General features: G+C 39.8%; 1 protein-coding gene, 1 long non-coding RNA gene and 1 pseudogene across 5 annotated transcripts; 1 reads left to right on the forward strand and 2 right to left on the reverse strand.

The window, feature by feature from the left end:
* Positions 1-24,270: 24,270 nt before the first annotated feature.
* LOC138903869 (uncharacterized) lies at positions 24,271-28,538 on the reverse strand. 3 transcript variants are annotated; one of them, XM_070192444.1, is made up of 2 exons: positions 27,972-28,538; positions 24,271-27,444 (listed from the first exon to the last, which is right to left on the reverse strand). In XM_070192444.1, exon 2 carries the CDS (start codon positions 26,449-26,451, stop codon positions 24,889-24,891), a length of 1,563 nt encoding a protein of 520 aa, XP_070048545.1. In that variant the 5' UTR covers positions 26,452-27,444; positions 27,972-28,538; the 3' UTR covers positions 24,271-24,888. The 3 variants fall into 3 exon arrangements, with proteins under 3 accessions (XP_070048545.1, XP_070048543.1, XP_070048544.1); XM_070192442.1 differs by having other exon boundaries at positions 24,271-27,847; XM_070192443.1 differs by having other exon boundaries at positions 24,271-27,855.
* Positions 28,539-29,805: 1,267 nt separating this feature from the next.
* Positions 29,806-33,985, reverse strand: LOC104088252 (7-deoxyloganetin glucosyltransferase-like; annotated as a pseudogene).
* A 17,818-nt stretch (positions 33,986-51,803) lies between these two features.
* Positions 51,804-54,910, forward strand: LOC138903868 (uncharacterized). Of its 2 annotated transcripts, XR_011413187.1 has the most exons (5): positions 51,804-52,138; positions 52,230-52,332; positions 52,768-52,934; positions 53,445-54,611; positions 54,703-54,910. It is a non-coding gene; the product is annotated as an uncharacterized lncRNA (long non-coding RNA). The 2 variants fall into 2 exon arrangements; XR_011413186.1 differs by lacking the exon at positions 52,768-52,934 and having other exon boundaries at positions 51,806-52,138.
* The last annotated feature ends 17,179 nt before the right edge of the window (positions 54,911-72,089 follow it).

The following is a 72,089-nucleotide window of genomic DNA, read 5'->3' on the forward strand; positions in this document are numbered from 1 at the left end:
AGCTCGTGCACTTGTGATACCAATTTTGGGATGGTATTTAGACAATGTTGTTCTTATGGATTATTCACTATATTTCATACCTTACTTTCGCATTTGTTCCTTTGTTATTAATAAATTTAAAAATTATTTTTAAATAGATAATATTATTCTAACATTGGCTTACCTAGCAAATGAAATGTTACGCGCCATCACGGTCCGAATGTGGGAATTTCGGATCATGACAGTTGGTATCAGAGCACTAGGTTACATAGGTCTCACGAGTCACGAGCAAGCTTAGTAGAGTCTGAAGGATCGGTACGGAGACATCTGTATTTATCTCTGAGAGGATAATATCACTTCTTTCTTATTCTGTTGTGCGAATTTATTCTATCATCGATGATCGAACCATTCTACTCTTATTCTTTCACAGAAGGTGAGAACACGTAATACCTCTACCGATGGACATGGACCAGAGCCCCTGGTGGCAACTATGGCCAGGGGTAGAGGTCGAGGCCGAGGTCGTGCTAGAGGCAGAGGCAGAGGCAGAGGTAGAGCTCGAGCAGCTGCACCTGTTATAGAACCTCAGGTGGATCTTCAGGAGGAAGTTCCAATTCAGAATGTACCAGTTGGACTAGTTTAGGTCCCGAAAGGATTCATAGCCACTCCAGTGCTTCATGACGCTCTAGTCCGGTTGGTGAGTCTTATGGAGGGTGTGGCCCATAATGGTACATTTCCAGTGATGCCAGTCGTCTCACAGGCTGGGGGAGGATCACAAACTCCCACTACTCCCGCTCCGGAGAAAATGGCTCCCCAGAATCAAGCTCCAGCAGCCCCGCCAGTTGGGGTAGTTCAGCTAGTTATTATGGCACATACCAGTGATAGGCCCGCCATGTCTTTCGAGGCCTTATTGAGACTGGATAAGTTTACTAAGATCTTTCCAGTTCACTTTAGTGGTACACCTTTTGAGGACCCACAGGATTATCTTGAACGCTGTCACGAGGTGCTACGGAACATGAGTATAGTTAAGACCAATGGGGTTGATTTTGCTGTATTTCAGATGACGGGTTCCACCAAGAATTGGTGGAGAGATTATACATTGACTCGACCAGTCGGATCGCCTGCACTTACCTGGGAGTAGTTCTCTCAGCTATTTCTGGAGAAGTTCCTCACTATCACACCGAGAGAGGAATTCTGCAAGCAATTTGACCGTCTACAGCACGACAGTATGACTGTTACTCAGTATAAGTCCCGTTTTATGGATTTGGCCCGTCATGTTCTCCTTTTACTACCTACAGAGGGAGAGAGAGTGAGGAGGTTTATTGAGGGACTCACTCACCCTATCAGGCTTCAGATGGCCAAGGAGACCGGAAGTGAAATTTCTTTTCAGGCGTCTGCTAATGTCACGAGGAGGATCGAGATGGTTCTTGCACAAGAGAGAGGACAGAGGTCTAGTTAGAGGCTTCGTCAGTTCGGTGGTGCCTCGTCTGGAGGCTGGGGTAATATTGGTAGGGGTCATCCTTCCAGACCGTTTCATTCAGCACTTCATGCATCTCTCGGTGCTTCGGGGAGTCACTGTCCTATTATGCCTTACTATGTGCAACCAGCATTTAGTGTACATTCAGCTCTTATCAGTGCACCACCACTCCAGAGTTACTACAGTGGTTATCCGGCCCATCTGGGTCAGCTTCAGCTTCAGCAGCCACGGCATCAGGATGGGTGTTATGAGTGCGGGAACATTGGTCACATCAGGAGGTATTGCCCTAGATTGGCGAGTAACAGATCTCGGCAGGATTCTCGTGCCATCATACCAAAACTGGTTGCTTCACCGCCTGCTCAGCTAACTAGAGGTCGAGGTCAAGCAGCTAGAGGTGGAGGTCAGGCCATTAGAGGTGGAGGTTAGACCGTTAGAGGTGGAGGTCAGCCAGTTAGAGGCCGTCCTAGGGACGTAGTTTAGAGTGGTGGGGCTCAGCCCCGATTTTATGCTTTTCCAGCTATGCCTGAGGCCGAGTCATCTGATGCTGTGATCACATGTATTATTCTAGTTTTCCATAGAGATGCTTCAGTTCTATTTGATCCAGGATCTACTTATTCTTAAGTGTCCTCCTATTTTGCTTCATATTTGGTTGTGCCTTGTGATTCTCTGAGTGCTTCTGTGTGTGTATCTACACCGGTGGGAGACTCTGTTATAGTAGATCATGTCTATCGTTCGTGTGTGGTTACTATTGGTAGTCTTGAGACTAGTGTGGATCTTCTACTTCTTGATATGGTAGATTTTGATGTCATCTTGGGTATGGATTGGTTGTCACCTTATCATGCTATATTGGATTGTCATGCCAAGACAGTGACTCTAGCCGTGCCAGGGTTACCTCAGTTAGAGTGGAAAGGAACTCCTGGTCATTCTGCCAGCAGGGTTATTTCTTATATGAAAGCTCGGCGTATGGTAGAGAAAGGATGTGTAGCCTATTTGGCTTATATTCGCGATCCCAATGCGGATGTTCCTTCTATGGACTCAGTACCAGTTGTTTGTGAATTTCCAGAAGTATTTCCTGCAGATTTGCCGGGGATGCCACCCGACAGAGATATTGACTTCTGTATTGATTTGGCTCCGGGCACTCAGCCCATTCCTATTCCACCATACTGTATGGCCCCGCCGGAGTTGAAAGAATTGAAAGAGAAATTACAAGACTTGCTTGATCAGGGATTTATTAGACCCACTATCTCGCCCTGGGGTGCACCAGTATTATTTGTAAAGAAGAAAGATGGCTCGATGCGGATGTGTATAGATTATCAACAGTTGAACAAGGCCACTATCAAAAACAAATATCCGCTGCCAAAAATTGATGACCTATTTGATCAACTTCAGGGTGCCAAGGTATTTTTGGAGATTGATTTGAGGCCTAGTTACCATCAGTTGAAGATTAGGGCATATGATCTCCCTAAGACAGCTTTTCTGACTCGGTATGGGCATTACAAATTCTTAGTGATGTCATTTGGGTTGACAAATGCCACAACAACATTTATGGATTTGATGAATCGGGTGTTCAAGCCCTATTTGGATTCTTTTGTGGTTGTATTCATTGATGATATCTTGATTTACTCCAGCTGTCGAGAGGAACATGAACATCATCTTCGGAGTGTGCTTCAGACTTTGAAGAATAATCAGTTATATGCCAAATTTTCAAAATGTGAGTTTTGGTTAGACTCAGTTTCCTTTTGGGGGCATGTTGTATCGGCAGAAGGCATAAAGGTGGATCCTAAGAAGATTGAGGTTGTTCAGAATTGGCCTAGACTTACTTCAGTTATAGAGATTCAGAGTTTCCTGGGTTTAGCAGGTTATTATCGTCGGTTCGTGGAAGGGTTTTCATCTATAACAAGCACATTGACCAGACTAAACCAGAAGGGTGTCCCGTTCAGATGGTCAGACGAGTGTGAGTTGAGCTTTCATAAGCTCAAGACTGCTTTGACCACGACGCCAGTGTTGGTATTACCCACAGGTTCAGGATCGTATACAGTATATTGTGATGCATCTCACATTGGGCTTGGTGTAGTATTAATACAAGATGGCAGGGTGATTGCATATGCGTCGCGACAGTTGAAGGTTCACGAGAAGAATTATCATGTTCATGACTTAGAACTGGCAGCCATTGTTCATGCACTGAAGATTTTGAGGCATTACCTCTACGGTGTCTCGTGTGAGGTATTTACTGATCATCATAGCCTTCAGTACCTGTTCAAACAAAAAGATCTTAATTCGAGCCAGAGAAGATGGTTGGAGTTGTTGAAAGACTATGATATCACCATTTTGTATCATCCTGGGAAGGCCAATATGGTGGCCGATGCTTTGAGTAGAAAGGCTGTGAGTATGGGCAGTCTTGCGTATATTCAGGTTGGTGAGAGGCCATTAGCTGCAGATGTTCAGACTTTGGCTAATCAGTTCGTGAAGTTAGATGTTTCAGAACCCAGTCGGGTTCTAGCTTGCACAGTCGCTCGGTCTTCTTTATATGAGCGCATCAGAGAGAGGCAGTATGATGATCCTCATTTACTTTTCCTTAAGGACACAGTGCGGCACGATGATGCCAAACAGGTTGTTGTGGGGGAAGATGGAGTTCTGCGAATGTAGGGTCATATTTGTGTGCCTAATGTGGATGGGCTTCGTGAATTAATTCTTGAAGAGTCACACAGTTCTAGGTATTCTATTCATCCAGGTACCGCCAAAATGTATCAAGATTTGCGGCAACATTATTGGTGGAGGAGAATGAAAAAGGATATAGTTGCATATGTAGCTTGGTGTCTGAATTGTCAGCAAGTTAAGTACGAGCATCAGAGACCTGGTGGTTTGCTTCAGAAGTTAGAAATTCCTGAATGAAAATGGGAGCGTATCACTTTGGATTTTGTTGTTGGACTCCCACAGATTCAGAGAAAATTTGACACAGTTTGGGTCATTGTGGACAGGTTAACCAAATCAGCACATTTCATTCCAGTGGCAGTTACCTATTCTTCAGAAAGGTTAGCTGAAATTTACATTCGTGAGATTGTCTGCCTTCACGGTGTGCCCGTGTCTTTTATTTCAGATCGAGGTACGTAGTTTACCTCACATTTCTAGAGGGTTGTACAACGTGAGTTAGGCACGCAGGTGGAGTTAAGCACAACATTTCATCCACAGACAGACGGACAGTCAGAGCGCACTATTCAGATATTGGAAGATATGCTTCGCGCTTGTGTTATAGAATTTGGAGGTTCTTGGGATCATTTCTTGCCACTTGCGGAGTTTGCTTATAATTATAACTACCAGTCGAGCATTCAGATGGCTCCATATGAGGCATTATACGGAAGGCGATGCCGATCGCCAGTTAGTTGGTTTGAACCAGGAGAGGCTTGATTGTTGGGTACCGATTTGGTACAGGATGCCTTGGATAAGGTCAAGATTATTCAGGATCGACTTTGCACAACTCATTCTAGGCAAAAGAGTTATGCCGACCATAAAGTTCATGATATTGCATTCATGGTTGGAGAAAGAATATTACTCTGGGTTTCACCTATGAAAGGTGTAATGAGGTTCAGAAAGAAGGGCAAGTTGAGCCCTAAGTATATCGGACCCTTTGAAATTCTTGAAAGGGTGGGTGAAGTAGCGTACATGATTGCATTACCACCTAGTTTATCAATGGTTCATCCGATGTTTCATGTGTCTATGCTCCGGAAATATCATGATGATCCGTCCCATGTGTTAGATTTCAGCTCAGTCCAATTGGACAAAGATTTGACTTACGAGGAGGAGCCGGTGGTTATTCTAGCCCGGCAGGTCCGACAGTTGAGATGTAAGAGTTATCCTTCAGTTCGAGTGCAATGGAGAGATCAGCCAGTAGAGGCATCTACCTGGGAGTCTGAGTCGAACATGCGGAGTAAATATCCACACTTATTCACCAACTCAGGTACTTTTTCTAACTACGTTCGATGACGAACGTTTGTTTTTGAGGTGGAGAATGTGATGACCCAAAATATCATCTTTAAATTTCATAAGTAATTATGTATTCTAAGACCTCGAAAAGCACTAATTTATCAATCCTCGACTTTCGTGCGCAGTCCGTAAAATTTTCCGGAAAGTTTTTATGTGAAAAATAGATTAAAATGTGAAATAGAGCCTTAAAACTAAACTGAGTTGACTTTGGTCAATATTTTGAGCACAAACGGACCTGGATCAATGTTTTGACAGTTCCGATAGCTTCGTGTCGTGATTTGGGACTTGGGCGTATTCCCATAATTTAATTTGGAGGTCCCTAGCTCAAGTTATGACCATTTAACGAAAACTAGTAATTTAAAGGATAAAGATTTTCAAGTTTGACCACGGGGTTGACTTTTTGATATCGGAGCCGGAATCTGATTCTGGAAATTTGAATAGCTCCATTATGTCATTTAGGACTTGTGTGCCAAATTTCAAGTCATTCCGGATTCATTTAATATGTTTTGGCATGAGATTTGCAAATGAAAAGGTTTAAAACTCAAAGTTCGAATCGGGGTGTGAATTATAATTTCAGCGTTGTTTGGCGTGATTTTTGACCTCGAGTAAGTCCGTATTTTGTTACGGGACTTATTGGTATATTTGGACGGGGTCCCAAGTACCCAGAGTGTGACTCGAATCTAAATCGGAACAAGAATTGGACTTAAGCAAAATCTAAAATTTTGCCTTCTGTTGTAATCGCACCTGCGGATTTTTGACCGCAGGTGCGAGCTCGCAAAAGCGAGCCTTCTATCGTAGAAGAAGCCTGGGCAGGCTGGGAAAAGGTCCGCAGGTGCAGAAACTTGCACGCACCCGCGCGTTCACAGAAGCGGACTTGACAATCGCAGAAGCGGAAGGCAGTGCAGGTGCGCATTTGTCCTCCACAGATGCGATGCCTCGCCTGGCAGCCCCATTTCGCAGATGCGAGATTTTTCTCGCATGTGCGAGCCCAGGCACCGCAGGTGCGGAAATGCCTGGGCAGAGTATATATCGAAGAGTCCGACATTTTTACTCATTTTAGTCATTTTGAGTTCGGTTAAGGCGTAGTTTTGAGAGGTTTTTCACGACTTTGAATTGGGTAAGTGTTCTATAAGCAAAAGTGATTATATTTCATGAATCCATGTCTATATTCATCATTTATCTCGGATTTAGATGGATGAAATTGGATTTTTTATAAAATCTTCCAAAAACGTAAAATTTAGATCTGAAGGTCCATTTGACATCGGAATTGGATAATTTTTATATGGTCGGACTCGTCTCGGAATGGGTGTTCGAATTTCGTAAGTTTTTCCGAGATTTGAGACGTGTGCCCCACTGTCGATTTTTAAAATGAATTTCGGATTTTAATCAGAAAATTAGTAAATTCATATGGAATTAATTCCTACAATTTGTATTGAATATATTGAATTGTTTATGACTAGATTTGAGGATTTTAGACACTAATTCGCGAGCCAAGGGTATATTGGAAACTTGAAATTTGATTTCGAAGCGAGGTAAGTGTCATGGTTAACCTTGACTTGAAGGAATAGAACCCTTAAACTATTTGTTATGTGAAATACATGTGAATGACGTATAGGCGAGGTGACGAGTGTCTATACGTCGTCAAATTAATTGTTTGCATAATTACTTGAAAAATCATAAATCGTTTTAAATCATGAATTAATTATTATAATGTTTCTCTCCTATTCTTCGTCAAATATTAATTCTTGAATTCCTGTATTAATTGTTACATGTTATTTGAAATATGTGTCTTAACTGTTATTTGACATTTAGCATATTAAATATTAAACTGTCTATTTTTTTCCTGATTTTCATAAAAATTTGCTATTTGTCATTGTTTGTTTCATAATTTAATCATAATTATTGTATTCTTGTTGTCTTATAATTTTATATTAATTGTTGCACTTATTGGGAAAATTTCTTCTATAAGAATTTGGTAAATGGATATATTGGAGGATCGGGTTGCACGCCGCAACAGAATTGATTGAAATTGATATATTGGAGGATCGGGTTGCACGCCGCAGCAGACTTATTAAAGGTCAATATTTGGGGGATCGGATTGCACGCCGTAATAGACTGATTAAAAGTCAATATTTGGGGGATCGGATTGCATGCCGCAACAGACTGATTAAAAGTCAATAATTGGAGGATTGGATTGCATGCCGCAATAGACTTATTATAAAAGTAACATATATATATATATATATATATATATATATATATATATATACACATATATATATATATCACACACTTGATTAAAAATATTTATATGAGAGGATTGAAAATGAATATATTGTGAGAGCGGGTTGCACGCTGCAACAGAATTGAATGTGAATATATTGTGAGAGCGGGTTGCACGCTGCAACGGAAATTGATGAAAATGATAATTGGTTATGACTGCTGAGTTGGCTTCATTTATTATAAATGAGTTACCTGATTTATTTCTATTATTTGTTGTTATTACTAATATTGTGTACATGTTAATGTAAGTGGACCGCCTTAGCCTCGTCACTATTTCGTCGAGGTTAAGCTCAACACTTACCAGTACATGTGATCGGTTGTACTGATACTACACTCTGCACTTCTTGCGGAGATTTCGGAGTTGGTCCTAGCGGCGTACCATAGACTTGTTCAGATTTCAGCTACTCAGAGGAGACTTGAGGTATAACTGCACGACGTCCGCAGTTCTGAAGTCCCCGTCTACTTTACTTTAGTTGTGTGTTTATTTCCAGACAACTTTATTTTATTCAGGCCCTTATTTGTATTATTCTAGAAGCCCGTGCACTTGTGACACCAATTCTGGGATGGTATTTAGACACCGTTGTTCTTATGGATTATTCACTATATTTCAGACCTTACTTCCGCATTTGTTCCTTTGTTATTAATAAATTAAAAAATTGTTTTAAAATGGATAATATTATTCTAACATTGGCTTGCCTAGCAAGTGAAATGTTAGGCGCCATCACGGTCCGAATGTGAGAATTTCGGGTCGTGTCAGTTGTGGTAAGAATCTGAGCTAACTCCCCCAATCTACGAAATATTTGGTGCAACAGAGATCAATCCCGCCTGAGTTAATGTACGAAATATTTGGTGCAACAGAGATCAATCCTGCCTGAGTTAATGTATCAAACATACTCAGGAACTGTGCTAAGGTCTCCTAAAGTTCAGAGGTAACAACAAGTGTTTCTGGTACCTGTCCCCCAACTGAAACTACTGGTAGCACGCAAAATGCATCAGGATGGTCTTTTAAATTGGGTACACCTGTCCTAGACGGACTCAACCCTTGTGTTGAGTCTCCAAAGTCAAATGCACGTGATGCAAACAAACGTACCTACTAGGAATCCGGCATGAGGCTATGTCATTTTAACTTTAAAACCTAGGTGTATTGTTCTAGACTTGTCTTACCCGAGCGGACAACTCGAGCTGAGGGGGACAACGTACCGGTAACCAAAAAGCCATCCGGCTTTGTAACTGATCTGATCCTCGTTCTAAATTAGGGTATGACACTAACAAAAAAGAAGTCATGCCAGCGTGCACTTCCCAGAAGATTTAGAAGACTTAGAGAGAAGGGTTTCACAACAATTTTATATACAGTTCAAACAATATCAAAGCGGTAAAAAGCGGCATTTAGCACATTAGGCTCAAACACGAAAAAATCAGATAAAAACAAAAGCCAAGTATAACAGTTATTCTAAGCTAGAATTCTGAACTCCGAACCAGAGATTCTGGGTTCTTTCCCCAGCGGAGTCGCCATAGCTGTCATACCTCCTTTTTCTCGAGGGATATGGGGTAGGAAGTTTTTCCAATTAAAGTGATGTTAATCGAAATGGGATTATTTAATTAATCAAAGTCGCTACTTGGGATAATTTATGGTGTCCCAAGTTACCGGTTTATTTTAGAATCCCAATTCGAGGAAATTGACTCTATTTTATGGTCCGCGAACACAGAAGACCGGGTAAGAAATTTTGTTAACCCGAGAGAAGGTGTTAGGCATTCCCATGTTCCGAGGTTTTAGCACGGTCGCTCAACTATTAATAATTGGCTTAATTATCTAATTTATTATATGTCTAAAACCTATTGTGCATTGTTACTTTTTTAACCGCTTTTAATATTTATGAAATTTATTTAAATAAGTCGTGATGTCGCGCACCTATTGTTTTTGTACACATTGCGAATTACGCCACGTGAAACGCACCCGCAATTTACAATGTGTTAACTTTTATTATTGTTTGAAGTTAGAGTCTAGTCACGTGAGACGCACACTCGAATTGGGGGTTACGTGTCACGACTATGCCACGGGAACCGTATCCATAGTCACGATGACTTATTTAATCGCGTCTAAAGCAAACTACGAATGTTCACATATTTATCTACTTTCTAAGTTTGCGGTTTGAGATTTTCGCAAGGCTCATTGCTATGGTTATTAGATGGATTGGCAAGAAGGATATTCAGTACATTGTTCGAAAATAGAGCAATCAAGCTAAAATGCATTCTGTTTTTGATAGATTCAGGTAAATTGGTCTCCTTTTCCTTGGCCAAGGAAAAGGTACTACTCGATTTCACTCCACAGAACCCTCACGATAATCACAAACGGCCCATGACCATTGTGGCTTTCAGCTCAAGAATGAACAAAGCCTAAAGTGGGAGGGGACCAGATAGACGCTAATATTTCAAAGCCAAGGGTAGGCCTTTCGTGAAGAGGCAGTCAATTAAGCCAACAGTTTTAATTGAGAATATTTACTAAAGAGATTGTACAAGCTATGGCAGCATTCAGTGACATAAGAAAATGGATCCCTACTTGGATAAGATCATAAGAAAACTATATTCTGCAGTTAGTGTCACTGACATGTAGCAGTGAAGCCCAAACGTTTGGGTATGTCCTCCTATTTAGACTAATGATGAATTGTAAACTGTGAATCAACTTTGACAGTTGCAAACTGTAGAGTAAGACTTTACAAATTATCACAGTTTTGGGACCAAATATGAAGTTGTTCATTATATTTCGAAATTCCTAGTTATAGTCCATTTAAACGAGAGAGTTTGCAGTAAACCGACGAAATTATTCATATAGATGGAGCATGGATGGTGACTGATTACCTACAGATTCCATATTACAACAATTGAAATTAACGAGTAATAAGACTAAAAACTAACATAAAATGACTATGGTATTTTTGTGATTGTTGTTTAATATTTTAATTAACTCATTTAATTAAATCCTAAATGCAATTAAGATCTAAAATGCTATGCAATGAAACATTGAACATTTTTTGGTGTTTTTCATATGATTTTAAGATGTTAAATGCGTAACTAAATGTAAACAATTAATTAACAGGAAATTCCTAAAAATTCTATAAAAACTAAAAAATAATTATAAAAATCTATTTTTCTGGATTTTGTAGGAGTAATTTCGTCGGGCAAAAATCACGTGCTCACACACCTGAGTGTTGTAAAATGATTGAAGAACAAAATCAATGTTGAAGAACTTAGATTGCCAATATTGGTAGCAATACCTTCTTGTAATCCTGTTATTTCATTTGTATTCCATTTATGTTTCTTCTGTGATTGAGTGAGTGTGAACCATGCAGAGATTAAAGTTTGATGATATCGAGTTTGAAAATGCCATTGGTCTGTTCTCTAAAATTATTAACTCTCTGAAAGATGAAAGAATTTAAAGAGTTGATGAGCTCCAAAATAAACTTCTATCATAGGAATATCCAAATATTATTTGTCTTATTAATATATACTAGTAGTTGTACCCGCGCGATGGGCAATCAATATTAAAAAATATTAATTAAATTAAATTGTGATCGAACTTGTTTGAACATATTAGATCGTATTGCTTTAATAAATTTCAATTGTCGTTTTATTTTTCAATATGATATACTCAATAATAAAATCTTTATTAGATTAAAGGGACTTATATAGTCATTGAATAATTTTTCTACCGCGCTTCAATATTAAAAAATATTAATTAAATTAAATTGTGACCGGGTTTGTTTGAACATATTAGATCGTATTACTTTAATAAATTTTAATTGTCATCTTGTTTGTCAATATGATATACCAATAATAAAATCTCTATTAAATTAAAGAGACTTATATAGTCATTGAATAACTTTTTTATTCTATATTTTTCTTTATTCTATTATCCAATGTTTAGTATTTTTACATTGTTAATAGAACTTTTTATTAACATATTATTTTATTTAATATTTTTGTTTGATCGCTTTCTTTTTTTAATATAAGAGAAGATATATATGTTTTATTAATCTTGAATATTTTTTATTTTAATTTATTCTATTGTTGCCAATAATATTATCTGAATTTTAATGAATAAAATCTCTATTAAATTAAAGGGACTTATATAGTCATCGAATAACTTTTTTGTTATGTATTTTTCCTTATTATATTATCCTATTGTTCTCAATAATATTATCTGAATTTTAATGAATAAAATTTCTATTAAACTAAATAGAGTTGTATAGTCATTGAATAATTTTTTTGTTCTGTATTTTTCTTTATTATATTATCCAATATTTAATATTATTGCATTGTTAATAGAAATTTTTATTAGCATATTACTTTATTTAATAGTTTTGTCTACTACTTTCTTTTTATAATATAATAGAAGATATATATTTTATTACTCTTGAAATATTTTTTATTTTAAATTTATCCTATTGTTCTCAATAATATTATCTGAATTTTAATGAATAAAATCTCTATTAAATTAATGAAACTTATATAGGCATCGAATAATAGGCTTGTTCGGTATTTTTTTAAATTATATTATCCAATATTTAATATTATTGCATTGTTAATAGAAACTTTTATTAGCATATTACTTTATTTAAATTTTTGTATGCTACTTTCTTTTTATAATATAATTAAAGATATATTTTTTTATTTTTTATTTTATTCTATTATTCTCAATAATATTTTCTGAATAAATAAACCTTTTATTTGTAAAAATAAAAAAAAATTATTTTTAAAAAAACAAAGAAATTTTGAATTGGCAGTTTTTTATTTTTTGTAATTTTAGTTTTTTATTTTAAAATAATTTTAAAACTCCAACTTAAAATTACTCTCCAATTTGAATTGACATTTTTTTTGAATTTTCGTTTTTTATTCTAAAATATTTTATTTTATTTATTTTATAGATATTTCAAAAATAATAACCAATAACTATTTATTACCAAAATAACTAATTATTAACTACTTATGTCATGTGACCCTTTTCTAGGCCGCTACTTGACTTAAGGAGATGACTCTTTCCTCTCTTTTTAATAATATATAAATATAGATTTTTATTTCCGGCGAATACTAATCTTCCTCAACGGCAATTCGACTTCATTTGTTAATTACACGATAACTTTTGTAGTGGCGCTGAGACATTTCATATAGTTTGTTTTATTAGATGTGTCACAAAATCTATTGATAGAACAAGGATGTAATAATTCCCGAACAAAAATCTGGTTGTACTAACATGATCTAGGGGAATAGTTTTGCCCACTTCTAAACCGGATCCAACATTTATAAATAAAAAAATCAAGACGAATATCCACAAGGACTTGTTCTTGTGGACACCAACTTGCTAGCACACTCTGTCTTTAGTTTCTTCCAATTCAGGTGGAAGAATTGGTTGTTCTCCTAATACATTATCTTAAAGGGTGATCCACAAAAATTCCAGCCGGCTATTGGCAAGTACCCAAGCACAAGGGCGAAAGCACATGTCTTAAAAGAGTGTTCAATTGATCACCCTTCGTTGAAAACTTACATTACGTATATAGGAATAATATTAGGTTATAGAGGTATATAACATATACTGAACACTCTTTGTCGGAAAAAAATTTTCGACAATTTTAAGTTTGAACATCCTTAGAGAAATTTCTGACTTCGTCACTGGCCAAGCAAATTTGATAAGTTGGTTCGAAATCATTACAGCGATGCTTCCGAAATTGACATAGACAATAGAATTCAGTTTCTTGGAATCTAACTGATAGAATTTAAGGGTCTACCAAACTATATAGAGAATCAGGTTCTCTATAAGTTCCCACAGAAACCACGCACACTACAGTAAGTAAATGACAGGAGGAATTTTACGTGGAAAATTCTCAGCTCAACGGGATTAAAAACCACGACCTACCCTTGTAAGATTTCAACTTTACTATTGAGCAACTTTCAGATTACAACCTATGTAACCTAGGAATAAACCTCTTAATCCCTCGCTAACTTGTAACACTCTATTACAAGCCACTTTGTAATAACTCTATTACAAAGACTTTACAGCTCGGCTAACTCTAGCCAAGACACAAACACCAGAGTTTATGATTTACAAAGGGTTTCCTACGCAATGCTTCTAAACAAGCTAAGTAGGAATTACAATTGAGAACTTTAACAAAGTTACAACTCAACTAAGGACATACAATCACTTGATATGGGAACTGGTCCATAGCAGTGTTGTTCTTTGTTCTTGATGCACTTGAGAATTTTTGACTGGAGGCTTAATCATTGTTGGAGTGCCGTCAGTCACTTTCCAGCTGTTGGAGAGTTGACTTGATACAATCACCAGGGGAACTGAAGACCATCTGTTCCCCTTGTTGATTCTTTAACTTCTGAGGTACTAACGAACATCTCCAGCTTAAGTCTGGTTGTTTTCATACGCTTGGGAATGTGGATCAGGTTCCTCATCCGGTTCATGACATTAAGTTTGTTAGATCATTAAAACTTAAAATAAAGGTACTTATAACCTATCAATTTCCCCTTTTTTGATGAGGACAAACTTATAATGAAAATCCTACGAAGTGCTACAAAAACCAGAAACAGGACGGCCATTTAGTTCCCCCTGAATCTGTATTCCCCCTTAATCAGTGCACACATTTAGTGTCCCCTGAATCTGTATTTCCCCTTAATCAGTGCACACATCATTATTCAATTATGCAAATATCTTCCCCTTTTTGGCATCATAAAAAGAAGAGTACTAAGTAAGTAGCAAAAAGAAGTCTAGCGTGGTTAACTCATGCCACTTGTGTGCACACAAACATGATAGAAAACAGAGACAAATAAACAATATCATACACGGCAAAGGGGGAAAAGCTTCCATTAAACAATATGGACTTTACAAACATGAGCAGATTCAATGTTACCATCCACAATTCCAAAACAAAAACAAAAACAAGTACCAACAACAAAAAATGCATCATCAGAGATATTCATAAGAGACGGACACTGGAAACTGGACACTGAAGGTGACACTGCTTAGGGGGCACTGGAGGAAGAGGGCTTAGAGGAAGGGACAAAGGACTTTTTAAGGACAAGATCCATGCGAGCATTCGCGGACATGTGCTCATTGAGCAGTCTTTCTTTCAGGTCCTCCACTTGTTTCCTGAGCTAAACATTCTCCTTAGTCAAGCGGGCAACCTCTAAGCTTTGAGAACTACCGGAACCAGGTGCCTCTTGTAGCTGACTCTCAAGAATTGTGTTCCTTGCCTTTAACTTCTGGATCTCCTCTGTAGCACTATTCTAAGCATGTATCAGTTGAGAGATAGTAGAGGTGCTTCCAACTCCTCCGACCTTGTCAATACACTCACACTCCTCAAGAGTGGTCTTGGAGAAAGTTTGCTTTTTAGTGCCCACTTTGACATGTCCTAGAGGTACCTTGAAGAACTCGAAGCCCTTTGTGAGAAGAAACCCATAAGGTAGCCCATGGTTTCCAATACTTAAAATCTGTCACTGTTTGCATATGCTCAATCATTATCCCAAGCAGATTGATGGTGGTGAAGCCATCCAAGGCTTCCATAAGGACTAGGTCAGCTTTGGACGTAATAGATCTCCTCTCAGCACGGGGAAGCAATACTTTGCTAACCATCTCAAAGAGCAACTGATATACTGGAAGGAGTGCCTTCTTATGCACCCGTTCCCCTTGCTGGATTGCCTTGTCCTTAACTATGGCATTTTTGAAATTGGAAGAGTAGGTGCCTTGAACAGATGACAACCCTTCAGCAGGAATACCCATAATTGACCCCAACAAGGCAGAATTCATCACTATGTCAACCCCATTCACCAACACACAGATATGATCATCTTCAACTTTGAAGAAGTCGGCATAGAAGCTCCGCACTTCCTCCTCATATACTTTTGGAATATCATTTGTAAACAAATGAGTCCATTGTTGAAAATCACAAATTTCCACTAACTGCCGCATCCCGACAAGCTCCACAATGTTAGGGGAAAAAGTGCGGCCCCACAGTACCTTCTGATTTCTCAACTTTCCTTTCCCAGAACTTCTTGATTCTTCAATATTTGCTTTCTTGGAGGAACTAGGTTCCTCATCAACATCCATTTTTCTTTTCACTGACTTGAGAGTAGACTTTCCCTTCTCTATTGATTTTTCAGGCACATGTTCACCAGAATCTTCCACTACTTCATCATCAGATTTTCCACCACTCTCTTTCACTGTCTTTTCACCAGTTTTTCCATAAACTTTTCATTGGAAACAACATCAACACTCTTGGTTGGACTCCCAACACTTACAGAAATGTTCTTTTTGGATTTGGAGAGAGAGTGCTTCTGCTTCGAGGGCTTGTGAGTCAAGGAACTAGGTTCCTCTTCTACTTCCTCATCCACATTGACAACAGGAAAAACCTTTTCAAGTACTGCTTTGCCATCCTTCACCAACTTTCTCCTTCTTTGACTCCATTAACTTTTCTTAAGAGCAGACTCAAGAGCCTCCTTCTTTTGAAACCTTGTAGTGGATCGCTTAGGAGTTGGCTCAGGAGTTGCAACTAGCTTACTCCTAGCCCTGATAAAGCTAGCAATCACCAAATCGTCTAAATCTTCTTCACTATCACACTGCATCTCAGGTACCACCATAAACAGGGGTTCATCATAGAAATGGGGAGAAAAAGCAGGATCAATACTGACCTGGGGAGATGACCCCTGGCATGGATCCTCCGTGGAGGGATCAGGTCCATCATTAGGGACCACACTAGTATCATCTTGTGCCGAAGTTTCAAATGGCACAAGCTCTCTCCCATCTGTTATGGCCCGAGGCTCTTCCCTATGAGGCTCAGACCCCTCTACACCTTCCTCAACATAAACCCCTTCACCAGCTATGGAGAGCATATTTTCTATTGCCTTCTTTTCTTGTGGTTCCATGGAAATCTCAACATAAGGATGAGTGTTACCTGTAGACTCACGACCTGTCATGGTTGAGTCAGCATTGTCAGGACTAGCCTCTTGGTTTGCACTTGAGTTCTCTTCCATAACGAGATTTGATGTTTCCTGATTTCCCTCTTGGACTAGGTTACCATGTTCACCCTGTTCACTCTGTCATACCAGCGAGAATGGAGGAGAGCTGGTAGCCACAAACGTTTTTGGAGTCGAGGTTTTACGACTTCGATGAGAACCAGAACCTGAGTGGGTAGGTGAGGAGACTAAGTGTGGGAGAGACTCCGCTCTAGGGTTTGGACTGGTGGTGGTGTTTGTTGAGGAGTATACTATTGGAGTTTCAGCTGGTGTGCACTCGATGAGGGTATTGTTGAGAGCATCAAAGTTTTCTTGATTCTCAGTCATGATGAAGTTTACTGGAGAGATTAGTGGTTTGAGAAGAGAGAAGGGGAAGTGAAGAGTTTGAAGTTTGATGTGAGGAGTTGTGACCTTGATATATGCATTTATGAGAGATAAAGGACCGGTTAAGAAAATGCAGCAGTTTTATTTTGGGAGTTGGGTCGTTCAGTAACAGGTGAGATGTTTTGGTTCAAAAGACGCAAACTAAAGAGACTGATATAGTGATGATGTGGCATTGTTTTCATCCGTTCTAAATTGTGTATGAGAAAACAAAGAAGCTACTAACCTGTTTTAGGAGAACCAGGTTCCCTGACAGGTCTTGCAAATGTAAGCTTAACCCCTTTTACCAGCATGCATTGTATCAGCTGCTCTATAATCATCACGCGTGTCTACCTGTAACGATATAGAAAGGAGTTAGACTTTGTCAGTAAACACTTTTAGCTAAGAGCTTTAGTGAAGATGTCTGCAATCTAATCTTCAGTGCTGCAAAACTTCATACAGATAAGCCCTTTTTCAACATTGTCTCTGAGGAAGTGATGATGTACATCAATGTGCTTGGTCCTCTTATGTTGGACTGGATTTTTGTCCATGTTGAGTGCACTTGCATTGTCACACAAGAGGGTCACAAAATCAGAGAATATTCCAAAGCCTTCCAACTGCTGTTTGATCCACAGCAATTGAGAACAACAGGAGGCAGATGCTACATATTCCACTTCTGCAGTTGAAAGTGCCACCGAGTTTTTCTTCCTTGTACCCCATGAGATTAGGCAAGAACCCAAGAAATGTGCCATTCCAAACGTGCTTTTCCTGTCCACCAGATATCCTGCATAATCAGCGTCAGCATACCCAATAAGATCAAAGTTGTCACCTGAGGGATAGAAAAGAACCAGGTCCTGCATTCCTTAGAGATATCTCAATATTATCTTGGAAGCCTTCAGATGAGATTCCTTTGGATTGGATTGAAACCTTGCACAAAGGCCCATGCTGAACACAATATCTGGTCTGCTTGCAGTGAGATACAAGAGTGACCCTATAATTCCTCTATACATGGTCTGATTTACAGGAGAACCAGGTTCATTCATGTCTAGACGAGTAGCTGTGGCAATATGAGTGTCAATAACTTTTGATGTTTCCATGTCAAACCTTTTTAGCAATTCATTGATGTACTTCTGCTGACTTATCATTGTTCCCTTTTGAGATTGCTTCACTTGAAGTCCCAGGAAGAAATTTAATTCTCCCATCATACTCATCTCAAACTCACTCCTTATGAGTTTTGTAAACTCTTCACAAAGAGAGTCAGCTGTGGCTCCAAAAATGATATCATCAACATATACCTGAACAATGAGCAGGTTCCTCCCTCGTTTCTTCAGAAAAAGAGTGTTGTCAATTTTCCCTCTTGTAAAGCCATTTTCTAGAAGATACTTTGATAATCTTTCATACCAAGCCCAGGGAGCCTGCTTTAGCCCATACAATGCCTTGTCCAGCTTGAATACATGCTCAGGATGCTCGTGACACTCAAATCTAGGAGGCTGCTTTACATAAACTTCTTCTTTCAGGTAGCCATTTAGAAATGCACTTTTGACATCCATTTGGAACAATGTGAACTCCATATGAGATGCAAAGGCAATAAGAATTCTAATAGCTTCTATTCGAGCAACTGGAGCAAATATTTCATTATAATCAACCCCTTCTTCTTGATTGTAGCCTTGAACTACAAGCCTTGACTTGTTTCTTGTTGTATTTCTAAACTCGTCAAGTTTGTTCCTGAATACCCACCTGGTCCCTATGATAGTTCGATCTGCGGGTCGAGGAACTAGGTGTCATACCTTGTTTTTCAAATTGATGAAGCTCCTCTTGCATGGATGTGATCCAGTCTGCATCTTTCAATGCTTCCTTGATGTTTTTGGGCTCTATTTGGGAAAGAAAGGCTGAAAAGGCAAGTAAATTTCCGGCTTTTGATCTGGTTTGAACATCTGAGTCAAGAGGGTGATTATGTTGTCAAGAGAATGTGAGCTTTTGTGCTTCCAATTTGGTACTTGAATATCATTTGTAGAGGACCCAGGTATATCTGACTGAGGTGCTTGGCCACTTCTTACTTCAGTAAGTGGAGTACCTTGGACTGCATCAACAACTCTTTTTTCAGCTTCAGTTATTGTGATCGTGGGACCAGGTTCCTCTCCAATGGATGGAGATGGATGTGCATCATCTTCACTGGATTCCTTGACATGACTAATCATGCCTGCCTTTTCATTTTCTATGTCAATAACTTCACATGGAACAGATAAAGGTTCTCTATCTTGGTCAACACGTCTGTCCTTCTCACAAGAGAGGTGAGATTCTTCAAATATCACATGTATACTCTCTTCAACACATTGAGTCCTTTTGTTGCATACTTTGTAAGCTTTGCTTTGGGATGAGTATCCCGGAAAGATTCCTTCATCACTTTCGGCATCGAATTTTCCAAGAGCTTCCTTTCTATTGTTGAGGACAAAACATTTACACCCAAAAGTCCTTAGATGTGTCAGCTTGGGCTTCCTTCCATTCAGTAGTTCATATGGAGTCTTGTTCAGAAGGGACCTGATCATGCACCTGTTCACCAAGTAGCAAGCAGTATTGACAGCTTCTGCCCAAAAACTCTTTGCGATCCCACTGTCAATCAACATTGTCCTTGCCATGTCTTTAAGAGTTCTATTCTTCCTCTCCATAACACCATTTTGTTGAGGTGTTCTTGGAGCTGAAAAATTATGAGTGATACCATTTTCAATATAGAACTCATCAAATTTGGCATTGTCAAACTCTGTCCCATGATCAGACCTGATGCAAGCTACATTATTATCCATTTTCACTTGAATCCTTTTGAAGAATGCAACAAACACTTCAAAGGTTTCATCCTTGGTTTTGAGAAACAGAGTCCAGGTGAATCTGGAGTAATCGTCAACTATAACAAAGATATATTTCTTTCCTCCCCTGCTTGCCACCCTCATGGGTCCACATAGATCCATGTGAAGAAGATCAAGTAGCCTTGAGGTATTGACTTACCTTTTAGGCTTGAATGAGGATGTGACTTGCTTGCCTTTTACACATGCATCACACACTTTGTGATCCTTGAAACTTGACTTGGGCAGACCACGAGCCTGGTCCTTCCTGACCAATTTGTTCAGCAACGTGAAGCTTACATGACCCATCCTCCTATGCCATATTTCAGCATCATCATCAACAACACTTAGACAACTGAGATCACCATTCTGGAGAGACTCAGAATCAGCAACATAGATATTTTTGTATCTTTTTGCTACTAGCACCACCTCACCAGTCACTAGGTTTGTGACTGTACATATTTTTCACACAAATTCCATATTGTTTTCCTTGTCACATATCTGGGAAATACTTACCAAGTTGTACTTCAACCTGTTCCTGTAGTACACATTTTTGATTGAGTGTGAGAGAGACTTCCAAATCTTTCCAACTCCCAAAATGTATCATTTCTTGCAATTTCCAAAGGATACACTCCCTCCTTGCAAGGCTTTAAGTGAAAGCAAATCATTTTTACTTCCAGTCATATGCTTTGAGTAGCCGCTATCCATGTACCATTATAGGCTGCTCCATTTCACTGTTCCATGCACAAGAAAATCAGGAGTTAGACTTAGGAACCCACACGAGTTTGGGTCCCTTGTAATGAGGAAAGGGGTGAATGGGGGATCTTCTGGTCCAAGCAGGCATCATGCATTTTTTTATATGAGGGGCTAGGTTCTCTACCAGTAGTTACTTTTTCAACAAAAATTTTGTTTTTCTGCTGTGACTGACATCTGGCCTTGCAGTTTTCTTTAAAGTGCCCAGAGTTGCCATAGTGAGTGCAAAGCCAATTATCAGGTATAGTAACGTACTTTCTATGAGAGTTGTAGGGAATATTTTCCCTTTGGAACTCAATCCCCTGCTTGTTTCTCCCCTTATTGGTGTACATGACAGTGATAGCATCAGAGGACCAGGTCCACTTGAGTGATTTTTCAAGGTCACTCTTCACTGTTCCTAATTGTTCATGAAGTTGTTTGTTTTTCTCAAGCTCGGCACACAAACTGGACTTCACTGAATTTAACACACTTTCAAGCTTAATGTGTGCCTCACTTTCAACTTCCTTTCCTATAATGACCCGACTTTTCATTTTAAGAAATTACACCCCGTTCAGTGACTTAAAGTCTCGAGAAGCTTCGCAATATGTATTATGACCCACGTGTGTGGTCGAGTTTGGTTTTCGGAAGATTCAGAATTTAATTTAAAGAAAAATCCTCATTTTGAAGCTTAAATGGAAAGAGTTGACCGGGGAGTTGACTTTTGAGCAAACGACCCCGGAATGGAATTTCGATGATGGAGATAGCTTCTTATGATGATTTCGGACTAGGCGTATATTCAGATTTGGATTTGGAAGTCCGTAGGACAATTCGACACATTTTGGCAAAAGTTGAAAAATAGAAGATTTTGAAAAATCTTACCGACGGATGAATTTTTGATAATGAGGTCGGATTTCGATTCCAGAAATGGGAATAGCTCCATTACGTCAATTATGACTTGTGTGCAAAATTTGAAGTCATTCCGGATTGATTTGATACGTTTCGGCGCAAAATATAGAAGTTGGAAGATTTGAAAAACTCATAATTCGATTTGATGCGCGATTCGTAATTTCGGCATTGTTTGATGTGGTTTGAAGCCTCGACTAAGTTCCTATTGTATTTTGGGACATGCTGGTATAATTGGTTGAGGTCTCGAGGGCCTCGAACGAGTTTAAGATGGTTAAACGGACCAAAATTTTGCTTGAAAGAATTCTGGAATTTTTCCAGTTCTGGTACCATCGCACCTGCGATGGAAATGGTCGCAGGTGCGCGACCGAAAAAGCGACAAAATGGTCGCGGATGCGGCCTGGAGCGAGAAGGGCATAGGTCGCAGGTGCGAAGCATTTTTTCGCACCTGCGTGAGCGCAGAAGCATAAGCTCTTCCGCAGGTGCGAGGGCGGTGGTCTGGGCATCGCAGAAGCGAGAATTTTCTCGCAAAAGCGAGCTCACAGGTACGACTAAAGTGTCCGCAGGTGCGAAACTGGGTAGAAACATAAGGATTGAACTTGGTCATTTTTGGCATTTCGTTTTGGAATTTTTCGAGCTCGGATTTAGGCGATTCTGGAGGGATTCTTCACAAGCTTGGTTGGGGTAAGTGTTCTATATCCTAAAATGATTATATTTCATAAATCTATGATTATATTCATCGTTTAATTTGGATTTAAATGGAAGAAATCAAGATTTTTACAAAATCTTCCAAAAACAAAAATTTAAGATTTGGAGGTCGAGTTGTTATTGGAATCCGATAAAATTGGCATGGTTGAACTCGTATCGGAATGAGTGTTCGGATTTCATGAAAATTATGTCGGGTTCCGAGGAGCGGGTCCCGCGTTGACTATTTTGGAATAAAATTTTAAGTCGACGTATTATTATCCGGAATTAATTCCGATGAATTTTAATGAAGTTATAAAATTAATTTGGATAGATTTGAGCTGTCCGGAGGTCAATTCAAGCAAGAAGGTGATTTTGGAATATCAGCATAACTTCAAAGAGGTAAGTGTCTTGCTTAACCTCGAGTGGGGGAATTACCCCTTAGGCATTGAGTCTTATGTGCCATTTGTGAAATGCGAAAAGCCGTGTACGCGAGGTGACGAGTACGTACTCGGGCTTATACATGCAAAATTCATTGAAATAAAGTCTTAGGTATTATTGCGTAGTAAATTGGGAAATTATGGAAAATTATTAAATCATCTGTTTGCCATGCCTAAATCCTTATTGTTGAATTTGTTTTTATAAGATAATTCGATGTGATTGTTACTTGAAATATTTATGAAATTTCGTGAGTATTGTTGGTTTAATATTTATTGGAAATTAATTCCAATATGAATCTTCTTATGCAAATAATTAATTTAAGCGAGCTTAAGAATAAGTGTTAATATAATTATCTAAATTTACATTAATGAAGGTTTTGCTTTATGCTGAGTAATTTCTATCTCTATTGATTATTTTTGGGTGTTATATACATTGTGTGGAGCCTTGGGCTATTTGTTTTGAAATTAATTGATTTTGTTATATCTTTGGAATTTAGTTGTGGCCATTGGGCAAATTGTGATATGAATTGATTTTATTATATTGTCGTATTAATTTCCCGTGTAAATTGTTGTGTTGTGTGAGTTACTATTTTCGGGAGATAAGGGTGGCATTTCACCGTTGATATTATGTGGTTATAAGGGTGGCATTTCACTGTTGTTGTGTTTGTTGGAATATTGTCTGGGCGGAGAAATAAGGGTGGCTACAGGAGCGATAAGGGTGGCAATATGAGCGATAATGGTGGCTATTGATATTGTCTGGGTGGAGCGATAAGGGTGGCTATAGGAGTGATAAGAGTGGCAATAGGAGTGATAAGGGTGGCTATTGATATTGTCTGGGCGGAGCGATAAGGGTGGCTATAGGAGTGATAAGGGAGGCAATAGGAGCGATAAGGGTGGCTATTGTCAGGGACGATATGTGATGATGTGGTGTTGTGGTATTGATGATTTTTATGTGATGTTGTGATTTTTCTTGTGTTTATTTTTATGCCTTTTGCAATTGGTCTTGTTGATAGTAAATTGATAACAATCTGTTTTATGTTGAAATTGAGAACCTGTGGCTATTGCCAGGCGGATTATAAATTGAAATGTGGGCACGAGATGCCGTGAGTAAATAATGATGATATTGGGCACGTGAATTGTCCGTGCAGTTGTGAGATGAAATGAGGGCACGATGTGCCGGGAAAATATGATGATTTAATTTTGGGCACTAGGTGCCGTGGAAATATGAGAATGCGCTGAGACCCGCGTTTACAAAAAATATAAAAATAGGATGAGACCCGTATTTTTATGAATATGAAATGAGGTCTCACATGGTGACTTTTTAATTGAAAGAATTATATTCAAAATATTTATTTGGAAGGATTCTTACTTAGAAAGTATTATATGAAAGAATTGTATTTGAAAGATATTTATTTGAGAAAATTATATTTGAAAAGATTTATTGAAAGAATTATATTCAAAATATTTATTTGGAAGGATTTTTACTTAGAAAGTATTATATGAAAGAATTGTATTTGAAAGATATTTATTTGAGGAATTATATTTGAAAAATAATTATTTGAGAAAATTATATTTGAAAGAGAGCTATCTGGAAGAATTATATGTAAAAGACATTTATTTGAAGGACTTGATTTAATTGGGTGTAATTGTACATATTAATTGTTGAGCGATATTAATGGTTTTCTTGTTGTCTGTTGTGCATATCACTGGTTGTTTCATGTTGCCCTATTGTTATTGTTTCCTATTATTTTGTATATTATGTTGTACAAGTTATTGGACCAGTGAGTGTCTTGACTGTACCTCGTCTCTACTCCATTGAGGTTAGTCTTGATACTTACTGAGTACCGACCATGGCGTACTCATACTACACTTTTGTACATTTTTGTGCAGAGCCATGTATTGAAGATAACGGACTTGAGCAGAGTTAAAGCGGGATCGTAAGGATTCAAGGTAGAGCTGCTTGGTCGTCGCAGTCCCTTGGAGTCTTTTCATTTCATTGTACTGTTAACTTGTAATCAAACAATATTGTATATTCAGTCCTCGTGATCATTCTATGTATTCAGTTAGAGTTCGTGACTCAGTACTACCAGTCTTGGGAGGTTGTATACTGTAATTATTTCCGCTGTTACTTTCAGTCCGCTGTTAGTCTTGGGAGGTTGTATACCTCGATGGCTTCAAAATGTAATATAAATCGGCTTACCTAGTCTTAGAGACTAGGTGCCATCACGATGCCTATGGTGGGATTTTGGGTCGAGATATTTCCCTTTTGAGAATTTTCAGGCCTACTCTCCATTTTAAGTTCCCCAATTGTTTCCTTCAAGTCCACTACCACCACTAATAGGTCATCTCTCTCATGCTCAATGTTAGAAACCCTCTCAGTTAAGGTTTCTTTTTCTTTTCTGACACACTCAATGGTCTCTTTTAGGTCTACCATAACGACCATTATATCATCTCTTTCATGTTCTATATTTGCAATTTTTTCATCTAAGGCATCTTTCTCTTTCTTCAGATTCTCAATTGTTTCCTTTAAATCAACAACAACGATTACTAATTCATCTCTGATTTGTTCTGCTTCTCCTAACTCCACAATTAAAGCATCTTTATCATTTATAAGATTGTGATAAGCATCAACTAACACATTTTCCAAAGACATGAGTTTTTTAGGTGAATAATATTTCAGATTTCTCTGAACATCCAGAAAATTTACCTCATCATCGTCGTCGTCATCATCATCATCATCAGACTGAGCCATCAAGGCAAAGATTGAGTCGTACTCAGTTGCTTCACTTTCCACTGCCATCATTAAACTATCACAATGATCATCTTCTTCTTCAGATTCGCTGGAGGAGTCTCCCCATGCAGCAAGAGCTTGCTTTACAACATTGACAACGACATTCTTTCTCTTGAAGCATTTATCAGGAACCGGGTTCCTCTTGGCTGCTTTGTCAAAGTTGTTTTTGTACTGATCTTGCTTTAGGATAGGGCACTTCTTGATGAAGTGTCTTGGCTTGCCACATTTATGATAGAGGTCATAATTTTTTGGCTTGCTAGAACTTTCCCTTTTTGGAATGCCTCCATTCCTGCGAACCATCTTCTGGAATCTTCTTGTCAAGTAAGCCATATCACCTTCCTCACCGCTTGAATCATTGTTGTCTGTCTTGAGGACCAGGTTCTTCTCCCTTTTGGGTTCTCTTCTTTCATTGTCCTTCTTTTTCATTTCATATGTTTTCAGATTGCCAACAAGTTCATCTATGGTCAGTGTCTGCAAGTCCTTCGCCTCTGTAATGGCGTTCACTTTGCTTTCCCAAGAACTGGGCAGTACACTAAGGATTTTCTTGACAAACTTGTTTCTTGGAATAGTTTCACCAAGAGAGTGAAACTCATTAATGATGGATGTGAAGCGAGTATGCAATTCTTGGATGGATTCATCATCTTTCATCCTGAAGAGCTCGTATTCAATTATGAGCATGTCGATCTTGGATTGCTTAACCCGTGTTGTTCCTTTGTGTGCTGTATGAAGAGCCTCCCAGATTTCTTTTGCTGATTGGCATGCCGATATCCTGTTATATTCATCAAGACCAATGCTACAAACAAGAATTTGCTTTGCATGAAAGTTCTTTTCTATGGCCTTTCGATCAGCGTCATTGAATTCCTTCCTCGTCTTGGGAATGGATACAGCTGGGTCGCCAAGATTCTTGGTGGGAACAAAGGGTCCGTCACAGATAACATCACATAGCTCTGAATCTTCAGCCATGATGAAGTCATGCATCCTAGTCTTCCACCATCCATAGTACTGGCCATTGAACCTTGGTGGCCTGTAGGTAGACTGACCTTCTTCAAAGTTTGGTGGAGCAGCAATGATGATCCTTTCTAGGTGTTAGCCTGATAGAAAGAACCTGCTCTGATACCAATTGATAGAATTTAAAGGCCCACCAAACTATATAGAAAACTAGGTTCTCTATAAGTTCCCACAGAAACCACGCACACTGTAGTAAGTAAATGACAGGAGGAATTTTACGTGAAAAATTTCCAGCTCAACGGGATTAAAAACCACGACCTACCCTTGTAGGATTTCAACTTCACTACTGAGCAACTTTCAGATTACAACCTATGTAACCTAGGAATTAACCTCTTAATCCATGACTAACTTGTAACACTCTATTACAAGCCACTTTGTAATAACTCTATTACAAAGACTTTACAACTTAACTAACTCTAGCCAAGACACAAACACAAGGGTTTATGATTTACAAAGGGTTTCCTACGCAATGCTTCTAAACAAGCTAAATAGGAATTACAATTGAGAACTTTAACAAAGTTACAATTCAACTAAAGACATGTAATCACTTGATATGGGAGTTGGTCCTTAGCCGTGTTGTTCTTTGTTCTTGATGCACTTGAGAATTTTTGACTGGAGGCTTAATCACTGTTGGAGTGCTTGAGTAAATTCTCTATGTAATGTTTTGTCATTGGTTTAATGTTAATATAATGTTGATGAGATCACTTGAATGATATAAGCAACTTGGGTATAAGGTCCTTCCCAATAGAGGTGGCTGCTTCACTGTGCTGTACTGTTGCGTGTGCCGTCAATCACTTTCCAGCTGTTGGAGAGTTGACTTGGTACAATCACCGGGGGAACTGAAGACCATCTGTTCCCCTTGTTGATTCTTTAACTTCTGATGTACTGACGAACATCTCCGGCTTAAGTCTGGTTGTTTACATGCGCTTGGGAATGTGGACTAATGTGGATGAGGTTCCTCATCTGGTTCTTGACATTAAGTTTGTTAGATATCAAAACTTAAAATAAAGGTACTTATAACCTATCACTAACCATTCAAGACACTTTTCATCTTCTTTCCAAAGATTTGATCCTAAGTCCTCCTAATTCTTGTCGTCAACACGTTTCACAAGCAAATGCAATGGTCCAATTGCATACACCGGATGAAGAAGTGTTTGAAGTGATTCAAGAACTTCCTTCTCTAATGACTCAAATGTATTGATAATAATAGCTGAAGCATATTTTCGATCTCTCTTTTTTCGATTAGAGAACTTCCTTCTCTAGATTTGTAGTTCTTATGAAATTAGGAAGATCCCTCAAACGTATGTCTTTCAGGCCTGATATCCAATCCAAAGTCATCTCCAAGTATTTGTCAAGTAACTTTTATCTAGAATTCTCAAGAAGAAGAAGAAGAAGATTTAACAAAAATGATACTTCAAAAGAGGGGAAGAAAAAAAACTTAAGCTGAACATTTTAAAACATGGAAAATTAAAGCACGTATATATATGTACCTTTAAATGGAGTGTATCCTTTTTCACGAAGGTTGCAGTAATGCATATAACCTAAAGAACCACAAGCAGCGAAGATCTAGAAGAAAACTTGAGGGGTGCCCAATTCTTGTGCAGCAGCGAGTGTGAAGCTTGTGACACCATCCAAAATGATGCATAAGACTGTTGGAACAGAGGAAGTATTATTAAGCATCATATGGTGGGAGGCCATCGGGAATGGTCTCGAAACGGAAAGATGGCAAGTTCTTGAGGCTATCGGGGCCTCGGGACTTAAGAAGGCGTCTATGGTTGTATTCGGTGTTGACAAATGTTATATGAAAGCCTTTGTGATGCAGGATTTTGGCTAACTTTAACATGGGATTTATGTGACATTGGCAAGGATATGGTACACAAACTGCATGAAGCTTATCAAGTTCAGTACTAGTGAAGCCATTCTTTCTTTATTTCTCTCGATTCGCTCAAACTGAAACGAACGATATGTATTATTTTAGCAAGAGGAAGAATATGCAGAAACTTATAGATAATTTATGAAGGAGTACGTAAGAGAATGCAACATGTAAGAATTCATAAGCCGATGGAAAAGGACAAGAAAGCTTGAAAATGGAATGCGACAATATATTTTATTTTCACGTCCTGATTAGTTTATCCCATCTCACAAGCCATATGTCACTTGCTGAGGTGATTCATGCAACTAGACAAATTTGTTGGAAGGTGGAGTTAATTGTTTTTCTTCAAATACGTAACAAATTAGCAAATACGTATAAAGTAAATGACTTACAGAGAGCAATACACACATATATTTATATGCGTGAGTGTTTAATATCAAGGTCTAATTACTTGGTCACCTAAAATAATAAATATAGAGATCAAACTTATAAAAAGAAAGATACCCCTGTATAAGAAATAAAAATATAAGTGAAATCGGGTCTAACACTAATCACTAATGAGAAAATTTTGTTCTACTATCAGTTTGATCTGTATGTTTGGTTAAGGCTCACACATATAAAAAGATATTGGAGGAAACATCTCAAACAGTCACACATTTTTCTTTTCAAAATAAATTACTTGTTATTTGGATGGTTTGGACTGCTGATCTATCCCATGGGCATTATCTCCTGCTTATCTTGATAGTTTCAGCAAAATTTGGAAGTTTTTGAAAGTGAGAAACTTTTTCTGCAGCTAATGACTAAAGCATCTTGTAGTGTACCACCCAAATGAAGTCAAATTGCTGACTCATAGTGTGAAACTGATAAAAATAAGCACGATGTTGCTATTTATGACGGCTACATGCAGTAAGTTGCTTGTCAATGAAAAATGGATAAAAAAGATGACGAATAGTTCAACAGAAATACGGCAAGTAGATGTTAAATTCATGTTAGTAATAGTGAAAGTGAGAATCATGATTTAGAGTTGTGGTGACGTGGTACATAATTAGTCCGTTCCGTGCATACTGTCTCAGATATCAAGTTTATGAATACTCTTCTTCCCTCTCCTTCTTATGAGAAGTATGGGGGAGTACTTCTATATATATATTTTTAGTTAGCATATTCAGGATACAACAACAACAACCCAGTATAATCCCACTAGTGAGGTCTGGGGAGAGTAGTGTGTACGCAAACCTTACCCCTACCCTGGGATAGAGAGGTTGTTTGCGATAGAACCTCGGCTCCCTCCCTCAAAAAACTCCACACTTTGCTCTTGGGATGACTCTAACTCACAACCTCTTGGTTAGAAATGGGAGGTGCTCACCACTATAGCAACCCACTCTTGTCAGTTAGCATTTTCAGGATAGGTGAGAAATTTTGCAAGGCACAGTAGCCTGTGGAGACCAAAAGACTTTGAGAATGCAAGTAAGAACTTTTATTAATCATAAATTATATTGAAAGAAGGGAAACACGTACTTAGAAAATCTGATAGGATCTCAACAAAGGAAGAAGATGAAATCAAACAACAATCGATTAGTACTATGGCCTAATGTTTGGAGCAAAGGACAATTTTGTTGACCATTTTGTATATGTTCACATAAGATGATCCTTCTGGTTTTTGAGCAGCTTCCTCAGCCAATTTCTTCCATTCCAATGCCTTTTTCTTCATCTCTTTGCCTTTTCCCCCTGTCATTAACTCTTTTACAAGGCTTTCAACTTCGTCCCTCTTCACATTATTGTCAATCTCCATTCCTATTCCCCATTGCCTACAACAAAAATTGGCACTTCACTGCCAATACTTTCGAGTGTCGAATTCCATCCACCGTGAGTGAAGAAACCTCCAACCGCAGGGTGGCTACGAACTTGCTCTTGTGGGCACCAACTTGCTAACATCCCTCTTTCTTTAATTTCTTCCAGGAATTTAGGTGGAAGAACTGCTTTTTCGCCTGATACAATATCAGGCCTAAGTATCCACAAAAAATCCAGCTGGCTATTGGCAAGTCCCCATGCGAATTCAATAAGTTGGCCCGGAGTCATAAGAGTGATGCTTACAAAATTGACATAAACAACAGAATTTAGTTTCTTGGAATCAAGCCACATTAGAGGCCTGTTTTCTTCTTTCCAAAGATTTGATCTTAGGTCCTCCAAGGTCTTGTCATCGACATGTTTCATAAGAAGGTGCAATGACCCAATGGCATAAACCGGTAAAAGAAGGCTCTGAAGTGATTCAAGAACTTCTCTCTCTAATCTCTCAAATGTATTGAACAATAGCAGAAGCCATTTTGCTTCTCTCAGTTTCTTGGATAAGAAATTTGACCATGTATTCATCTCGATTTGTAGTATTAATTGAAAGTACAAGAAGGGATGAATTGCAGCTAATTTAAAAATTTAGTTGACTTAGAAGAGACTTAGTCGACACCACCAATGATTTTCAGCAATAATGTTTTATAAACTTGACACAACTCTTGTTTTTCTTCCTAACACTTCCTATCTTTTGAGATACTAGTAAACTTAGGAATACAGTGTTTGTGCTAAGAACTAGGAAGACATAGAAAACAATGGTAAGTTGCGTAGTTGAATTCATGAGTCTGCCAGTCATCTTATACGAGAGTCTTGAGTAGCCGTTGCATATTGACCCTTGATTGAGGCACAAAATATTCTAAGAGTTTTTACCCAAGGGGTGCCTCCGAATCCTGCTCAAGAGATGGGCTGGGGTCACGACCCAAAATTCGACTAGTCGTGATCGCACCTAACCCAACCCGCTAGGTAAGCCAGTTAACCACTAACCAATTCCAATAACAATTTATGAAGCAATTAAGTAATGAAAAGTCTTAGTCTTATACACTCTCCAAGAACTGGTAGTACAAATCGTGAGCTTCTAAGAATGGAATTTACAAAGCTGATATGAAGTAAATACATCTTCTGTTTGAAAAGTACATAAACAAAGTTTTTATAAATCTAAGACTATCATGAACAAGAGGCAGCTACAATAGGAACGCAGGTACATCATCAAATCTGGCAACCATCGAGCACAACAATAACAACATCCAACATCTGCACGCAATGTCCAGAAGTGTAATATCAGTACAACCGACCTCATGTACTGAGTAAGTAACAAACCTAACATTAGGTTGAAAGCAGTGACGAGCTAGAACATAGGTCGAGTCCAACACCAATAACCAATAGCAGTTCATAACAACGTAGGGCATATAAATAAGAAAGCAATTCGAAATAAAATGCTCAACTTTATCACAATTTCCCGAAAATAGTTTCTCTTTTCAAGAATAATAGTGAAAACCCAAATCCTTTACCAAAATCGTCGAAAAGTATGAGATAGTTTGAAAACTGTAATTTTTTCCAAAAATCCTTTCCAAAAATAAGTAAGATGCTTCATTCCTTTCCAGATAGCAAGTGTGAAATACCTCTCTATGCTCAATGGGTGTAAAAGTCATAAATGACGTGATACTGCACAGAACGAGAAAAAAAGCGTCTCTATGCATGTATGTCATGTGTGCATGCCAATGACATGTATCTCAGAGATGAATCATGTACTCACACTCTCAGAGTACTCAATCTCACTATCTCACACTTTCCACTCATCATGCTCAACCACTCGGTACTGTATATGGCCCATACGGCCTAGGGAAGATCCATCCCGAAATACATACATCACAGAACATCAGTCACTCAGTACCAAGGAAGGCCAATCCGGCCCCATGGAGAAGATCCATCTCCAGGTATATAATGCTTCGGACAAGATCCATGTCCAGGGAAGATTCATCCCTCAATATAATCAACCACGCTCACTAGGGGTGTGTGCAGACTCCGGAGGGGCTCCTACAGCCCAAGCTCTATCATAAGCCAGATCCAGGCATAAATCAATATAGCATGCTGCGGCGTGCAGCACGATCCCATAACTGTTACTCATAATCAGGCTCTCGGCCTCACTCAGTCATAAATCTCTCCAGTGTCACTCACGGGCTTACAACGTCATGAAACTAGCATGACAACAATGATATGATGTATCAATAAATAACAACTGAGACTGCGATATGATAGGAATACATGAATATGACAGAGTACGAAATATCAATGAAATCAGTGAGATGACAGCAAGAAACTACCACTATCATTGTACTCTTCTTTATCTATAGAGGCTCCGTAGACATAGTGTGGGTTGTGTTTTGGTACTGGGAAAGACAAACTATGCTATGTTGTGGTTGTATTACTTGTCCATTTGAGACTTTAAAAATGGTGAAACTTATGGTAAAAAATTGATAACTGCAGACACGACCACTTTATTGTTTAATTAAGGAAAAATATATTCTTTTTATTCATGAATGAGTTTGGGTAGAAGAAATCTAACAGGCTTGCTCGGTCGGGTTCACTCTGTTGAGTGCCGGTCGCGCTCCACGATTTTGGGGCGTGACACTTACGTCCTTCCTTTTCGTATTCATAATCAGGGGAGTGATTTATGGCTTGACTTGATCGATCAATATTCAGAATCTCCTGATTCCAAATCAATCCTTGAAGGAGGGACTATCATTGCACTTGATCTTGTTTCCTTTTTTATGGCTTTGACATCATTTGATTTAGCATTGTCCTTGCTGCATTTGATTTTGTTTCCTTTCTGATATCTTTAACATATTGACTTTCTTTGATTTAGTACTGCCCATCTAATTTCCTACAATTAAATAGATACAGTTAGATTTATATTATTTTCATCATTGAAACTCAAGTGTAACACTAATGAAACGTGGAAGATCCCTCAAACTTATGCCTTCCATGCCTGGTATCCAATCCAAAATCGTTTCCAAGTACCCATTTGTCAAGCAACTTTCATCTGCAGTCCAAAAGTAGATTAACAAACCAAAGATAAGAACCAAATTAAAGATAATAATAACAAGGTTAAGGCCCAAAGATACTAATAGGCAAGGCCATTTTAAAAGGGAAAAAATGTATACCATTAAATGGAGTGTATCCTTTCTCAACAAGATCACGGTAATGCATGTAACTTAATAAACCACAAGCACTTGGATTCCAAAGGAGAACTTCAGGGATTCCCAAATCATGAGAAGCATCCATAGTGAAGCTCATAGCACCATCAAAAACGATGCACGAGACAGGTGGCATGTTTGAGGTGGAAGTATCGTTAAGCTTGGCAAGCAACTCCTTGAAAGCACCCAAACAAGTGGTGGTAGTGGATTTACTAAGAGAAGAAATATTTTGGGTAGAATCAGGGTCACATGGCGGGAGGCCATCGGGAATGGTCTCGAAACGAAAGGATGGCAATCCCTTTAGCGTATCGGGGCCTCTAGACTTAAGAAGATGCCTATGGTTGTGTTCAGTTTTTACAAAGGTAATATGAAAGCCTTTGTGGTGGAGGATTTTGGCTAATTTTAACATAGGGCTAATGTGGGTTTGGGCAGGATATGGTATGCAAACTGCATGAGGCTTGTCTAAATCATTAGCGCTAATGGAACACATTCTTTAGTTTCCTTATTGAGTTATCTTTCTTTCAAACAGAAATACGAAAGATTGGTATGACTTTGGCAAGTGGATGAGGATGCATATATTTATAGACGATATAAAAAGAGGCAACATCTTTATACTCCTTCCTAATTTACATTAAATCTTAATGTTAGCACTATGACATAATGGCCTTACTTTTGATATTGTCCACATCTGCAGGACATTTTGCTAACGGCGCGAAATAAGGACAACCCCACTACTTGGCAAGAATTGAATTGTCCACTGCGTTGCAAAATTATGGCCACTCCCCCAAAAATGTTAGACATGGGTATGCGTTTATTTTTCGGATACGCTAGCATTATTGACAAACATATGGCCTAAATTAGTGACTAGATTTCTTCAAATATTGTAGAGCAGGCACGACACTGACACTTAATCATTGACTCACCAATCCATTAACAATTCCATATATTAGCCAAGTAAAATCACAATGGTTACTACATGTCACGACTGCAATAGACTCCTAAAATATAGGGCAGTAGCTTTTCCCACTTCTAAACCACATCCAATATTTGTAATTTATAAATAAATATTAAGATCACCATCATTTGAATATCCAATATTAAGAAATTAGACTAACTCATCAACTCTCCTCACTTAATTGACCATTCTTTTCTTCATTCACACATTGTATAAGTTAGAACTTAGCTTCTTCACTTTTGTATTTTAATTTTTGCTACGATATATGAAGCATTGTACTTCTCAGTACTTGGAAAACGATTACTAAATAAGTTTATTTATTTATTCACTTCTTTTACCTTATATTTTGCTCATTACTTTTAAATTTTTTCTTATTTCGGTGAGATTTTTCGTGAAGCATGAAGTCGCAAGTAAGTTTACCTGTTATGGAGAGTAAATCATCATATATTGGAGTTTGAATTTGGGCAGGTCTTGGACCACAAAATTCGTCATTATTCAAATTTAATCAAAGTCGACATCAAAAACAGAGAAAGCATCTCATATTTGAAAGAAACTAGTAGTAGTAAATTTGTGTAATGACTCAACCGGTCATTTTAACTTTTAGAATTCCGTTTCTTAAAATAAAATTTCTCGTATGTGCTTTTAATGATTTATGACTTGCGGGGATGGTTGGTGTAACGATCCAAAATCTAACCATGGTCGTGATGGCGCCTATCGTGTTACAAGGCAATCCTATTTCCCAAAATATTACTACTAAATCGATTATAAGAATTTAATAAAACAATACCAACATTTGAATTTCTCATCAATTAAATCAACTCTAAATATAATATAGAAAATACGAAAACGAGCCCCAAACATCGGGGTGTCACTAAGTCATGAGCATCTAAAATTATAAACTAAGATATATAAGCTGTCTAACTGTCCAAAAGAAAAAATGACAAGAGGAGTAACAAGGTCCTGCGGACGCTAACAGCTACCTTACAGTCTCCAAAGATAGCCAGCCTGAACTCAACGATCGTCGCTTTCTAACTCACCTGGATCTGCACATAAAGTGCAGGGTGTAGTATGAGTACAACTGACTCAGTAGTAACATAAATAACTAAGGAACTGAGCAGTAGTGACGAGCTAAGTAAAACAGTCCAATTATTTATTTTCACAATTTAAAAATAAACAGAAATAAACAGGTAAATTTCATAACTCAGTAAATGCCACAAAGAAGATTAACAGATAAATACAGCAACAACACAAATAAATACAACCTCACAGCAGCGTCACTCAATCATTCATCGCTCGCACTCAACACTCTGCGCTCACTGGGGGTGTCTACAGACTCCGGATGGGCTCCCAAAGCCCAAGCGCTAAGCACGGACAACTCACGTGCTACGCGGACAACTCATGCGCTATGGTATCAATACCTGGACCCGTACGACCAACTCACGTGCTACGCGGACAACTCACGCGCTATGGTATTAATATCCTCACAACCAGGCTCCCGGCCTCACTCAATCATGCACCTCACTAGTCTCACCATCATCTAACAAATAAGGGAACATAGCCCACATCAAGTATCACATCATATTAGCAAATAATAGAGACTGAGGTAAACATGTACAATAATTTCTATGACTTAGTACAAATAATGTGAGCATGAATAAAGCCTAAGCATGATCTCTAACATAAAGGCAGACAAGTTCAATAAAAAGTAATTACGTAAATACAGATGATGGCCATGGGGCCTCACGGGACGGACCAAGTCTCAATCCCTCAAGGTATATACCCACACGCCCGTCATCTAGCATGGGTATCACCTCCAAACAGTCATACGGTATCAAATTCTTCGGGTTTATACACTCAAAGCCAGAGTTAAAACTGTTACTTACCTCAATAATATAAAATCCTACTCTGGGATGCCCTCGTCTCTGGACTCGGTCTCCAAAGGCTCCAAATCTAACCATAATCAGATTAATACCATCAACATAGGCTAACGAATCGAATTCCACAATAAAAACTACAAAATATGCCAAAAATTTAAAACCGGCCAAAACTCGGCCCCCGGGACCACGTCTCGAAATCAGTCAAAAATGACCGAATAATAAACCTCGTCCTCTCCCGAGTCTAACCGTATAAAATTCATCAAAATCGGACTCTGTTTGGTCCCTCAAATCCTCACTTAAACTCTCCAAAACTCAAACCCTAACTCCCTCAATTTCACTTTGAAATCATCAATCAAATCCAAACAACGAAGATGGATTCATGAAATATAACCAAAGCTGAGTAGAGAACACTTACCCCAATCCTTATGGTGAATATCGCCCCCACAATCGCCCAAATCCGAGCTTCCCAACTCAAAATATGGCCGAATGAACAAACCCTCATTTTATATATTTTTCTGCCAGCTATTCTGCCACGTTTTTCATGCCAAACGATTTCGAAACTCGCTTTTTATGCCTCCAATGGATTCCTTGTGAAAGTTTAGTCAAGTTAGGCTTTTGAATCACTCAATTTGACCTTATAATGAAGGAGATATGTATGTTTTAATATTTGCAAATAGTGTTGATTTTTAAATACACCGTCAGTGGCAATTTCATAATTAATCTGACAAATCTGACAACCTAATTCTTAGTAAAATGACCATACAATCCTCATACGATGTCTAAATTCAACGATTCATTTTTTTACGCGTCCGTAATTATGATACGGATCTAATGCTTCAATAAAAAAATAAATCGGAACTCATTTGTTCAATATGATATCATTTATGCTTGAAGAAACGACGTCGAAACATAAAAAAAAAACGAGCGCAACACAACCCAAACCTATCCGAAACTCACCCGAGGCCCTCAGGACCTCAACCAATAATTCCAACAAGTCATATATCACTACCCGAACTTAGTCGAACCTTCGGAACACCCAAAACACCAAATCAACCTCGGATTCAAGCCTAAGAACTTCTAAACTTTCAATTTTCGCCAATTCAAGCCTAATTCTATCACGGACCTCCAAATTACATTCCGGACACACCCCTAAGTCAAAAATCGCCCAATGAAGCTAATCGAATCATAAAAATCCACATCCGAATTCGTTTACTCATAAGTCAACTTTCGGTTGGCTTTTCTAACTTAACTTTCTAACTAAGAGACTAAGTGTTCATTTCACTCCAAAATTACTCCGGACCCAAACCTACCAACTCGATACAACTCAATACCATTGAACAATACATAAAGAAGCAGGAATGGGGAAACAGGGCTATAACTCTCGGAATGACTGGCCGGGTCGTTACAGTTGGTTCAGGATTTGGAAGTGTTTGGGTTGAAATCGGAACACTTTCGTTCAACGATGAGGATGCTGAAGGCATCGTACAACCGCATAATGATGCACTGGTAATATTTGTACTTATAAATAAATCTCGAGTTAAGCGTATATTGATTAATCCAGGTAGCTCGGTAAATATCATAAGATTGAGGGTCGTAGAGCAGTTGGGTCCACAAGACCAAATAGTGTCGGCAGTCCGGGTTTTAAACAAATTCAACATGGCTTGCAAAACTACTAAAACGGTGATAACCCTATCGGTGAACACCGCCGAAACCTTTCAGGAAACGAAGTTCTATGCGATCGAAGGGGATATGAGATATAATGCTCTATTCGAAAGGTCATGGATTCACAACATGAGGACAGTACCCTCGACACTACACCAGACACTGAAGTTCCCCATACCGGGAGGGATCAAGATGGTTTATGGAGAGCAGCCGGCCATAATAGAAATGTTAGCGATCGATGAGGTGATCCCGATGTCCGCACTCTTGACATCAAAGAACACGGAGCCGGTTAGGAAGGAAGAAACTAAATATAAATCACTGATACCGGATCCGACCGAATCGGATAAGGAAAGAGCAGGCGAGGATGATGATTACGGAGTTCCTAGGTCGTTCATCACCCCTGATGATTCCGATTCCACCAAATCAACGGTCGATGAGCTATAGCAAGTCATATTGATCGAACACTTGCCCGATCGGAAGGTATACCTGGGCACGGGGTTAACTCCCGAGCTCAGGAAAAAACTCATTAAATTCCTTATAGCTAACATAGATTGCTTCTCTTGGTCCCATCTTTATATGATATGGATCCCGCCAGAAATAACCACTCATAAGCTGAGCATGGATCCAAAGTTCCACCCGGTTAAACAAAAGATGAGCCCTCATTCCGGAGTCAAGCACGTATTCATCAAAGTCGAGGTATACAATCTCCTTAAAATAGGTTCCACTCGGGAAGTTAAGTATCCTTATTGGTTAGCTAACATAGTGGTAGCACCTAAAAAGGGAAATAAGTTAAGAATGTGCGTAGATTACAAAGACTTGAACAAGGCGTGCCCCAAGGACTCTTTTCCTTTTCCTAACATCGATATTATGACCGATGTGACGGCCGAGCATGAGATACTCAGCTTTATTGACACCTATTCCGGGTATAACCAAATTCGGATGGACCGGGCAATCAAGAAAAAACTTCCTTTATCACTAAATTCAGCACCTATTATAATAACGTAATGTCGTTCGGACTAAAGAACGATGTTGCCACTTTTTAACGCCTAGTAAACCGGATGTTCGAAGAACAAATAGAAAAATCAATGGAAGTTTATATTGACGACATCTTAGTTTAGTCTGTGCAAGTAGAGAACCATTGGAAAAATTTGCAGGAAACCTTTGACATACTGAAGAGATACAATATTAAGCTGAACCCGGAGAAATGCGCATTCAGGTTTGGATCCGGGAAGTTCCTTGGATTCATGGTGTCCAACCGAAGGATTGCGATCAATCCCAATAAAATTAAAGTTATAAAGGACATCACCATGGTGGACATTGTCAACGTCGTTCATAGGCTAACCGGGCGCAGAGTCGCCTTAGGCTGGTTCATATCGAGGTCCTCCGATAAGAGCCATCGGTTCTTCTCAATATCGAAGAAGAAGAAGAATAACTTTTCTTGGACCCTGGAATACCAACAAGCTTTGGAAGAACTCAAACGGTACCTTTCGAGTCAACCATTGCTTCATACTCCAAAGGCGGATGAGTAGTTGTACCTGTACTTGGGGGTATCCGAGGTAGCGGTAAGTGGAGTCCTAGTCCGGGAGGAGGAAGGTACGTAATTTCCTATTTACTATGTTAGTAGAACTCTGGGGAGGCCGAAATAAGGTGTAATGACCTGGACGGTTGATTTGAGAATTTAAGTCCGGTACGGCGGCATAAGGACCTGAGCAGCTTCATATTATGTATATTGACTGAGTGCGTGGTTGAATTCAGTTACCGGATATTTCGGAGTGATTTGGGATACTTAGTCCCTAAAACGGAAACTTAAGTCTTCGGATTTTGAAACCGTAATTGGAACTATGTGAAGACGACTCCGGAATGGAGTTATGTCGGTTTCGTTAGCTCCGTTGGGCATTTTGGACTTAGGAGTGTGTCCGGACTGTAAATCTGAGGTCTGTAGCTGATTTAGGCTTGAAATGGCGAAAGTCAAATTTTTGGAGATTTGGACCGGAAGTACACTTTTTGATATCGAGGCCGGAATGCGATTTCCGAGAGTTGGAACAGCTCCGTTATGTTATTTGGGACTTGCCTGCAAAATTTGATGTCATTTCGGGTTGATTTGATAGGTTTCGGCATCAGTTGTAGGAATTTGAAGTTTCAAGTTCTTTAAGTTTGAATTGGAGGGTGATTCATGATTTTAGCGTTAGTTTATGTGATTTGTGGTCTCGACTAAGTTCGTATGGTGTTTTAGGATTGGTTGGTATGTTTGGTTGATGTCCCGGGGGCCTCGGATGAATTTCGAGTGCTTAACGGATTAAAAAGTTGGATTTGAGTTGTTGCTGAAGTCTTCAGGCATCTGTCATTTTCGCACCTGCGGTGGAGAGACCGCACGTGCATGCACGTGCGGAGAGTCAAGTGCAGAAGCGGAAAAATGGAGGAGTGCTAGGGGTCGCAGGTGCGAGGTGAATTCCACATCTGTGATGCCCGCAGATGCGGTAGGGTCATCGCAGGTGCGCAATGTCCGCAGAAGCGGAAGGGATTTCTGCAGGCGCGCACGCGCAGGTGCGGCCCTTTCATCTCAGGTGCAAAGGCAGAGGGGGTAAGTGATTTGCACAGATGCGCATATTTTTCCACACAAGCGCACCCGCAGGTGCGAGCCCAGGCTCTGCAGGTGTGAAAATACCTGGCAGTGGTTAAAACCGAAGGGCTTCGCGATTTTTGTCATTTTTGGACTTTGTAACTCGGTTTAGGGAGATTTTGTGAGAGCACTTTCGAGCGATTTCTTGAGGTAAGTCCCTTATGCTTATTTTTTTATCAATAATCATGCTTCCCCATGTATTTTCCCACCTAGTTAGTGTGTATTTAAGGTGGAAATTAGAAGTTGGAGGCTAGGAATTTGGGAGTTTGAATTGTGGATTTGGAGGACCATTTGGTGTCGGATTTTAGTAAATTTGATGTGGTTAGACTCGTGAGTGAATAGGCTTTCGGATTTTGTGACTTTTACTCGATTCCGAGTTGTGGGCCCGTATTCAAGTACCCGAATTTCTGATTTTTTGTTAAAGTATTGATTTAATTAATTAGATGAGTCTATTATGATTGTAATTATGATATGTAATTGCTTTTGGCAAGATTTGGACCATTTAGAGCCAGATATTCGTGGAAAGGGAATTCTTACGGATTGATTGAGCTTGACTCGAGGTAAGTATCTTGCCTAACCTTGTGTGTGAAATTTTTCCCTTAGGATTTGAGTCATCTATGTTGATTATAGTCTGTGTACGCGAGGTGACGAATGCGTGCTCGGACTTATTTGTGGAAAGTTGGCCTTTAAGGGTACTTATGTCCTTATATTCAACGTGTATGATATTTTTCTTGATACGCTTGAATTCCTATTTTCTAGTTTCACCTCTACATGTTTTGATCGGAGATAAATGCTTTAGGATTCACTCTTACTGTCTATTTGACCCTTATTCGACTTAACCAAAGATTTTACCTCTTTTATCGTTGTGCTATATTTTTCATAACTGCTTATATTTAATTGAAATTATTATTTTCTCATCCTATAATTATTTAGTCTTAATTGGAGTTATGATTATCTTCCGCTGCTTATCCTTACTTGAATTGTTGAATATTCCTCGTAATCGCTCAACCTCAAAAGGAGTTTAGATAACCTATATCTTAGTTGACTTGCCATTATTTGAAACTATTTGACTCGTGTTGGCTTCTTATTGTTGACTTGAATATTGTGGAATCATTGCTACATTTTTGTTTTGTTTTTCCTTGTTAAGCTGTTCTCCTTGTGCCTAGCATTCTTTACTGTGGTTATTCCTTGTGAATGAGTTCTACTGTTCTTGTGATTTAAATTCTTGAGTTGATTTGCTCGTCGTACTTTGCATTTCTGTCATTGTTGTTTTTGTACTCATTGTGGTGATGTACGAGGTTTATGTCGTGTTATAGTTATTATCTCTGTTATTTGCGCTGCATATTTAAATTGGGACTACAGACGTATTCCGGGAGATCCCTCAGCATTGCATATTTATTTTGGGACTACGGACGTATTCAGGGAGATCTCCCAGCACTGCATATTTAAATTTGGACTACGGACGTATTCCGGGAGATCCTCCAGCACTGCATATTTATTTTGGGACTGCGGACGTATTCTGGGAGATCTCCCAGCACTGCATATTTAAATCGGGACTACAGACGTATTCCGGGAGATCCCCCTGTCTTGCATAATTACTTTGGGACTACGGACATATTCCGGGAGATCCCCCAGCACTACATATTTATTTTGGGACTACGAACGTATTCCGGGAGATCCCCCCTCCCCCTTGTACTGCATAATTAATTCGGGACTACGGGACAGTATCCCGGTAGATTTCCCATGTGGTTATATCTATGTTCGGAGCTGCTAATCTTCCATGCTTAGGTGTCACAGGGTGACTTATATTCGAAGGGTATTACTTGAAAAGTTTATATTTGAAAAGTATTTATCTTGAAAGAACTATGTTTGAAGGATATTTATTTGAAAGGGTTATGCTTGAAAAGTATTTATCTTGAAGGAACTATGTTTGAAGGATATTTATTTGAAGGGGTTATGCTTGAAAAGTATTTATCTTGAAGGAACTATGTTTGAAGGATATTTATTGGAAAGGGTTATACTTGAAAAGTATTTATCTTGAAAGTACTATGTTTGAAGGCTAATTATTTGAAAATTTTATATTTTAAAGGTTTTTATCTTGAAAGAACTATGTTTGAAAAATATTTATTTGAAGGAAGTATATTTCAAAAATAATTTCTTATTAGAAAGGATTATATTCTAAAGACCTCAATTTAAAAACTTACGGGTGAAAGTTTACACTTAAAGGATTTGACTAATTTATTAGGGTTTGTTGGCTGAGACCTGATGTGAAAACTATTGCAGCTACGGAGTTACTACTTGCCTTTACTGTATTGTGATTTTCAGATTTGGGTTGTGTTTCCGTTCATTCTTCTGTGTCTTATTCTAGTGTTCCGCTGTTACTTGTTGTTTTTCCTTCCTTATTGCAATTGCTATGTCGTTAGCCATATTGCTGGGTCCTTAGATAGATGTCATGTTCTGTCATCCCTATACTTATGCTTGTTCAATTTATTAGACCAGTGGGTGTCTTGACTAGTCCTTGTCACTACTTTACCGAGGTTAGTCTTGATACTTACTGGGCACCGCCGTGATGTGCTCATGCTACTCTTCTGCACATTTATTTTGTGCAGATCCAGGTACTTGTTCGTTAGTTAGCTATGTGGACTGTTGCTGCGGAGACTCAAGGTAAACCTGCCGCTGCGTTCGCAGGCTTCAGAGTCACCTTCAAGTTTTTATTTTGCACTGTTTATTCTTATTTCTAGACAGTTGTATGTAGAATTTCTCTAGCAAACACTCTGTAGAGCTTATGACTTGTACTACCGGTTTTGGGAATTGTAAAAGATTCTATTTAAATAATGTTGTTGTTTCAATTATTGTTAGGCTTACCTAGTCCCTAAGACTAGGTGCCATCATGATACCCAAACAGAAGGGAAATTGGGTCGTGACACAAGGTATCCTCACCTGGAAAAATTGGCGCTCGCTTTGTCAAGCGTCTCTAGAAAGTTAAAGCCGTATTTTTAATGCCACCCCGTATGTGTCGTAACTTCTTACCCACTAAGGAATATTATGCACAAACCCGGGCTCTCGGGCAGGTTGGACAAGTGGGCCATAGAAATTAGCGGGTACAATATCGAATATCGACCCCGAATCGCCATCAAATCACAAATTTTGGCAGATTTTGTGGTCAACTTTACGCCGGCCTTAATACCCGAAGTGAAAAAGGAATTGTTATTAACCTCGGGGACTTACTCGAGAATATGGACTCTCTTTACGGATGGTGCCTCAAACACAAAGGGGTACGGACTCGGCATCGTATTGAATCCATCTACGGGTAACATAGTTAGGCAGTCTATTAGAACTGTGAAATTGACTAACATTGAGGCCGGGTATGAGGCCATGATTTCAGATCTCGAATTGGCTAAAAGACTTGGGGCCGAGGTGGTCGAATCTAAGTGTGATTCCCTCCTTGTGGTAAATTAAGTCAATGGGACGTTCGAAGTAAAGGAGGAATGAATGCGAAGGTATTTAGACAAATTGCAGGTAACGCTGCATCAATTCAAGGAATGGACCCTACAACACGTACCCCGAGATCAAAATAGCGAGGTCGGTGCTCTGTTTTACTTGGGGTCATCGGTTAATGATGATGAATTCAGCTCACGAACGGTCGTACAGCTCATGAAATCGGTAGTGGAATAAGGCCATGCCGAAATAAACTCAACAAGTTTAACTTGGGATTGGAGAAACAAATACATAGACTATTTGAAGACTGGGAAGTTGCCCTCGGATCCTAAAGAATTGAGAGCTCTACGCATGAAAGCGGCCAGGTTCAGCCTGTCCGAAGGGACTCTATTCAGAAGAACATTCGATGGCCCACTCGCGATATGTTTGTGGCCGGGAGATACCTAATATGTCTTGAGAGAAGTTCATGAAGGCACCTGCGGGAACTACTCTGGGGCAGAATCTTTGGTTCGGAAGATAATCAGGGGTGACTATTACTGGGTCGACATGGATAAAGATGCAAGGGACTGTGTACAAAGATGTGACGGTTGTCAAAGACAGGCAGCGATGATCCATCAACCCGGAGAGCTACTCCATTTGGTCTTGTCCCCATGGCCGTTCATGAAATGGTGAATGGACATCGTCGGTCCCCTGCCATGGGCACCTGGTAAGGGTCAATTCATATTGTTTATGACTGATTATTTCTCTAAATTAGTCGAAGCTCAAGCATTCGAGAAAGTACGAGAAAAATAAGTCATTGACTTCATTTGGGATCACATAATATGCTGGTTCAGGATACCGGCCGAGATCGTATGTGATAATGGGAAGCAATTCATTGGCAACAAGGTAAACAAATTTTTTTAAGACCAAAAAATTAAATAGATACTCTCCATACCCTATCAGCCTAGTGGGAACGGAGAAGTGGAATCTAAAAACAAGACCATACTCCAAAACTTGGAAAAGAGGTTGACCGATGCCGAAGGGAAGTAGAAGGAAATTCTTCCCGGAGTCTTGTGGGCTTACCGTACAATTTTGAAATCTAGTACCGGGGCCACCCAATTTTCATTAGTCTACGGTACCGAAGCAATAATACCGATCGAAGTGGGAGAGCCGAGCCTTAGTTTTCGATATGCAACCGAAAAATCAAACGGTGAGGCCATGAGTACGAGCCTAGAACTATTAGATAAAATATGAGAGGTTTCCCTAGTCTGGTTGGCCACCCAGAAATAACGGATAGAAAGATATTACAACATAAGAGCCAACCTCCAACACTTCAGGATCGGGGACTTGTTGTTAAGAAATATAACAGAGCATACCCGAAACTCGAACGAGGGAAAATTGGGACAGAATTGGGAAGGACCATATCGGGTCGTCGGAATTACCGGCAAGGGCTCGTAGAAACTCGAAGCGGGAAACGGTGTACCGCTACCGAACAATTGGAATGTGACGCACTTAAAGAGGTACTACTACTAAGGTACGATCTCATTTACTTTTTTTTATAATATTAGAAATAATATTAACACTTGCAGGCCGTAGCCAAAGGAGAATGTGACTATTAGGTATAAAAGCACGCGTTGCACCCTTTTTTCCTTGAACCAGTTTTGTCCCAAATGGGTTTTCTGGCAAGGTTTTTAATGAGGCAGCAGTAAATCGTGCTAACTTAGATTCGAAAGCTGGTATTCAATCATAGTCAATGGGCGCATCAACCACATCCGAGCCCTCTCAAAATCGACCTCGAATACTGGGGGCCATCACCCTCGGGCTAAGGTTCTTAGCAAGAAAGAAGCTTTGTACTTGAACAACTTAGGCTCGGTGGTTAAGATTTATTGTACGGGATAAATGGTCAAATGAACCATTCCCACATAGGCCACCTTAGACATAATACATGCTTTTACAAGCTTTCGGTCATATACTTTATATGCAGAAATGAAAGAAAGTTTCCACCTTGCTATTACGTATTTTTGCCTCTTCAAATATAAATCCTAAGGGCTACCCCTATTCGGTGATCGTCAAGCCTAAGGGCTATCCCTATTCGGGACTATCAAGTCCAAGGGCTACCTCTACTCGGGGACCGTCGTCCGAAATAAGTTCGGGCAACTCGGCCTACCAAATCCTGGAGAAACAAAACCTATTAGGATGTGCCTAAACACAAAAGACTACGACCACACTAAAAAATGACTTGAAGACGTCCGAAGCTCGTAATCAAAGCATAAGGCCTTCGTAAAATTTCAAAACTTGCTAAAAGGTTACCCTCAACAAAAGCATCTTGGGAAAACATCCGGCCACTCCGAATTTTCAAAGTCTCAAGAAAATAAGATTGCATTGAAGTCAGGGTCTGTTCGGACCTCCGAAAAACAAACGGCTTATTACTACATCTGATTCTTTGCTAAGTCATTAGAAATATTTGCAAGAGAAGAAATTATGAAAAGATGTTGAAAAAGTAGAGACTTGAAATTGCCAAAAAGGGAAATTTTATATATTCCGGAATGTATTTACTAAGGCCCAACAAAAACGGCCTCAAACTAAACAAAAAGTATATACAAAACAAAAACTAAAAAAGCTCTGAGGCATTTATGCCTCATCTTCGTCGGGGCCCGATTCATCGCCAGAACCGTCGGAGCCTTCGGATCCCTTGGATGCCTCTGCTCCCTGGGGCTCGAAAAGTTTCTTTGCCTCGACCTCAGGCTTTATTGCTTCCTTGATCTCGGTCGACAGATCGAAGCCTCATGCATTAATTTCTTTGAGGGTCTCCCTTCGAGACAGTCGCTTCACATATTCAGCATTGGTCTTCAGGCGGGCCTCGGCTGCTTCGACATAGGCCTTGTATTGGGCCACCATCTCCAAGGAATAGGCAGAGGTTGCCTCCATCTTAGACCTCGTCGCTTCAAGATCTTTACCGAGGGCGTCCCGTTCTGCGGAAGCCGAGCTCAGTTGTTCTTGGAGATCTTCATTCAGCTGAGCCCGCTTATCAGCTTTCTCCTTTGTCACCCAAAGCTGAACCTATACCAAAGACAACTTTGCCTGGGCAGTTTTCTTCCCCGTGGCCAGAAAATCTATCTTGCTCTTCCACCCATCGGCCATGGCTTGGATCTCGTCCATCTCCTTTCGGAGTTGGTCGACCTGGTCGATCTTCTATTGGACCTACGAGGTTTTGTCGTTAGCCACTACGACTAGTTCCTTGTTTCTAACTTCAAAGAACTTTACCTTTTCGACCAAGTCGGAGTGCTCCCGCCTCAAGGCCGATGCTTATTTTTGAGCCCTATCCAGGTTGGCATGAGGGTCCTTAATGACCTCGTCTTGTTGCTCACTGAGGAGCTTGTACATATCTGTTTTATGAGCCTGCTCCTTGAACTCAATCTCGAGCTAGTTGACCTCGACACGGTATCGTATGAAGCTTTCGTGATGAAGTATCGAGGCGTGCAAAACAATGAAAGTCAGGTGAAATATCCAAAACTAAGTAAAATCCAAAAAGACGTAATGATGCCTTACCTGGTTCAGCGCCTGTTGCGCCTCGTTGAAAAGACACAGCACGTCCATCTTGTTCATGTTTGCCTGGTCCTCCTCGGTCACCAGGCATCGGAGGTAGCTGGCTACTCCCATAGGAGCAGATAAAACCCAGGTATCCTCCGGAACAGTAAGGATAACCGATCTCTTGTGACCGGGATCCACACTCAGAGCAGGAAACTGATTAATCAGTTTTGGGCTCGAACTCGACCCACCAGATTCCGATGATGTATCCTTCTTCAGGACTTCCAGATTGCCCAGCCTAGAAAAATCTTCCAAAGTAGATGATTCCATGCCATTAAAGAAAGAATGAAACGGATTATCCACGCCATGAACCCCTTCATTGGATTTCGTATTCCCTACTTGGGCCTCCTCGAGCATGGACTTGGTGTAGGAGGGCGTCCCCATAATTTCTATTACAACGGACGCTTACTTCGTAGTGGAGTCGGCATCCCGGAGGGTCCTACCCCCAGTCTCCATATCGACCTCTCGAGTTTGAGGGAGGTCGGCCTTACGAGTCTCCCCCCGGTTGCCTTCTTCTCTCCTTGAAGGGTCGATCCATGGGCGATAAAAATGTCGTCTTCTTCCGGATCATCCCTGATATGGAGAAGCGAATCAGAGTCTGGCACCCTGGAGTTGGTGCTCTTCCTGGGATTGCGAGCCACCCTCTTATTGGGTTTCACCTCAGGACCCGGGGAGCCCATAGGTTTTATTTTCCTTTTCTTCTTTTCCCCCACGGCAGCCCCGGGCTAACCCATAATAGAGGGATCAGCGGACAAGGATGCGTCCTCGTCCCATTCTAAAGGCCTAAGCTCGGTGGTCTTAGGCAAACCTATGAAAGAAAGAAGAGAAGTTAGTATGATGTGAGCTAAGGATACAATAATAGCTATTTGGAGGGGACCATGAGAATGGGCCTCCCATCGGCCCTTCGAAATCTTGCGCCATGAGCGCTCGAAGTATGACATCTGTTTGCATATGCCTTCGATCCACTCCTTAAGCCGGAGAACTGCATTTGGGAACCGGGCAACAGCTGCACAACCGCATATATAAATGATAAGGAAGGAAATGAAAGGAAATCGACACTTAGGGAAAGGCCGCACTTACGAGATGCATTCTACTTCACGGGGAATGGCATGAACTCGAGAGGGATAAAGTCCTCGGTCTTCACCCTGACGAAACTCTCCTGCCAGCCTCGGTCTCTGTCACGACCCTCGGAATTGCAGAAGCGGCACAAAGGCCGCAGATGCATGGATCGCGGGACAGAAATATGAGATTTGAGGGTTTTGATTCATAATTTATTTTGGGATTTAAAGCGCTCGGTTTGAGGAAACTTTTCAAAGGATTTTCAGAGAGAGTTTAGGGGTAAGTAATTCTAACTCATTTTTGATTAATTCACATGAATCTATTGATAATTTCTTCATTTAATTAGTGCTCTGGAGTTGAAAATTGGGGGAAAATGGTAGAAACTCCTTAGGCTAAATTTTCGAGTTTTGAAAGGCGAATTGAGGTCGGATTTGAGTAATTCTTATGGGGTTGGACTCGATATCGAATGAGTGTTTGGATTTTTTAATTTTTGTCGGGTTCCGAGACGTCACATGTTGACTTTTTGGGGAGATTTTTCAATTCTTTACAAATAACATAATTTCATTGTTTAAATTAGTTTCTGATAGTTATATTTATATTATGTAATTTCTTTGGCTAGATTCGAGTTGTTCGGAGTTGAAAAATCGAGAGAAAGGCCTTCTAGTTGATTGGTTTAGCGTGGTTTGAGGTAAGTGACTTGTCTAACCTTGTGTGGGGGAATTACCCCTTAGGATTTAATATCGTTGTGATAATTGTGATATGTGAAAGCCGTGTACGCAAGGTGACGAGTGTGTACACGTGCTAAATATTGAAACTTCCGGTTTTTAGGTATGTAGATTCCTTTCATGCTTTAATCGAGTTACTTAAACATGTTATAGTCATCATATTTAGTCTAATTTCACATGTCTACTTGTCATATCTCTTACTTGCTAATTGCTCTACTTGTTTAGTTGAAATTCTTGTTTCCTTATTCCGTATTCACTATTTAACTGTTGAATTCTTACTTGAAATTGCACTCCTTGGGATATCTTGTTGTTGAAATTGGTATTGAGTTGCAAAGGTTGCGATTCTTGTTGAGGCAAAGTGTTAAGTTGTGAAATATCACTATATTGAGTTATTCTTCTGATTTTTATTGTTGAAACTTTATGTACATTGTGGTCGAGCCGTGGGGATCCTTATTGTGAACTTCTGTTGTTGTTTGGTTTCTATGGCAAATTGTGATATTAGGCACTTGTGGTGCGATTTGTGACACGTTGTGATATTGATACGCATGCGGTGGTATAAGGTCTGAGTATTGAAATGCATGCGGTAAGATAAGGTGGGCTTGATACGAGTGACTAGTAGGGGAACTACTAGAAGCCATGTAGTGTAATAAGGTGGGCTAGAACGCGGGATGCTATTTCGGAAAAAATAATTTTCAAAACTAATTGTAAAGGCTCCCGCGGTGATATAAGAAAAGAGTGTGATTTATTTTTTTATGATTTGAGACTACGAGGCGGTACCTCAGTAGTGACTCTTGTTGACATTTTTCCATTCTTTACACTTGTCTTTGATTGTTGTTTCCTTAGCATATTATTATTTGTATTTCTCCGTGTTGTACTATTTTCTTAGCTCTGTGTATTAAATCTTGTTACATTATTTGTTGTTTCAATTTCAATACTGTTTTAACACACTGTTTACATTTGGTCACTCTTTTATTTGTTTTCAGTAGGACCATGACCTGACCTCGTCACTACTCGACCGAGGTTAGACTTCGCACTTACTAGGTACCGTTGTGGTATACTCATGCTACTCTTCGACATATCTTTTTATTCAGATCCGGGTACTTCTTACCAGCCCGGGCATTAGTCGGGATCCTACTGCGGAGACTTCAAGGTATACCTACATGTGCCCGCAGGCCTCGGAGTCCCCTTCTCTCTAGATCTCTTATTTCATTATCCTTTGTATATATAGACACGATGTATATGATTATCCAGTATTCATACTTGGAGCTTGTGACTTGTATTTTCATCGGGTCTCGTGATTTGTATAAGCTGAGTTGAAGCGTTGTTTTATATATAGCTGTTGAGTTTGAGGATTTCATTTATTACTATTTCAATTATTCCGCATACTGTTAGGCTTACCTAGTCTTAGAGACTAGGTGCTGTCATGACATCCCACGGGAGGAAATTGGGATCGTGACAAGTTGGTATCCAAGCTCTAGGTTCATAGGTGTTATGAGTAACAAGCAGGTTTAGTAGAATCTCGCGGATCGGTACGAAGACATCTGTACTTATCTTTGGGAGGCTATGGAACTGTTAGGAAAATCTTCACTTCTTTGATTCTTTATCATGCGAAATTGTTGACTTCGGGATTCTAAACTTCTATCTTTCTATTCTCTCACAGATGGTGAGGACACGCACAGCCGGATCGGATGACCAGAAACCTGCACCCCCTGGTAGAGCGTGAGAGGCCGGGGTCGGGGTAGAGGCCGAAGACGTCCACGTGGTGCAGCTCGAGCACCTGCACGAGCTACTACTAAGGAGCCACCAGTAACTCCAGTTGGAGAGCAGGCACCTGAGACGCCTGTTACTGCCCCAGCACTCCAGGAGACTCTCGCCCAATTTCTGAGCATGTTCGGCACTTTAGCTCAGGCAGGGTTGATCCCACTTGCTCATGCCATATCTCAGGCCTGGAGAGGAGCACAGACTCCCACCGCCCATAACCTAGAGCAGCGGGACAAAAATACAGTCCCATAATTATCTCCCAAAATTTGTTATTGATATTTGTCTGTGAGATATGCAAGAGGTAAAAAAAAATTATTTATTGAGGATTATTAAAAAGGCAATAAGTAAGATATATATAGTCAATTGTAAGCTAATAAAAGATCACACGACAGCATAACAATACTCATTAAATTACAAGTAATGCAATAACTATAAGCAAAGAATAAAAAAAGAAAATAAAATAAAATAGAAATTATGTGTAAAAATATAAAAGGATAAGACTTACTTTATTTGAACTTGAAATGAAAATAAAGTGATAGTAATAATTTTGTTTAAATAACCATGATAATGTGCTGAAAGACGTGACTCGTTTAGTATATATATATATATATATATATATATATATATATATATATATATATATATATATATATATATAAAGCTGGGAATAAGAATCCTATGATCAGCATTTGTATTTATCTATTCTCTCCTATTTTTGACAATTTTCAGTTCTCTTCTTTTTTGTCTTCTATTTTTCACATTTACGTGCTTTGAATAAAAAAAATTCAACAGTCGCTCCTCCTATTTTTTCTCACAAAACAGTCGCTTATTTACTTCTCTTAGTAGTAACCGAAACACTCTCTCCCTTATCATGGTTGTCGTATTACTGGGATAAAACTCCTCCATCTCTTCTCCCTTTCTCCTCCTTCTAAAGTGATTGCCCAATTGCTGATATCTTTTCCTTTATAAATTGATGATTATTGCTGAGATTTTGAGTTAATCAACCCATATTATTTTTATTACTATTTTTCAATGTATGAATTCAAGCACTCTGTTTCCAAGCTACTATCATTAGGAACTACAGGTAAAATATTCTAGCTTGTGATTATGTAGTTTAATTTTTTTTTTTTGTGGCTTCTGTATATAAATTTTGTCCTTCCTTTTCTCTTTGTAAGGAGATCCAAAAGGGATTCCTTTGACTCAACATGTCTCTCATACTGACCTGAAGTTCTTTTGAGCAAACCATGAAATATTGGCAAATTAGGAGACGTACATATGGTATTACTTTCCTTACTGATTGCTCATTATATCTATTAGTTCTTAATGTGTTCCTTAATTTGTTATTCAACTTTGTTGCTGGACTTTTGAGGTTTTTGTTCTCCTTCACGTGTTTCTACAATTTTGTTTTTCATGTTGACATTAATTACTGCTTTTGATAGGTAATTTTAGATGCTCCAATTTATCATCAGTTTCCAATTTTTTATGATTTGAGACTACGAGGCGGTACCTCAGTAGTGACTCTTGTTGACATTTCCCCATTCTTTACACTTGTCTTTGATTGTTGTTTCCTTAGCATATTATAATTTGTATATCTCCGTGTTGTACTATTTTCTTAGCTCTGTGTATTAAATCTTGTTACATTATTTGTTGTTTCAATTTCATTACTGTTTTAACACACTGTTTACAATTGGTCACTCTTTTATTTATTTTCAGTAGGACTATGACCTGACCTCGTCACTACTCTACCGCGGTTAGACTTGGCACTTACTAGGTACCGTTGTGGTATACTCATGCTACTCTTCGACACATCTTTTTGTGTAGATCCGGGTACTTCTTACCAGCCCGGGCATTAGTCGGGATCCTACTCCAGAGACTTCAAGGTATACCTGCCGGCGTCCGCAGGCCTTGGAGTCCCCTTCTCTCTAGATCTCTTATTTCATTATCCTTTGTATATATAGACACGATGTATATGATTATCCAGTATTCATACTTGGAGCTTGTGACTTATATTTTCATCGGGTCTCGGGATTTGTATATGCTGAGTTGAAGCGTTGTTTTATATATAGCTGTTGAGTTTGAGGATTTCATTTATTATTATTTCAATTATTCCGCATACTGTTAGGCTTACCTAGTCTTAGAGACTAGGTGTTTTCATGATATCCTACGGGAGAAAATTGGGATCGTGACAAGTTGGTATCCAAGCTCTAGGTTCATAGGTGTTATGAGTAACAAGCAGGTTTAGTAGAATCTCGCGGATCGGTACGAAGACATCTGTACTTATCTTTGGGAGGTTATAGAACTGTTAGGAAAATCTTCACTTCTTTGATTCCTTATCGTGCGAAATTGTTGACTTCGGGATTCTAAACTTCTGTCTTTCTATTCTCTCACAGATGGTGAGGACACGCACAGCCGGATCGGATGACCAGAAACCTGCACCCCTGGTAGAGCCGTGAGAGGCCGGGGTCAGGGTAGAGGCCGAAGACGTCCACGTGGTGTAGCCCGAGCACCTGCACGAGCTACTACTAAGGAGCCACCAGTAACTCCAGTTGGAGAGCATGCACCTGAGACGCCTGTTACTGCCCCAGCACTCCAGGAGACTCTCGCCCAATTTCTGAGCATGTTCGGCACTTTAGCTCAGGCAGGGTTGATCCCACTTGCTCATGCCATATCTCAGGCCTAGGGAGGAGCACAGACTCCCACCGCCCATACCCCAGAGTAGCGGAAAAAAAATACAGTCTCATAATTATCTCACAAAATTTGTTATTGATATTTGTCTGTGAGATATGCAAGAGGTTAAAAAAAAAAAAAAATTGAGGATTATTAAAAGGCAATAAGTTAGATATATAGTCAATTGTAAGCTAATAAAAGATCACATGACAGTATAACAATACTCATTAAATTACAAGTAATGCAATAACTATAAGCAAAGAACAAAAAAAGAAAATAAAATAAAATAGAAATTCTGTGTAAAAATATAAAAGGATAAGACTTACCTTATTTGAACTTGAAATGAAAAATAAAGTGATAGTAAGGATTTTGTTTAAATAACCGTGATAATGTGATGAAAGACGTGACTCGTTTAGTATCTATATATATATATATATATATATATATATATATATATATATAAAGAGCTGGGAATAAGAATCCTATGACCAGCATTTGTATTTATCTATTCTCTCCTATTTTTGACAATTTTCAGTTCTCTTCTTTTTTGTCTTCTATTTTTCACATTTACGTGCTTTGAATAAAAAAAATTCAACAGTCGCTTCTCCTATTTTTTCTCACCTAACAGTAGCTTATTTACTTCTCTTAGTAGTAACCGAAACACTCTCTCCCTTATCATGGTTGTCGTATTACTGGGATAAAACGCCTCCATCTCTTCTCCCTTTTTCCTCCTTCTAAAGTGATTGCCCAATTGCTGATATCTTTTCCTTTATAAATTGATGATTATTGCTGAGATTTTGAGTTAATCAACCCATATTATTTTTATTACTATTTTTCAATGTATGAATTCAAGCACTCTGTTTCCAAGCTACTATCATTAGGAACTACAGGTAAAATATTCTTGCCTGTGATTATGTAGTTTAATTTTTTTTTTTTGTGGCTTCTGTATATAAATTTTGTCCTTCCTTTTCTCTTTGTAAGGAGATCCAAAAGGGATTCCTTTGACTCAACATGTCTCTCATACTGACCTGAAGTTCTTTTGAGCAAACCATGAAATATTGGCAAATTAGGAGACGTACATATGGTATTACTTTCCTTACTGATTGCTCATTATATCTATTAGTTCTTAATGTGTTCCTTAATTTGTTATTCAACTTTGTTGCTGGACTTTTGAGGTTTTTGTTCTCCTTCACGTGTTTCTACAATTTTGTTTTTCATGTTGACATTAATTACTGCTTTTGATAGTGTCACGACCCAATTTCACCTGTAGGTCGTGATGGCGCCCAACACTACAGTTAGGCAAGCCAACTAATAAATTAAGCATACATTGATAAAATTTAAAACCAAGAAAATATAAACCCAAACTCTACCAATGTGTGTGCCAAGACCTGGTGTCACAAGTGAATGGGCATCTAGTAGATTATACAATAGACAGAATATAAACTCCAAATACTGTCTGAAATAAAATAGACAGAATATAAATATTAGAAGAAGAGACACTGGTAACTGCAGAACGGCTCAGAAGGGCAGCTCACCACTATGCCTCGGGATGACGTGGGTATGTGATGATAGGTCCTCCACTAGTACCAGTCTCAGGTCCTGCACAAAAAGTGCAGCAAGTGTAGTAAGAGTACGTAAACAACGTGTACTCAGTAAGTATCAAGCCTAATCTCGAAGTGGTAGAGACGAGATGACCGACTTTGACACTCACTATAGGTCAATAACAATAACTGAAATATATCTAGAATATTTAAATCAGCATGATTTACAGAATTTACAATAATTTATTTAATCAGCAGAGATAATCAAATTCCTTCAAATGTAACAATTCTCAATATATTAATTAAATTCCTTCAATTCAAATAAATTCCAATTTATCAATTTAATCTCATTTACATGAGTAACAATTAATCCCTAAACAAGCAAGAATAATAATTCATTAATTTTCAAGGATTTTTCCAATTTATTACTTAGCTTCACAAGCTGAAATAAATTATTAAAGTATCGTGTTATTATTATTATTTTTAAGCACGATTTCTGCCGAGGACGTATGGCCCGATCCAGAGTGTCGTGTACACTGCCGAGGGACGTGCGGCGCGATCCATAGATGCATCTATCTTGCCGAGGCGTTCGGCCCGCTCCACAAGAAAGGAGGACATTTTCTTATGTGTCTCCGGAAGGACAGTATGTTTATTATAAGATAAATTTGGGAGGAGAACAATTTCTTTTAACAATTAATTGATTTAAACAAAATCAAGCATATGAGATTTCCATCCTTTAATATCTTTATCTAACAATTCACAATATATTCATGTAGATATCAATTAATATAAATAAATCAAAGAATACAATTTACACAAGTAAGGCATGCTTTGTGTCACGACCACAAATTCCCTCCGTAGGATGTCGTGATGACACCTAGTCTCTAAGACTAGGTAAGTCTATCAATGCAGAATAATAATAAATATCTGAAATAAATAAACTACAATTCAAACAATTTCAACTCCCAAAACCCGGTAGAAATAAGTCACAAGCTTCTAAGAATTTATTCTCAATGTCTCTATATGTCAAGGTCTAGATAAAATATAAGGAAGCAACATAAAATGATAGAAGGGGACTCCGGAGTCTGCGGACGCTGGCAGATATACCTCGAAGTCTCCGTGCACAGGTAACTCAATAACGTCTAGGCTGGTAAAATGTACCTGGATCTGCACAAAAAGATGTGCAGAAGCATAGTATGAGTACACCACAGCGGTACCCAGTAAGTGCCAAGCCTAACCTCGGTAGAGTAGTGACGAGGTCAGGTGAGGCCCTACTGGAACATAATAATGGCATGGTAAAATGTTTATCAATGTAGTAAAATAAAATGACATTGAAAATGAATCAAATAGTATGTCATATTTAATCAAAATTCCATATCTCTGGCTAGGGACCTCAGAATTTGATTCCGGGCATACACCTAAGTCCCAAATCACGATACAGACCTACCAAACTTGTCAAAACACTGATCCGAGTCTGTTTGCTCAAAATGTTGACCAAAGTCAACTCAATTAAGTTTTAAAGTTCTAATTCACATTTTAATCCATTTTTCACCTGAAAACTTTCTAAATTTAAAGATGGTAATGATTCGAGTAATGGTAAATAGTACTTAGATCACATAATTAATCATTAAATTTAAAGATGACATTTTGGGTCATCACATTCTCCACCTCTAAAACAAACGTTCGTCCTCGAACGGAGTTAGAAAAAGTACTTGAGCTGGTGAATAAGTGTGGATAACAGCTGCGTAAATCATGCTCGACCTCCCAAGTCGCCTCCTCGACCGGATGACCCCTCCACTGAACCTTTACGGAAATAATGTTCTTTGACCTCAGCTTTCGAACCTGCCTATCTAAAATAGCCATTGGTTCCTCAACGTAAGATAGATCCTTGTCCAACTGAACCGAACTAAAGTCTAACACATGAGACGGATCGCCGTGATATTTCCGAAGCATAGAAACATGGAATACCGGATGAACTGCAGAAAGACTAGGTGGTAGTGCAAGTCTGTAAGCCACCTCTCCAACTCTCTCAAGAATCTCAAAAGGCCCAATATACCTAGGGCACAACTTGCCCTTCTTCCCGAACCTCATCACACCCTTCATAGGCGAAACCCGGAGCAATACCCGCTCACCAACCATGAATGCAACATCACGAACCTTCTGATCCGCATAACTCTTCTGTCTAGATTGGGCTGTACGAAGTCAATCCTGAATCAACTTAACCTTTTCCAAGGCATCCTGAACCAAGTCTGTACCCAATAGCCTAGCCTCGCCCTGTTCGAACCAACCCACTGGGGACCGGCACTGCCTACCATACAAGGCCTTATACGGAGCCAACTGAATGCTTGACTGGCAATTGTTGTTGTAAGCAAACTCCGCAAGTGGTAAGAACTGATCCCAAACACCCCCAAAATCTATCACACACGCACGAAGCATATCCTCCGGTATCTGAATAGTTCGTTCGAACCGCCCGTTCGTCTGAGGGTGAAATATTGTACTGCCCTCCAGAACCGTGATGTAAACTGCGTACCCCGATCAGAGATGATTGATATCGGTATGCCGTGAAATCCGACAATCTCGTGAATATATACCTGAGCCAGTTGCTCTTAAGAGTAAGTAGTAATCACAGGAATGAAATGAGCTGACTTGGTCAATCTATCCACAATCACCCAACTACATCGAACTTCCTCCGAGTCCGTGGGAGCCCAACAACGAAATCCATAGTGATTTGCTCTCATTTCCATTCTGGAATTTCCAACTTCTGAAGCAATCCACCCGGTCGTTGATGCTCATATTTCACCTGCTGACAATATAGGCACCGAGCTACATATTTCATTATGTCTTTCTTCATCCGCCTCCACCAATAGTGTTGTCTCAAGTCTTGCTACATCTTCGCAGCACCCGAATGTATGGAGTACCGCAAACTGTGAGCCTCCTGGAGAATCAATTCACGAAAACCATTTATATTTGGCACACATAGCCTGCCCTACATCCGTAATACATCTTCATCTCCAATAGTGACTTCCTCAGTATCGTCGTGCTGAACTGTGTACTTAAGGACAAGTAGATGGGGGTCATCATACTGACATTCCTTGATAGGATCATAAAGATAAGACTGAGAAACCACACAAGACAAAACTCGACTCGGTTCGGAAACATCCAATCTGACAAACTGGTTGGCCAAGGCCTGAATATCCAAGACCAAAGGCCTCTCTGCTACCGGTAAATATGCTAAGCTGCCCAAACTCTCCGCCTTATGACTCAAGGCATCGGCCACTACATTGGCCTTCCCAAGATGATAGAGAATGGTGATATCATAATCCTTAAGCAACTCCAACCATCTCCGCTGCTGCAAATTAAGATCCTTCTGTTTAAACAGATGTTGTAGATTTCGGTGATCGATGTAGACCTCATAATAGACACCGTACAAATAATGCCGCCAAATTCTTCAAGGCACGAACAATAGCTGCTAACTCAAGGTTGTGGACCGAATTTTTTTTTTTTCATGTACCTTTAACTGTCTGGACGCGTAGGCAATCACCCTACCGTCTTGCATCAACATCGCGCCGAGACCAATACGCGACGTGTCACAATACATAGTACAAAACCTTGAACATGTAAGTAATACCAACGCTTGTGTCGGAGTCAAAGTGATCTTGAGCTTCTGAAAGCTTAACTCACACTCATCTGACCCTGTAAATGGGGCACCCTCTTGGATCAATTTGGTCTTAATAGTTATTCATAATCAATTACAGAATCGTCATTTAACCTCATGTTAACAAAAATCTCGTTGCAAACCTTCACAATACTGATAACTAGATGCGAGGCATGAAGACTTCATAATTATTTACCTGAATTAACGAATCACATTTAACGCCACCTAGGCAGGCACCTACCTCGTAGGTTAAAAATTAATAATTACAACACGAATTTGACAACTATGCACAGAGAATTTCATATAAGAATTTTCAAATAAGCCTAACAGGCATGACTCCCTATTAGTACTATAGTACAAATTTAATTTCACAAGGGAGAACTTAAACACAAGAATTTTCCTCACAAGGATCTCGTCCTTATATAACTTCCACCGCAGCTCGTAGCCCGGTTTAAACATATCAATTTATATAAAAATATATAAATCTCGTCCTCAGTTCTGAATCACAAGTAATATGCACATCGTGCCAATTGAAAATTTCCATTTTCTCCTTTTAAATAATTTCGGTTACACTAAATCACAACACATAATGAACCTCACACCGGTAGGGCATATAATTCATAATTTGCAATTAATTATTCGGAATTTACATCAAAATTTACCAAAATGAGTAACAAAAAGCCACATTTAGCCTCGCAGCTCTTATAAGTGACCAATGCGAAATGATAGGCGAAGTTATCTCCATAGAATCTCCCAACAAGAGTAAACACATAAGTAGATTATAGAATTACGAAGCTCACTCATAAGTGGAGCACCATAGAAGGACTCGTTTCGATACTGAGATCTGAATCAAGTTAAGGAAATTATTCCTTTATATTATATCAAGGTCGTACATGTAACGACACCAACTGATGTAGCGACCTCCGCCATACCATAAAAAATATATCAATGGCTGAATCTTCACCTCTAGGACGCCTTCTACCCGCCTGTCCTCCACCCCTAACTAGTCGTGTGGGTGGTGTAGTAACTTCAATGGGGCACGTAGCCTGAGTGCTTTAATGAAATATGTCTCTCCCAAGTTTGGGACAATTTTCTCATGATGTGCCTAGTATCACCGTATTCATAACAACCCCTTTGCGGGTTAGGCTGCTCATATTGAGTTTGTGCCAGATAACTGGAATAACCATTGTAGGAACTCATGTCGGTGGTGCATTAAAAGAACTTACTAGAGCACCCCGAGTAATCCGATATGTGGACTGGGCTGGACGACTGCCTGAGCCAAGTGGGCGGTGTTGCATTGGCTGGTCTGCCCTCTTCATAGGCTTACCACGAACACTGGTGGAGAATTATCTCTCCCAAGCAAATTTCTTCTTTTGTTATGCTGACTCAACACTGTTGAGCTGACCCATTTCTTAACATACTCTTTGATTCTTCTTTGGGGTAACCCTTACCCCTATTTATACATAACGATCACAAAAGTAGAGCTACATACAGACAAATCTTGGCACGAACCACATAGTCCAGAATCTCGTCAACAACTGTACTTCCTCCAAAGCACCCCAAAATTCGCAACCGTGACGTCCACGCTAAGTAGACCTTCTGTAAATTTAGACTTGTTTCTATAACGCCTTTGGTACTGAAGTATAGGATTATTAAGGAGGCGGACATACCGCAAGTCCCAACCTTATCCTCTACGAAATCTCAGGCCTTAAACATGTGTAAATTTTAGGGAACCTTTCAGTACCACATATATACATTTCAGGCCCAAAACCGATATAATACATGACCCCGCAATCCACCTATTGATAGTGGACGGTGTGAAGTCATAGGTCACAACGTCCGATGATCCACAATAATAACCTTCACAACTCATATAAATCAACCAGACGCCAATGTCTGTTGCACCCCGCACATGATTCACTAGGTGATCTCTCAATACGCCCACATCTTCAGTCGCAACCACACGTTAAGGCAATGTTTGAGCATCTCTGGCTCCCTCGTAGTCTATCTGCGGCATCACGAACCGTCGATGCACAACTGATATTGAGTGCGCAATGTCATACACGAGTGGATACAAAGGAATATGAGATATATGTTTCAAGCTAAATCAATGCCGCACGATAAGGAATCAAAGAAGTGAATATTTTCCTAACAGTTCCATAGCCTCCCGAAGATAAGTACAGACGTCTCCGTACCGATCCACAAGACTCTACTAAACCTGCTTGTGACTCATAACACCTATGAACCTAGTGCTCTGATACCAACTTGTCACGACCCCAAATTCCCTCCGTAGGATGTCGTGATGGCACCTAGTCTCTAAGACTAGGTATGCCTATCAATGCGGAATAATAATAAATATCTGAAATAAATAAACTACAATTCAAACAATTTCAACTCCCAAAACCTGGTAGAAATAAGTCACAAGCTTCTAAGAATTTATTCTCAATGTCTCTATATGTCAAGGTCTAGATAAAATATAAGGAAGCAACATAAAATGATAGAAGGGGACTCCGGAGTCTGCGGACGCTGGCAGATATACCTCGAAGTCTCCGTGCGCAGGTAACTCAATGACGTCTAGGCTGGTAAAATGTACCTGGATCTGCACAAAAAGATGTGCAGAAGCGTAGTATGAGTACACCACAGCGGTACCCAGTAAGTGCCAAGCCTAACCTCGGTAGAGTAGTGACGAGGTCAGGTGAGGCCCTACTGGAATATAATAATGGCATGGTAAAATGTTTATCAATGTAGTAAAATAAAATGACATTGAAAATGAATCAAATAGTATGTCACATTTAATGACACCAAATAATTGCAAATAATATCTCGTGGAAATCAAAACAGAATTTCCTTCAACTTTATGAAAATCACAATAATAATCAAAGGCAACTACGGCCATAAATCAATATCAACAAGGGCACTCCCGAGGTACCGCCTCGTAGTCCCAAATCATAAATAAATTCACAATATCTCATTTCCTTATATCACCGCGGGAGCCTTCACAATTTATTTAAAGAAAATATTTTTCCCGAAATAGCATCCCGCGTTTTAGCCACCCTTATCACACCGCATGACTTCTAGTAGTTCCCCTACTAGCCACGCGTATCAAGCCACCCTTATCTCACCGCATGCGTTTCAACACCCAGACCTTATACCACCGCATGCGTATCAATATCACAATATATCACAATTTGCACCTCAAGTGCTCAAAAAATTTAACTTGCCAAAATAATTCAACAACAATATTTTTCCACAATAAAGAGCTCACGGCTCATGCCAAAATAAATCATCAATAATAGTTTGCCACAATAAAGAGCTCACGGCTCATGCCAAAATAAATCATCAATAATAGTTTTCCACAATAAAGAGCTCACAGCTCATGTCAAAATAATTCATCAATAATATTTTTCCACAATAAAGAGCTCACGGCTCCCTCACAATGAGTATAAAAATATTCAGGAGTAAATAATTTAGGAAAATAATATTTCAAAATCTTTACTACGTTGCTTCAATATCAAGTTTAAAAATGTCAAATACTTCATATTAATAATATTTAATTTAAAGAAAATCAACCTTCAAATAATGCACAGAATAAAAGAAACCAAGTTTCAACTAAATAGGTAAAACAATTAGTAAGAAAAGATCAAACAAATTTGAAGTATATATCTCACATCAATGATGAAGAATATAACAAGATAAAATAATTTAATAAATGCGCAACACTGATCTACACAATTTAAAAATATAATCTTTCGCAATTTAACCCGTGTACACACTCGTCACCTCGTGCACACGACTTTCAACACATTTAAATAATCACATCAATACCAATCCTAGGGAAAATTTTCCCCACACAAGGTTAGACAAGTCACTTACCTCGACTTGCTCCAATTTAACCAAGTATTATGCTTTTTCCTCGAATTTCTGACTCCGATCGACTCGTATCTAGTCATAATTAATTCGATACAGTCAACAAAAATTATAGTAATCACTTTCATAAGAAAATATTATATTTTCATTAAAATCCGAAATTAGCTCAAAATTTGCCCGTGGGGCCCATATCTCGGAATCCGGTGAAACTTATAAAATCCGATAACCCATTCAATTACGAGTCCACCCATACCAATTTTACCAAAATCCGATAACAACTCGACCTCCAAATCTTAAATTTTCATTTTTGGAAGATTTTGCAAAAATCTTGATTTCTTCCATTTAAATCCGAAATAAATGATGAATATGACCATGGATTTATAAAATATAATCACATTTGGATATAGAACACTTACCCAAGTTGAAGTCTTGAAGAAATTCTCAAAATCGCCCAAGAACCGTGCTCCAAAACTCCAAAACGAAATGAAGGAAATGACCATTTTTGATCCTTAAGTTTCTGCCCCAAAAACACTATTCCGGTCGCTAAAAGTCCAATCCCATCGCTAAAAGTGTCACATCTGGTCGCTAAAGGTGCACACCAGGACTATTTACACCAGCAGTTTTATTTCATTAAAAAGGCTCTAGCTCCATCATACGAACTCGGAATTCGACGATTCTTGTTCCTATGAGTCACAAATAAAACTACGAACCCATTCGTTCAATCGAAACTCAATTCGGAGCTCATTTGCTCAATGTGATACCAATTTCGCTCGTTAAACAATTAACTCATATTTCGCGCTTAAAACTCAATCGCGACTTGATGAAATTAGACCAAACTTTCCAGATCACTCCTATAATTCATTATCAAAATGTCGAAAGTCTCGAAATCGAATTTCGATCTCTAGAACTAAAAATGGACTTTTGGATCATTACATGCTTATGTTGAAAACATCAAACTCTTCCTCGACAGCCTGTAGTATATCAATCATAACTTCTTGTACTCAACTCCAACTGCCAAACGGTTTAAAGTTCTGCAAACTAGATACAAAGTACTACAACTTTCATGTTTTGCTCATCGCCCAACTCCTTATAGATTGCAAGATATAAGCTCCCAAAGTCAGCCTTGTGTAGCAGAAATTTCTGGCGATGCACACTGCTGTAGCAAAAATCTGCAGTAGCAGCTTCAGTCAATCGATCATAACATTTTGTATAAATGTCTGAATGATAAATGGTTTATTATTCTGGAAACTAGAATCAAAGGGCTACAATTTTCATGTTTTGAAAATGTTCAGATTCCTTATAGATTTCGAGATATAAGCTTCCAAAGTTAGCTCTGCGATTGCACCGGTTGCTGTCCAAAAACAGCTTATGCAGCAGAAAAATTCCAGTAGCTCCTTTTTGGCCGAAATTCATTCCGTTAACCTTTCGAAATCCACCCGAGGCCCTCGGTACCTTAACCAAATATACCAACATGTCCCAAAATACAATATGAACTTAGTTGGGGCTTCAAACCATGCCAAACAACGCCGAAATTACGAATCGCGCATCGAATCGAATTATGAGTTTTCAAATCTTCCAACTTCTATATTTTGCGCCGAAACATATCAAATCAATTCCGATTGACCTCAAATTTTGCACACAAGTCATAAATGACATAATGGATTTATAAAAAATTTCAGAATCGGATTTCGACCCCGATATCAAAAAGTCAACCCCTCGGTCAAACTTCCCAAAAATTTAACTTTCGGCATTTCAAGCCTAATTCTACTACGGACTTCCAAATAAAATTACGATCATGCTACTAAGTCCAAAATCACCATACGGAGCTGTTGGAATCATCAAAATTCTATTCTGGGGTCGTTTGCACATAATTTGACATCCGGTCACTATTTGAACTTAAACTTTTAATTTTTCATCAAAATTCCATATCTCTGGCTAGGGACCTCGGAATTTGATTCTGGGCATACACCTAAGTCCCAAATCACGATACAGACCTACCAAACTTGTCAAAATACTGATCCGAGTCTGTTTGCTCAAAATGTTGACCAAAGTCAACTCAGTTGAGTTTTAAAGTTCTAATTCACATTTTAATCCATTTTTCACCTGAAAACTTTCTAAATTTAAAGATGGTAATGATTTGAGTAATGGTAAATAGTGCTTAGATCACATAATTAATCATTAAATTTAAAGATGATATTTTGGGTCATCACACTTTGAGTCCTAAACTACCCGAACTTTATCATTTAATAGTAGCTACGCACGGACTCTCGTCACCTCGTGTGTACGTAGCCGCCACAATTAGCAACAACTATTTAATCTTAATCACTTATGAGGTAATTTTCCCCTCACAAGATTAGACAAAAGACTTACCTCGTCTTGCTCCAATTTAATCCAAGATTTTGCCTTTTCCACGATTATCCAACTCTGTCTGGCGCGAATCTAGCCAAAATAATTCAGTACAATCACTAAAGATTGTAGGAAATAACTTCTATAAGGAAATACTATATTTTTAATAAAAATCTCGAAATTAATTAAAAATTCGCCCGCGGGGCCCACATCTCGGAATCCGGTGAAAGTTATGAAATCCGACAACCCATTCAATTACGAGTCCAACCATACCAATTTCACTCAAATCCGACTCTGAATCGATACCGAAATCTAAAAATTTCGTTTCTATGAGATTTCTAAATTTTTCCAAATTTAAATCTCAAAACACTAATTAGATTGTGAAAACAATGATATATTTATGTTCATAAGCCAAATCCAAGTTAGAATCACTTACCCCAATGTTTTTTCCTTGAAGATCTGCCAAAAATCGCCTCTGCTCAAGCTCAAGTTCGCCAAAAATGGAAAATGGGACGAAAGTCCTCTTTTTTATAACTGCCCAGCAGTTCTGAACTGGACCTCGAATAGGGCCTCGAACAGGGCCTCGAACTGGGCCTCGAACTAGGCCTCGATCGCGGCATCGAGCTTGTCCCTTCGATCAGTGCATCGAGGGTTGTCTTCGATCTCAGGCTCAAGCATGGTCCTTCGATAGTGACCCTCGAGCCTTGCTCTCGATCTTGTCCCTCGAGCCTTGCTCTCGATCATGGAATCGAACTGGACCTTCGATCCTGGCCCTCGTACTGGACTTCGATCAACCAGCTCGAACCTGGACCTCGGTCATGGCCTCGATCTTGGGTCTCGATCCTATCCCTCGTGCTTTGCCTTCGATCATGGCCTTCGAGATGGGCCTTCGATCATGGCTTCGATACCTAAGCTCGAGCCTGAGCCTCGTCAACTCTGGCTTGATGCCTGGGTTCGATGCCTGGGCTCGAGGTCTGGGCTCGATGACAGTCCAGAATGCCCAACAGAAGAGGAAAAATTGCAAGCAGCTTTTTAAGTCAAAATTCTGATCCGTTAACCATCTGAAACTCACCCGAGGCCCTCGGGACCTCAACCAAATATACCAACAAGTCCTAAAACATCATACAAACTTAGTCGAACCTCTAAATCACATCAAACAACGCTTAAACCATGAATCATACCCCAATTCAAGCTTAATGAAATTAAGAGTTTTCAACTTCTACATTCAATGTCGGAACCTATCAAATCAACTCCGAATGACCTCAAATTTTACACACAAGTCATAAATTACATAACGGAGCTATGAAAATTTTCGGAATTGGATTCCGACTCCGATATCAAAAAGTCAACCCCCCGGTCAAACTTTCAAACTTTAAATTCCTATTTTAGCCATTTCAAGCCTAATTTCACTACGGACTTCCAAATAAAATTCCGATCATGCTCCTAAGTCCAAAATCACCATACGGAGCTGTTGGAATCATCAAAATTCTATTCCGGGATCGTTTTCTAAAAATGTTGACCGAAGTCAAACTTAGCACTTTAATGCCAACTTAAGGAACCAAGTGTTCCGGTTTCACCTCAAACACTTCCAAATCACGAACCAACCATCCCCACAAGTCATAAATCATTACAAGCACCTACGGAAAGTTTTATTTTAGGGAACGGGGTTCTAAAAGTTGAAATGACTGGTTGGGTCATTACATTCTCCACCTCTTAAACAAACGTTCGTCCTCGAACGGGTTTAGAATTGTACCTGGAGTGCTGAATAAGTCTAGATATATGCTCTGCATGTTTTCCTCGGCCTCCCAAGTCGCTTCCTCGACTGGTTGGCCCCTCCACTGGACCTTTACTACAAAACCCCTCTTGGATCTCAACTGGCGAACCTGTTTATCAATAATGGCAATTGGCTCCTCTTCATAACCCAAGCTATCATCTAGCTGAACTGTGCTGAAGTCTAACACATGTGATAGGTCGGCATGATACTTCCGGAGCATAGATACGTGAAAAACCGGATGAACTCCCGATAGGCTGGGAGGCAAGGCAAGCTCATAAGCAACCTCCCCAACTCGTTTCAACACCTCTAATGGGCCTATAAACCTTGGGCTCAACTTGCCCTTCTTCCCGAATCTCATAATTCCCTTCATCGGCGAAACCTTCAAGAGAACTTTTTCACCTACCATAAATGATATATCATGCGCTTTCTGATCCGCGTAACTCTTTTGTCTGGACTGTGCTGTACGAAGTTGCTCCTGAATCAACTTTACCTTCTCCAAGGCATCCCTTACCAAATCAGTACCATATAACTTAGCCTCACCTGGCTCAAACCATCCGATAGGTGAACGACATCGCCAACCATATAAAGCCTCAAACGGAGCCATCTCTATGCTGGATTGGTAACTGTTATTATAAGCAAACTCGGCCAAAGGCAGGAAACAATCCCACTGACCTCCAAAGTCAATCACACATGCTCTGAGCATATCCTCCAAAATCTGAATTGTCCTCTCTGACTGTCCATCGGTCTGCGGATGAAAGGCTGTGCTGAGCTCTACACAGGTCCCCAACTCACTCTATACTGCTCTCCAGAAATGTGAAGTAAACTGAGGGCCTCTATCTGATATGATGGAAATTGGCACACCGTGCAACCGAACTATCTCCTGAATATAAATCTGGGCCAACCTCTCTGAAGTATACGTAGTCACAACAGGAATAAAATGTGCCGACTTGGTCAACCTGTCAACAATCACCCAAACTGCATCAAACTTCCTCAAGGTCCACGGCAACCCAACTACAAAATCCATAGTAATTCGTTCCCATTTCCACTCTGGTATGGTCATCTGCTGGAGTAGGCCACCTGGCCTCTGGTGCTCGTATTTAACTTGCTGACAATTTAGACACCGAGCTACATACTCAACTATGTCCTTTTTCATTCGTCGCCACCAATAATGTTGCCTCAAGGCACGATACATCTTAATAGCACCTGGATGAATAAAATATCGAGAACTGTGTGCCTCATCCAGGATCTTTTTCCTCAGTTCATCCACATTAGGAACACACACATGAACCTGGAGTTGTAGAACACCATCTGCACCAATAGTGACTTCCTTGGTACCACTTCGTAGTACCGTTTCACGAAGAACCACCAGGTGTGGGTCATCATACTGGCGAGCCTTGATCTGTTCAAATAGTGAAGACCGGGCCACAACACATGCAAGAACTCGGCTGGGCTCTGAGATATCCAGCCTCACAAGTCTATTAGCCAAAGACTGAATATCTGAGGCTAATGGTCCTTCCTCTGCTGAGATGAAAGCCAAACTTCCCATACTCTCCGCCTTTCTGCTCAAGGCATCTACAACCACATTTGCTTTGCCCGGATGATACAAGATAGTAATATCATAATATTTTAGTAACTCCAGCCATCTGCGCTGCCTCAAATTTAGATCCCTCTGCTTGAACAAATGCTGCAAACTGCGATGATCAGTGTAAACTTCGCAAGACACCCCATAAAGATAATGCCTCCAAATCTTAAGAGCATGAACAATCGCAGCTAACTCCAAATCATGTACCAGACAATTCTTTTCGTGGGGCTTCAGCTGACGTGAAGCATATGCAATAACTTGCCCTTCCTGCATCAATACACAACCCAAGACAACGCGCGAAGCATCACAATACACTGTATACATCCCCGAACCAGAAGGCAACACTAACACTGGTGTTGTAGTCAATGATGTCTTGAGCTTCTGAAAGCTCACCTCACAATCATCGGACCATCGGAATGGAGCACCCTTCTGGGTTAATTTGGTCAAAGGTGCTGCAATAGATGAAAAACCTTCCACGAACCGACGATAATAACCTGCCAAACCCAGAAAACTCCTGATCTCCGTCGCCGAAGTGGGACGATGCCAATTCTGAACTGCCTCAATCTTCTTGGGATCAACTTTAATACCTTTGCCCGATACGATATGTCCTAAAAATGCTACAGACTCTAGCAAAAACTCACATTTAGAGAACTTAGCATATAGCTTTTGTTCCCGCAATGTCTGAAGCACTACTCTCATATGCTGCTCATGCTCCTCCTTACTACGAGAGTAGATCAAAATGTCATCAATGAAGACAATGACAAATGAGTCAATATATGGCCTGAATACCCTGTTCATCAGATCCATAAATGCTGCCGGTGCATTGGTTAAACCAAAAGACATTACCAGAAACTCATAATGACCATATCTAGTACGGAAAGCAGTCTTCGGAACATCCGAATCCCGAATCTTCAACTGATGGTACCCCGACCTCAAGTCGATCTTAGAGAATACCCTAGCACCCTGCAACTGGTAAAATAGATCATCAATACGCGACAACGGGCACCTGTTCTTAACAGTGTCTTTGTTCAATTGGCGATAATCAATACACATCCGCATTGTTCCATCCTTCTTTTTCACAAACAATACGGGTGCACCCCAAGGCGATACACTCGGTCTGACAAACACTTTGGCTAGTAACTCTTCAAGCTATTCTTTCAATTCTTTCAATTCTTTCGGAGCCATGCGATACGGTGGAATAGATATAGGCTGGGTATCTGAAGCCAAGTCAATACAGAAATCAATATCACGATCAGGTGGCATACCTGGAAGATCTGACGGAAATACATCGGGGAACTCCCGAACTATAGGCACTGAGTCAATAACAGGAGTCTCTGCAGTAGTATCCCGAACATAGGCTAGATAAGCCAAACAACCCTTCTCAACCATGTGTTGAGCTTTTATAAAAGAAATAACTCGATTAAATGAACTAACAGGCGAACCCTTCCACTCCAGCTTAGGCAATGCTGGAATAGCCAAGGTAACAGTCTTGGCACGACAATCTAGAATAGCATGATATGGAGATAACCAGTCCATACCCAAAATAATTTCAAAATCGGTCATCTCAAGAAATAGGAGATCTGCTCTAGTTTCATAACCACAGAATATAATAATACAGGACCGGTAGATGCGGTTCACGACAACAGAATCGCCCACAGGAGTGGACACATAAACAGGAGTACTCAAGGACTCACGAGAAACACCCAGGAATGGAGCAAATAGAGATGACACATATGAATATGTAGATCCTGGATCAAATAATACTAAGGCATCTTTGCCACAAACAGAAATAATACCTGTAATCACAGCATCTGAGGCCTCTGCAGCTGGTCTAGCCGGAAAAGCATAGAACCGAGCTGGAGCGCCAACTGGCTGGCCTCCGCCTCTAGGACGGCCCCTTCCCACGTGTCCTCCACCTCTGGGTGGTCGGACTACTGGTGGAGCAACTGGTCAAGTAAGCATAGGCTGCTGACCCTGCTGTACTGGTCTACCTCGAAACCTGGGGCAAAACCTTCGCATGTGACTGGGATCCCCGCACTCGTAACAAATCTTCGATGCGATGGGCTGCTGACTAAGTGTCTGGCCCTGGGGACCTGAATACCCACTGGGAGGACCTTGAATAGCTGATGGACGGTAAGAACTCTCTGGGATAGCACTGAGATAAGGTCGCACTGGAGCACCTCGAGGAGGTAGTGGTGCTGGATATGGGGGTCTGCTGGACTGTCCCCTCACGAACTGACCTCTGCCCCCGGACGGAGCACCTCTGAACTCTCCAGAGTACCTGAACCGCTTATCTCTTATAATCTGCTCTCGGCTCCACTGACGTACACCCTCAATCCTCCAGGCTATCTCCACAACTCGCTCATAAGAAGTACCCATCTCAACCTCTCGAGCCATAATAGCCTGAATACCAGTATATAAACCGGCTACAAACCTTCGCACTCTCTCTACCTCAGGAGGGAGTATCATTAGTGCAGGGCGAGATAATTCAAAAAACCTCGCCTCATAATTGGTCACTGACATCTGACCCTGCTGGAGCTGCTCAAACTGAAACCGCAACTCTTCCCTCTGGGAGGGTGGAATATACCTGTCCAAGAAGATGCGGGTGAACCTGTCCCAAGTCATGGGAGGAGAATCTGTTGTCTGCCAAGAGTATAAGACTGCCACCATCTACGGGCTCTACCCTCTAGCTGAAAAGTAGCGAAATCAACCCCATGGGATTCCAGTATCCTCATGTTGTACAGTCTATCCTTGCAACGATCAATGAAATCCTGTGGATCCTCATGTCGCTCACCCCCAAAGACAGGAGGATGTAGTCTAGTCCATCTGTCCAATAGTTTCTGAGGATCGGTGGCTACAGCCGGCCTGGGTTCAGGTGTAGCTGCTGCCACTGCCCGGACTCCACCCACGGGTAATGCACCCTGGGTCTGATATACGGCAGCTGCCTGTCCATGAGCCTGCACAGTAGGGGTCTGTGCTCCCCCGCCCGCCTGAGATGTGGCTGGGTTTGCCGGAAATAAACCGGCCTGAGTCATATTATCCATGAATCGCAGTATACGACCCATAACATCCTGAAATCCCGTTGCAGATGTGATGTCCACCGGAGCTGGCTCTGCCACAGGCACCTCACCCTGCTCCTCAATAATGGTATTCTCTACTGGATCCACTGGCGGCATAACCGAAATAGTCCTGGGACGTCCTCGCCCTCTACCACGGGCTGGAGCCCTCCCTCGGCCTCGGCCTCTGCCTCGACCTCTAACAACTGGGGAGAAGCTTTTCCCAGGTCTGGAACCTCATTAGAGCGTGTTCTCACCATCTGTGAGCGAATAAGAGAAGGATATTTAGTACTACATCAATTGCACGATGGAATATGAAGAAAGGTAGTTTCCTAACAACATATAGCCTCTCGAAGATAAGTACAGACGTCTCCGTACCGATCCGCAAGACTCTATTAAGTCTGTTCATGACTTGTGAGACCTACGTGAACCTAGGGCTTTGATACCATGTTGTCACGACCCAATTTCACCTGTAGGTCGTGATGGCGCCCAACACTACAGCTAGGCAAGCCAACTAATAAATTAAGCATACATTGATAAAATTTAA

The sequence above is a fragment of the Nicotiana tomentosiformis genome, unplaced genomic scaffold, assembly GCF_000390325.3.
Source record: "Nicotiana tomentosiformis unplaced genomic scaffold, ASM39032v3 Un00097, whole genome shotgun sequence".
Lineage (NCBI taxonomy): Eukaryota > Viridiplantae > Streptophyta > Magnoliopsida > Solanales > Solanaceae > Nicotiana > Nicotiana tomentosiformis.

Coding starts and splice junctions, on each gene's coding strand:
- LOC138903869 (XM_070192444.1), bottom strand. CDS start 26,451: ATGCATGACTTCATCATGGCTGAAGATTCAGAGCTATGTGATGTTATC.